General features: G+C 44.8%; 1 protein-coding gene and 1 non-coding gene across 2 annotated transcripts; one reads left to right on the top strand and one right to left on the bottom strand.

The window, feature by feature from the left end:
• Positions 1 to 5,185: 5,185 nt before the first annotated feature.
• Positions 5,186 to 5,347, top strand: LOC126518405 (U1 spliceosomal RNA). Its single transcript, XR_007596377.2, has one exon. It is a non-coding gene; the product is annotated as a U1 spliceosomal RNA (small nuclear RNA).
• Positions 5,348 to 12,727: 7,380 nt separating this feature from the next.
• Positions 12,728 to 48,541, bottom strand: LOC129381417 (uncharacterized). Its single transcript, XM_072285205.1, has 10 exons — positions 48,420 to 48,541; positions 46,649 to 46,725; positions 44,339 to 44,465; positions 40,976 to 41,100; positions 38,694 to 38,829; positions 34,661 to 34,737; positions 20,376 to 20,502; positions 17,548 to 17,621; positions 16,334 to 16,463; positions 12,728 to 13,874 (listed from the first exon to the last, which is right to left on the bottom strand). Exons 1-10 carry the CDS (start codon positions 48,539 to 48,541, stop codon positions 13,265 to 13,267), a joined length of 1,605 nt encoding a protein of 534 aa, XP_072141306.1. The 3' UTR covers positions 12,728 to 13,264.
• Positions 48,542 to 61,055: the final 12,514 nt, after the last annotated feature.

Raw genomic sequence — 61,055 nt, 5'->3', positions numbered from 1 at the left:
CTGCGTCGGCCGAACGCTCTAAACTGCTGATGCAGTCTATGTTTCAGCCATCAGAGCTAGCCCTCTTAAGGATGAATTACCGAATAGAGGCATCGTTGTTATGCCGAGTAACCATCCCTGTCGTCTCCAAGTTGCCTTTTAAATTGAATTTTTCTAAATGGGAACTTACGTGGCAGTGCCTTCAAATGTGGCTGATGCTTCATCCACGCCAGCACGACTTGTGCTGGGCATTGCTTTATCGATGCTCCTGATGGAGCCTCGGGTCTGGAAACTTGTGCGGCCATTGTCAGAGACACCTGTATGACATGAAAATATAGTATACTATTTCATTCGGCGTTGTTTAAAGGCAATTTCTTGGAAATTGATATTTCAAGATTAATGTGCAAGGCAAGAAGCTTTTAGTGGTAGGGAAACTTCACTGCTGTGCTTCCGTACGCAGTGCTTTGTCTTTCTGCAACTATGTCTTGAATGCATGCAAGAACTTCGCGGCAATGTGTATGCTGAGCACGATGAATATTGTGCAGTGTTCGATTCTTGTGAAGATTACCACGTTTTGTCAAAAACCTAGGGCAGAACATTGTGCACGACAGTGCTCGAAGTGAAAACCACATGTCGGTATCTTGTGCGTGAAACCCTTGACCCAATATATTAGCAGTGTTATCCAGTAATAAGCATATCATATGACTCACGAAGGTCTTGCTTATTCATCTATTACGAGCAGCAGGCACAGCCCGTCGCAGACGATGACAATGAAAAAAGTTAGAGGACGCATTCCTTTCGAGGGATTTAACATTTTTGTTTGACGTATACCCTTAATTTACTGACCTATGACGCAGGTGCGTTATCGAAATACGTACGCGCCTTTCAGAAAGTCGTTATCCGAACTGCTTTTGGTGAGTCTTGAAGGTGAAGTACACAAGCACAGGTTGTAAGCACTGCACGTCTACCAGCTCATTACGAGTGCTAAAACGTCTGTTTTTAACAATGTTCCTGCGCAGGTCATCAATCGACTATAGAACAACTTTCAAGAACATAGCTGAATGCGCATATGTAAGAGTCATATTGCATGAAGTACGCTAGCTTGGAAAGAAATGCGGAAGTGTTAATTCACGGGGCAATATGTTACTAAACTATGCAACGGAAAGTGTCGAAGGACGTTAAAAGTTGGGACTGTATGGATAGCGCTGCAAGTATTGTAGCTAGGTGCACGTAGCTTCTATAACGGCGCAGCAATTGCGTGAAACTGAAAGGAACACGCGACAGACATGAAAGGCGGAAATTATGGCAGAACCCTCTCAGGATGACCATCTACGCTACTGCAATTAGCGTTGAAACTGCAGCGACACGTCGTATTTTTGGATTCACTTTTATTTACAATATGAAGGGGGGGGGGGGTGAGTTGGCTAAGAATGTTTATGGTATTATTACACCCACATGCATTAGTGTCTATGCCTTCGTACGCCGAAGAAAACATTACACGCGGATTTCCAACTACCGGAACTAAATATTCTAGTTGTATCTTTGACGGCGAATGAACTACAGTGTGGTAGCATAGGCGTAAATTCAAGAACTCATTTTTACTGTCTGGAATTCTCGACTTTATTAGTCGCACCTTTGAAGTAGCACCATTCGTTGCGCCTGCGAAATAAGTTGTGCGGATACTGGCAGTACGGACAATGCATGACGTATCCAAGGAAAGCTAATCACCTCACAAAAGAAGTACAGTAAACTTGGAAGACCGGTATTTCAGCATGGCGTAGATTTTCTTCTTAACGAAGCTTTGCAATTTTGAAGTAGTGGCCCACTGATTCTAAATCGTTCGGTAAAGTGATTGTTTATGCTTCAGGTGCCCATAGTTGAGATATTTGGAAAAGATTTATTGTAACAGAGCGCAAACTACTTAACAGTTTTCTTTCTCCTTGCATTGCCTTTTCATTATATATTTATTATTGCTTATGCGGTGGCTGTGGCTTGCTTTGTATGAAAGAACGAAGAGCTTCAATATAAGCTGTTTTGGGGTGCCCCAAATTGTACGCTGTAACGTCTACATTCGGCTGCAGCGGTATATGTCTGCTGCTCGTAACATGCTATTCATGAGCAATTTTCACAATCTGACTAAAAGGTACCAGCACGGTTAAAACATTCGAAACGCCTAAATAATTGCACATCACACATGGCATTCGGATCAAAGCACTTGCTTTGTAAACCAGCGTAAACAGTTTAAGGGAAACATTGCCACGATGTTAGTAGGTCAAACCCACCGAGACTCAGCTTGCCAAATAAAATTGTAGACCAATAGTCATGCTATGATTCCATTTACGAGCTACTTATTAATTGCATGGAATCTACAACCTCGGCTTCTGCCCTCATCATCTAGGAGCGTGCTTTATGTGCGCCCCAATACAAGAACACATTCATTCAAAACTTCTACTGGATAGGTTAAGAATATAGGATATATTCAGATAAAAACACATTCCTTCCTAAGGACAGTTATAAGCTGGCTCATGCGGAAACCGTCTTGGCAACGCTAGTAAAGTGCATGTTTATACGCAATAAATGTACTGCTACTACCGCAACCACAGGGGCTATCTGCCATGGTTATGGTAAGGGCGAGTGACAATTGCCTACGTACCGTCGTCGTTGCAAGTCTCGTCCCTAGTGGGCGTGTGGTGCGTGTTCTCCGGGTAGCGCAAGGCGTCGTCGGAAATCCTACAAATAATAAAAAAGTCATCAGACAGTTACTAGCTGTGACAAGAAAAAAAAGAGGTGAAATTATATTTAATTTCTACGCGGGACTTCAAGCTATAGCACCTCATCGCGTGTGAGGAGTACAACACTTATACATCAATGAAAAGTATTTTCTTGTGCAAGTATATGTTCGCTTCATGTTCTGAAAAATCTTATCCTCATCGCAAAGTAGCTTACATTGCGCTAAACTTGGCAATATTTCCGCACCGCCCTTGCGACGAAGCGTCTTTATCTAAGAATGCCTTCGATTTCAAAGCTCAAGCTGGCTGTAAAAAAGAGCCATTTCAGGTGGGAACAAATATACAGATGTGAAAGCCTATTACATGGGTCGTGTCTAAGGGTAACAGTATTCAATGAAAAAATTGACAAGTGGTAAAGCTCACGTTCTGTAGGCGCCCAATGTAGATGAAGCTCGCTGGGTACCATCACGACTAGTACGCTGTGTTGCTTCGGTCTTCATGCTTAAGTCGAGAGGCGTGCATTCATTGCTGCTTTCTTCAGCCATGCCTGATGTTTCGATGTCCTATAACTGGCGTGTATTGTCGACTGCGCGTTGTTGAATCGCCGCGCTTGCGCACTCAATGCCAAGAAAGAACGGAAACTAATAAAACGATACCGCATATCTGGAAAAAAGAACTAGATGTTCGAGTCCGCCACTAGCATGACGCTAATGTACAAATTTTTGAACGCCAGCAGAGGCGCCCCGATTACCCGTGCTATCTATCCGCCAGATGACCTAAATAAACTACACCTCCCTTACTAGGAAAGAAGGTACCTTTATCTGATGATATCGCTACTTTTCGTTCATGCTCCTCGCAAAGTGAAGTGCACATCTTGCTGTGAATAAATTGTTGCCGGTGGCAGCGCAGGAGGTATACAAGCTTCAATTGCTTCATGAAAATGGTTGCTGTACAAAAGTTTCTGCCACTGCAAACGTGAATGAATATTGAGAAGAAATTGAGGAAAGTTAAGACATCTATCGATCTGGAGCTTGTTCCCCCATCGTGGAAGCTTGAGTGTGCTATCTCTATTTGCTGTAGCTATGCCAGTTGAAAATACATTATACCGAGCATAACACGATAATGGTTCAGACAACGTTAATTTATTGTAGTAAATTCTGTCTTTTTCTCATTGCGTAAGCAAGAGTGAAAAGTCTCGCCAGCAGGGTGACTGCAGCACAAGAGCACATGCAGCCTCTCAGAAGGGCAGCAGTCTACATACGCAATTCACTCACGTCACATATATAGCCCAGAGGTGCTCATTAGGTGACACATACGGAGTGCAGTAATTGATTTCTTCAAGAAAACCGAAAGGTGGGCTAAACTGGTACGGCATAACTTCAGGCAGTGCGCAAAAAGGTACATCGGACAACAGAACTGAAGCGTTCTGTCTTTGTTCACTTGTCTCGAACTACGTACCTTTTTGCGCGTTGCCTCAAGTAATTTATTTCTTGCTAATACCAGATACCGGTTATATATTTTGTTTTTCAAACCTTTCCAAAACAGCACACGTGATATTGTGTAGCCGTCGTAGGGAATATTTGCTTCAAATGCTAAACGGAAGGCATTTATTTCCGTTTTTGATATATTCAGTGCTTTTTAAGTAAATCTGTCAATAAACAATGATATCAAGTGCTAGCATAGCTGGACATTGTTGACGTAATTACCTAATTCTATTAAGTTAATTTTTAACTCCATTTACGCAACGCTTTCCCTAATGCGTGACACTGTCTAGCACATACTTTTATTTATACAATATCTTACTTGAAAAATGAGTGATAACATATTTTCTACATGTTTGCCACAATGTTGATGCCTGCTAAGCGTCTGAAACACAGTTTATACAAACCTAGGTGAAAAAAATAATTGGTTGTCAAGGAAAATAGCACCACACCTAAAGTTGCCAGTACGATTACCTGCCCGAATCAACAAAGATATATAATGCGTTAAACCTTGGCGTTCGAAACTTTCCCCCGCTTGCTCTTCAGCTTGTCATTGTGTCAGTTACTATATGACTTGCCTTTCTAATTCGATAATATTTTACTTGCTTGGGTATCGAAGAAGTATGCACCATGCATTGTTTTGCTTCTTTCCCATCGAAATGCAGCCGCCACGGCCGGTATCGAGCTCTCGAGCTCGGCTGCTCATGGCCGTAGCCACATAGTTACCGCGGCACGAATGGCAGGGCAGATGAAAACAGCACGTTAACTTTCTGACGCATTTTACTCGCATAAGTTCTCACTTGCAGCTTAGTCAGCAGAGCACTGCTCTAATCTAATTTAAAGGTTTGTCAGCACGATGATCTTCTGTCCGATACGTCATTTTAAACATCTGTTGTTGCTTTGCCGCCTTCCAAGATTGACTTTCTATTGACATCTCTACTTGTACCACATGTCATCGTTTCAGGCATGGCGTCGTTTTCCAGCTGCGATCCTTGCATACTTACCTGGTGCTGGGTTTGCGGTGATCACAGAGGCCACGGCCCCGTGCGGAGGCCACTCCATTGCACTACGGTAGGCTGAAGCACGCCACTTCCCCAAGTTGGGGTAGCTGGAGCATGGAATTTTTGGTAGTTGGGCTTGGCGTGCGCGCCAGCCCCCATTATGAAAATCAAAAGGAAGATATGGTGTAGCAAATCTCTATGGTGTAACGTTAAGCACGCGTCTGTTCCAAGAACTAGGGCTGTAAAAAAAAAAAAACGCAATTCCACGCTGTGACGACATCCAAAACAGCGAAGCTGGCGGTCGTTTTCTGAAATTTGAACTCGTTTCTTGCGCGATTTTCAGGAGCCTTTTGTTTCGTTGCCGTCGTTTAAAAAAAAAAAGAAAGCATTGAGTGGCGATTTAGCGGTCAAAGCAACGTAGTCACAGAGTTCGTTAGCCATGGTAGACCGATGAAGGCGGATAACATGTACTAATTAGGGGCTTGAGTGGCACCGCTGTGATTGCGTGCCGCCCGGCACTACCTCATAGTCGCATGCGCACATTTGTCGAATTTTCTTGTAGAGCCCGAAATAGCGTAGCTTTTAACTCAGTCTACGCCGGCTTATCAGGGTGCAAATCAAAACACCGTCGCTGGGCTGGTATTTCGCAAAGCGTCGTCGAAGATTGTAGCGTCGGTTGTCTGTCCTTGGCTTGTGCTTGGGGCGTAGGTATGCGAGTTGCGATTCTGCGGCGCGCTGCAGAAAGATGGCGCCGTTCAGATGCTCTTCGGCGGTGACATGCTGTAGCATGTTGAATTGTTGCATGATGAATCTGAATTGAATGTTGAATCTGAATTCTTTCTCGCACTGTGGTCCGCTTACAACTACTTGACTTGGGCGATATGGTTCGCCTTAAGTGGATCGCTCATCCTGTTTTGTGTGTTTTCAATTGTTCTCTTTATCTTCACGCTGCTTCAAGTTTTACTCACGAAGGTTACGTACGGGAAGGGTGGCATCCCACTTCTTGTGTTGGACGTCCATACACATTGCAGTCGGCGTTATCAGGTTACCTCCAGCTGCCCGGATCGAGAAGCACGTCGAGGTTGGTGGTTCGCGGTCTTGCGTTAAAGTTATTTCACGACGTAGGATCATGGCTATTACGTCGCTTCGTCATGTATTCTTCAGGCAGCGAGTCTTTGCCGTCTGAGTTTCGTTGAAATGGCAGTGTGCCGTTGCTTCATCGTGGAGGTTGATCTCGTGTTGGCGGTGGAGGACTTTCGGTATTTCAACAAACAGCAGCCGCACCTCCATGGGTTGATTCTTTTAGTTATGCGCAAATTGGCTCACAGACCGTCCACGGATTGGACAAGTGTAATGTAGCACTGCAGTAACAGGTTATGCATCGGCGACGGCGATCGGGAAACTCGTCGGGGTCTCCCCTGAGTTGCAGCCAAATTGACAGATTTCATGTGCTCACTGGCCTTGCTGCGGACGCAGAGAGTTGACGGCGAAACCTGGTAGTCCTAATTAACAGTATGGGCTTCGGCAATAGACGTGGCCGGCTTCCCCGCAGTGGTAGCCGAGCGGGTGGTGTTTGGGTGCATGCCATACGTCTGTCTTTCTCGGGGCGTTGCGTGGGATGATGAACGGGTGCGTTGGCGGCGGCAACTAGTGGCAGAATTGCCCAGTTACTGTGCTTTGGTGTGGGTGCGGATGTAGACGCGGACTACGACGCCGAATGTCATCACTTCCGATTTCAGCTGCGGCGAATAAGAAATTCAAATCACTGCTGGATCTCCTCTCTGACGACGTCCGCGATTAAGGTTACTCGAGGCTGCGTCGACGAGAACATGTTCTGCAGTTCTACGCTTACAACGACGCTGATAGTCTTTCGGAGATTGTCGGCGCCTAGTCAAAGGATTTCTCCCTTTTGCGAAAGCACTAGGCGGCTATGTTGCCGAATTTGCATTTCCAGCATCTTTTCCTTGCCCTTGGCTTCCTTCAGAAATTTCGCATAGCATTGGCCAGCTTACGGATTAAATCCATCGTAAAGCTCTTCTTCAAACCGCGCATGAGGAAACACGTTTTCTTCTCAGGCATGTTATAGTCGATCTAGCTGAAGAGACGGTTAGTCTCTTCCGTAAAGACCGCGGTATTCACATTCGGTAGCTGCCCACCTGTTTCGAGCAGAACTTCGACTCACTTTAGGCGCACGACGCATATTTGTAGGAAGACGCTGCTAAACCGCTTCCACGATATTAGGCTGGACTCTCGGTTGCCGAACGACGTCCTGGTGATGTCTTCCAATGCAATAGTCATGCGGCAGCTTATCGTCACAGTTTCAATTGTTATCGTGGCGTCTTTAGCGCAGTTTAACAGCCACGATTCCGGATCTTCAAACGATGATCCGTGGAAGATCGGTAGCTCCCTTGGTTTTAACGCGAAAGCGTCAAGGAGCCATGTCGCAGAAAATCCGGCATTCCGCGTCGGCGTCCAACGTCCGACGTTGGACGCCGACGCAGGCTCTTCATGTGACGCAAGGAATTCACTGAAGTAATTGAATTTCGCAAGCTTAAATACGTGGAAAAATCGTGAACGACGACTTACAACCTACGAGTACGCTAGCTGTCGGATTATAATTTGAATGCACGAGAAAACAATCTTGTTACGCGAAAACACAAACCGCTTTTCGAGTGTTTCTACAATGCACAGACAGGAGACTGCATCCACTATTTGCGCACACCGGCGCGTAAATATCTCAGAGTCCACAGAGCAGCGCGCCCGCTTCTTTAAGGGACTTCGAGATGGTGCTCGTCTCCGCCGAATCGCAGCCCCTACAAGAGGCCGCATTTGACCAGAAAGTCCGCCTTCGTGCATAGCGTTCACCAGAGCGTTTCCCGGCAAACGTTACGGTTACATACGCTGCAGTTGCCGGGAAGCATGAGAAGTATAGTCAGGACCTTTGAATGATATCTATTCCAGTCTTAAAGCGAAGCTTAAGCGTCCTCCAATTTTTTGCAGAACAATTGTCGGCAACATCGGGGCCTTCCATGGAACTGCTCACTGGGCCATGATCTTCCCAGTCTTCTCGAGCACACGTCCGTGCTCTTTTGGTAGCCGTAGGTTTGGGCTAGCTCGCTGGCCTATGTCGACGTTTACAGTCTTCACGGCTTGAAGGGTGTATGAGGTAACAGCGAAGCACCTGTACGATATGTCGCGTTGTAGGGACGGTAAATAACACAATAAGAAGAACGGTAGGCGACGAAACACTTTATTAGGCAAAGCACAACTCGGAGAAGGAGTTACACAAAGATAGTTTGGAGCACACGAGTCGATCGTCCAGGAAGTGATTTACGGCTAACGAGCGTTTCGCATATTCCTACACGATTCATGGAAGATTCCAGCGTAATCGTTGGTGCTTTCGTACCTTCCAGAATGCACAACTGTATTCGCGTTACACGCGCAATTTGTTTACACAAGATTCGACTACAACGTAGAAAAACAAATACAATCAACGACACTGACAGAATGTGCTGATATACGTTCTCGCGTCGTGCGTTGAACGGTAACTTAACATTTGTTAGCTGGGGAACCGCATTCACAGGAAGAATATATACAAGTATGCGTGTGAAGATGCCTAAAAACTGCATCTCAGTTTTCCTGTCATTGCTCGCACAGATGCGTTTGTTACATCAGGAGAAAAAGGTTCTACAGCTGTAACTAGAGAACAGGGCGAGTCACAACAGATGGCGTCCAAGTGGATAAAAGACTACGCTTTAAACCTTTACACAATAAAACTAACGATTTTCGTAGTGGGAAGACGTATGATACAGTGAAGCTCCAAATCATTGAAATACAATGGAGTCTCACTACTGCCATCAGCTTGGTTTAAGGTATACAACAAAGATTTTTGGTATGAATACACGAGCCAAAGAGAACCTAAACAGTCAATGCATACAACTATAGAGAAATAAGTTTTCCTGAGCGTACAATGCGTCTACATATTGTCTTTAAAGCTATCTCTGGAAGGCAAGAGGGCGTAAGGACGTTTATAATGATAGAGATTACTTGCCAGTTGCGAAGAAAATGCCTCCTTTTTTAAATGCTTATCATTGAGAGATGTTCCCTTCTATCCACAATGCAAGATCATTAAGCATAGGATCCATTAGAGCTTGTTTACATGCTCACTGTCAAAAGGCCTGCAAAAAGAAAAAAATTCTCTAACGAAACGGCGAGTCAAGGATCCTGTGCGGGCATTTCGACCTTCCACTTGCACGAAACACAAACTTCCAGCCCATGAGCGTTTTTCTCGAAACAAGCTTGCTAAAGCCGCGTTCGGGAACAACACACGCAGTTACGCAAATAGTAAGCGCTCGCCAGGATCGGCAGTGTACTTAGACATTGAAGCATCCCGAATACTTCTGGCGACGAAGTCTTCTCTCGTAATTTCGAGAAACCAGGTGGCCATCGTTCACACCGTGCACTTTACTCAGCCATTTTAAACGTCGAAAGAAGCCAGTCTCTGCACACGATGCGTTTAGTTAGTTGCTCAAGTTGTCAGCGTGGTTTCTCTACCGGGCTTCACTCTTACTTAACTTGTGCACTAGTCAGAATATTACGGCTGCACATCCCTATGCGTAACGAGGTGTGCAAGCAGCTGAACTTCGTCTCCAAATGAATTTCTACATAAGTAGGACTTATTATTCTGACACAGATGTCCATCCATGGTTTCTCTGCAAAACGCAATGCACACTGCATATACTCACACGACGTTTTGTCCCCGTGCAGAGATTGGAGGTGACAAACGACACCCGAGTTTTTCCTAAAGGTGCGATTACATATTTCGCAACGGAAAGCTGTGTCACTGCTGTGCGAGTTGAGCTGCCTCTTGTGTTCATATTTGGTAAAAATGTTTTAGTACATTTTCCGCGGTCATGAGGTTTCTCGTCCGTGTGAGTGCGCTGATGTCGAGAGAATGTCGCCTGGTGAGAGAATGATTGACCACACGTCTCGCAAATGTAGGGTTTCTCCACTGTATGCGTGCGCTGATGACTATCTAGATGACTGGACCACCGGAACGATTTTTCACAAATACGGCATTGGTAGGGTCTCTCGCCTGTATGTGTGCGTTTATGGCTGCTTCGGTTAAGAGAGTGCCGAAACAATTTTTCACACATATCGCATTTGTAGGGTTTCTCGAATGTATGCATGCGCTCATGGTAAGATAGGTGACAAGGTTGCCTGAACGATTTATCACAATTGCGGCATTTGTAGGGTCTCGCGTGTGTATGTGTGAGTTTATGGTAAGCTAGATGATTATTCTGGCGGAACGATTTTTTACTTTATTCGCATTTGTAAGGCTTCTCGCCTGTGTGCGCGCGGGAATGTAGAGATAGATCGCCAGCTTGGCGGAACAATTTTCCACAGGTTGCGCATTTGTGATTTTTTCTTGTACTCCGGCAGTGTTTAAAAAACTTCTAATTCTTCACTGACGTTAGATCACATGCTTTGCAAGTGTGGGCTCTATCGCCCGTGCGTTCGTTGGCGTGCCCGTGTAAGGCATACTGTCTGCCGGAAACATTGCCAGAGACAATGCAGAATCCTTGTTCTTCCCTTCCTCCTCTTCCAGTAGCATTCCTGCAAGTAGACGGTCAAGGGGGCGCAATATGGGCGACTCTCTTTAGGGGATGACAAAACACATTTTTGCCAATTGAGAGTTCGGCAAACTAAATCGCGCGTTTATAGTAAGGCGATTTGGTATTTGTGTGAGCTGTATAACTTGTTTGGGTTGTCTGTTTTCTTTGTATGAGTGTTTGCATCTGTGTGCGCATACGCTCGAGCTCCTGTTCAAATTTCATAGTTGTGGCGTCTGTGCTTTCTTATACGAGGCGGAAGCTACTGCTGTCCAGGTTACCTCGTTTACATTGGTGGTAGTCCTCTTGAGTGAGGCTTCCTTGGTCTTTCTTCGGTGCTGCAGGGGCCCTTTGTTTTTGAGTGCCGCGGTAGTTGGGGCTGCCTGCTGAGCTTGCTTAGGCGTCGACCGAGATCGCCATCTGGGTGACCGAAAGTGAGGCCGGGCGCGAGAGCAGGAGCGGGATCTGGACCTTGGGCTGGAACGCGACTGGGATCCGTAGACGCTCGAAGACAAGGCGTAGTCGAAGTCTGAGTCTTCCTGCTGAGCTGAACCACCACGGGAAAGGTCAGCCACCTTGGTCGCCTGAGTGACCGGGTGGGGCTGCTGTTGGGTTTTGAGTGTGGTAGTGGCAGCAGGTTTCGCTCTGCCAGAAATACGCTTGGCTTGTTGCACACGGTTACAGCCGTGAAATGGGCCCCTCCTCAAAGAGCGCAATTCGGAACACAAGTGTGTACGGCGTCTGGGTTAAGGTGGGTGCAGACGTTGCACGCACAAACCATTGGGTTGGGGCAGACGTCTGGTCGGTGTCCGGTGGATCTACAGAAGTAGCAGAATTGCCTTGCTGACTGGGTGTTTCCGAAAGGCATCTCTCCTTCGCAGAAGGAAACAACACAGTAAGAAGAACCGTGAGGCACGAAACTATCGCTTTATTCGGCGAACGTGAACCCACAAAACAAGCTCCACTAGGACAGAAAGGTAGTTCCGAGCACACGCGTCGATCATCCAAGAATTGATTGACAGCTAACGAGCGTCGCATATTCGTACGTGATTCATCGAAGATTCCAGCGTAATTGTTGGTGCTTGCATGCCTTTCAAAATGCAGAACTGTATACACGTTGCGCGTGCAATTTGATTACAGAAGGTTCGACTACTTGTAGAAAAAGTGTATAATCGACGAAAAACATTGAGATTCCTGTGATATTGCAGCCGCGTCATGCACTGAGTGGTAACAACCTTTGTTGCCTACGAAACGCATTTAGAAGAAGAAGATATACAAGTATGCGTGTCAATAAGCCTAAAAACTGCATCTCACATTTCCTGTCATTGCTCGCACAGATGCGTTTGTCACATCAGGCTAAAAAGATTCTACAGCTGTAATTAGAGAACAGTGAGTCTTGACACATGACTTCCAAGTGGATAAAAGACTGGCTTTCGAAGCTCTAAGCCACCACAATAAATCAGCTAAAATTTTCCTACTTGGAGAAGACACGATATAGTGAAGCTCCAAATTATTTTGATCTAATGTAGTCTCAATAATGTCATCAGCTGAGTTTATGGTATACAACAAAGATTTTTGGTATGAATACAGGAACCAAAGTGAACGAAAACAGTGAATGCATTCAACAAATTTGAAATGAAATGCTTCTCATGTGTAGAATGTGTCTATATATAGTCATAAAACGTCTCTGGCAGGCAACAGGGCGCAAGGACCTTAAATAATGACAGAGATTACTTTTTGGTTGAGAAGAAAACAGTACCTCATTTTTAAAATGCTTTCCAATAAGAGATGTTCCCTTCTATCGACATTGGAATATCATAAAGCACAGGGTTCATTAGAGCCTGTTCACTACTAAGCTGTTAAAATACCTACAAAGAAACACTGACAGAACAAGGAGTTAAGGATATTGTGAAGACATTTCAACCTTGTGATGACATAAAACAGAAACTTGCAGCCCATAAGGATTTGTCTTGAAATAAATTTGCTAATGCTGCGTTTGTGAAAAACAAATGCAGTTATACAAACAGTAAGCGCTGGCTAGGATCTGCCGTATACTTCGACATTGAAGCAGCCAAAATACTTCTGGCGACGACGTCTATTCTTATAGTTTGGAGAAACCAGATGGCATCGTTCACATCACTCATTTTACTAGGCCGCTTTTCACGTCAAAAAAAGCCGGCTTATACACACGATGCGTTTAGTTAGCTCCTGGATCCTCTGAAAGATTATCAGCGTTGCTTCCCTGCACTGCTTCACTTTCACGTTGGTATGCAAAAGCCGCGGGCGATTTCGTTAATTTCGCACTAGTCAGACTATTATGTCTGCACACCCATGTGTGCCCCGAAGTGTGTAATAAGTTGATCGTCGTCTCCGAATGCATCTCCACATAATTAGCAGGCAATATTCTGGTACAGCTGTCCATCAAAGGCTTTCTCTGCGGAAGCAAATGCGCTCTGCGTACACTAATACGGGGTTTCATCCATGTGGCTTAGACGGTGACGACCGAGACCTGCGTTGTTCTGGAAGGATGCATTACATATTTCGCAAACGAAAGCTCTGTCCCCATAGCACAATTTGTGATGATGTTTGAGGCTATCTTTGGTTTTGAATGGTTTAGTACACTTCTGACAGACATGGCGTTTCTCGTCTGTGTGAGTGTAGCTGTGTGTGCGGAAATTCGACGAGACCGCGAATGATTTACCACATGTTTTGCAAGTGTATGGTCTCTCGCCTGTATGTGTGCGTTTGTGGATATCTCGGTGATGAGATTGCCGAAACGATTTTTCACATATTTCGCATTTGTAGGGTTTCTCGTTTGTGTGCGTGCGGTAATGTGAGGCAAGACTAGCCCGGTGGAACATTTTGCCGCAGGCTGCGCATTTGTGGTTTTTTCCTGTTGTATTCCGGCAGTGTTTCAGAGAATTATTCACGGAATCACCTCCTTTGCAAGTGTGGGCTCTATCGCCCGTGTGTTCCTTGGTGTGCCCGTGTAAGGCATCCTGTCTGCTGGCAACATTGGAACATGCACCGGACAACTCTTGCTGTTCCCTTCCTCGTGTTCCAGTAGCATTCCTGTAAGTAAATGTACAATGGGGCTTAAAATGGGCGACTGTTGTTACGGGATGATAAAAACACATTTGCCAATTGAGAGTTGGACAAACTAAATCGCGCGTTCATAGTAAGGCGATTTGCAGAATCTGAGCGCGACAGTGCTACATTTATATTTAACGCTCGATTTGGCCTCTAGATTGGCAGAAATTGAACACTGGAGCTTTTGTTGTGTCTATTTCGTTAAATTTGTAAACACGAACGATGGTGCGTGGAGTGGATATTAATAAAAAGTGTTGTTATATTTATTAAATTATATAAAGCCTAAATGTAACCTGTGCAGACGACTAGAACAATCTGAAAACGCAGATTATGTATGAAACTTACATGCTTTAAAGATTAAAAATAGTCGTACTTCTTGGACACGCTAAGGAGGAGCATTCAGGCAAAGGTCCAGAAATGTGCCCTCGGAAGTGCGACGTTCGGCGCTGAAACAGACCGTATTGCCTGAGCTAAATCACGTTTGCTTTTTATACATGCGCTTGTAGGTAAGGAGGAATAACATAATTGCAAATGCTTAAACGGCGTACTGTAGTACTCGCGTTATCTCTGGCAAATACAGGGGGGGGAGGGGGCTGCTCCTCGTCCGACGTATGGCAATACACAAATATCAAATATATATCGAACAATATGAAGCGTGTCAGAGTTTTCAAGCGCCGTGGATGAAATCTGCTGCGCAATGGTTCTTTTTTTGAAGATCCTATTCTGCAAATATACAGTACAACGCTCATTGCAATGTTCGCCAATGTAACATCAAAAACCTATTTCTTTCTATTCATTTCATGGCCATGAGATTTCTTGTGCGTTAATTTCATCAAGTTTGCATACGTGGAGTTGGCATTTTTGGCGCGTCATTATTCCTACCCTTTAAGGCAGAAATGCAAGAAAAAAATACGAACAGAATGCGACACATGCACAAGTGCCTCGTGTATGCGTTCTCTCCTGTCTGCAGTTTTTTTAAATTACTACCCTGTTTCTACTGGATGAAAATTGTTCGCTATATTGCTGTTAATATGCTATTTATTCGTTTACCTATATTTATTCTAAAAAATAATGGTGTTTTACGTGCCAAAACCACTTTCTGTTTATGAGGCACGCCGTAGTGGAGGACTCCCGAAATTTAGACCACCTGGGAATCTTCAACGTGCACCTAAATCTAAGCACGCGGGTGTTTTCGCATTTCGCCCCCATCGAAATGCAGCCGCCGTGGCCGGGATTTTATCCCGCGACCTCGCGCTGAGCAGCCCAACACCATAGCCACTGAGCAACCACGGCGGTTCATATTTATTCTAGTCATTGTTCACGTGACTCATGGACGGAAATGGTGGGATTGAACTTATGTGGTGTAACTTAGTACGTTTTTTCTAATCGTGCTCGCTCGGCCCGTATCGAGACCAGATTACGTACTTAATTTTTACATTGTAAACATTTTTAGGTAAGTAAATAAATAAACAAATAGGTAATAAATTTAGGAGTCGGGATAACTGGACAGAATAGCGGGATTAGAGTTTTCAGAGGACCCGGTCTAGGCTGAAGAAAAGACTTCTTCAGTGACTTACGTTTGAATTCAAAACTAGTTGATGGTATTTCATCGAAACAGTCAAATTCCAGTAAGCGCATCAATCACAACTTTGATCTATGTTGTCAAGTTTGAAAAATTTTGAAATCGCAAATTTACGAGAAAAAAAGAAAAGGTTTATTATGTTAACTGCACAAGATTATATATATATATATATATATATATATATATATATATATATATATATATATATATATATATATATATATATATATATATACCGCAGTTATATTATGTGCATCTCTTAGAGCATCCCAAGGTCATAACTTCCTTTTTATAGATTTCCAGTTTGCGTGAAGTTTGGGCTTGCGAGGATTTCCAAAGGATCTGCTCCTAAAATAGTATATGTCAGGGTGCTGCTAATACATCCATATTGTGCACTTTAGATGTGGTATTAGGTGCAGTTTTGAGAATCGCGGCGTTGGCTCTATTCGTGAATTGTTTCAGAATTTTTGATACGTGCGGCGTATCGTGCGACGTGCGACGATTTTTGATACGTGCGACGTATCGTGCGACGTGCGACGATTTGTGATACGTGCGACGTAGCGAGAAATTCCTTAAAATATTAATTTTTTTTCGAATGCAGAAACTGGAATATTGGTACAGTGGGTTGGTCAGCAGATTAATCTCTTATTTTCAATGTACTTAGGTCCCGAGCTAAAGACTCCTGTTACGCCGGCGCCATATTGTCTTGACTGCAGATGACACTTCGCATTTCAGGCAACAACGCTTTCATCCGTCGCACAAGTTCGTCAGTGGAAATATAATTGAGCCATAGGCAGCGTGCCTTGTCGTCTCACTGAGTTCCTCCATCGAAAAGAATTCATACAAAAGTTTGGCTCACCAAGCATCGTTCCCAAAACTGCCCGATGGTTCCTGCATGCGCGCGTAGCTTGTACTGGCCACTGGGCTGCTGCTGCTGTAGACCGGAAGTGTGAAGCCAGTGCTTCTGGTTTCTGTGTGGCCTGTATGCCCTGAAATAGAGGTGCCGATTTGTCATTGTGCGACAACAAGGCCGGAGAATCCCGCGAGAATAACGCGCAGGAAGCAAGAAGAAACCGTGACAGTGCTGCAACCGTCTGAAGTGATTCTCTAAATTCAAACAACAAAAGTGTAAAGCCAAAACTTAATGTTGCGAAGAAGACGCACAAGTGTTTCGGGAGTTGTTCGTTGCTACATTCCTTCGTCTCTTCTGCACTGACCGGAGATCGGTTGACCTTGCAAGGGCTGATTTTTGTTCTCTCGGTTCTTGGCGCGCTTTGACAATGATTGTGCTCTTTGATAAGCAACTCAGCGGCAGACGACGGTGCAGTTGGTCATAAAAGAAAACGGTACATGCAAATGCATGTACGGAACAATGACTGCATAGTAGATTGCTGCTGTGATTGAAAAATAAAATGAAGTAAACATTCCATATTTTACCTTTAAAATCTCTAGAACGAGATCAGGCTTATAAAAATATCAGTTAATCACAAAGAGCGATGAATGGTTCACGAAAGAAATTTGCCATTGGTTATGATGAAACGTGCACATCTTCACAAATATTATGGGTGATCCTCATATCAACGCTGAGACAAAGCACATTTGCGTTAGCAGAGCAAGTTCATTAAGGTTCGAGTGGATTCCAGCTGGCTTGGCTTTCAGCGGGTAAGAGTGGTTGGACTCGGGACTTGTGGGCGGACCTTGCACTTCATCGTCACAGTATATTGGATGAGGCAAAGAATGCTTAGCAATAAAATTACTTAACCGAAGCAAGAAAAGTTTGGATCAACCAAATAACGAAAAGGTGCATGAATGACATTTACTCAACCATACCTCAGACATCGGCGATGCTGTTTAACATTGGAGGCACGGTAAAAGTCTTCTGGTGGTCAAAATAAATCCGGAGTCCCTCACTATGGTGTGCTTCATAACATCGTGGTTATGACTCCTAAAACCCCAGAATTCATTCATTCGTGCTGCTTAAATATATTGTGTACGATAGCAAACGTTAGCTTCCTCAACCACCTTGACAGCAAGGCATGGTATACCAGTGACCGAAAACCTCCCCGTACCTACCGCAGTCGGTGGATGTGCTATCAGCCAGGTGGTAGTGCGTGTTCCATTGGTCAACACGGGTTGTCTGAGGAATTCTGCAACACAAGACAGATGTTCACACGAACACTGAGGCAATAGTGGTTGGACAAAGATTGTAGCGGAAGCCCACGTTTTGACTAGAGGACACAACAGACGAGGACAAGTTCCTGTGTGGAAATGTTTGCCTCCGAAATCCTGAAGGCACACAGGCATATTGAACTGAACAATTTAGTGCGGTCTATGATATTGGAATGAAAGAGGTCCCGTATCAATGTAGACGCTGTCTTCGCGGAAGGGCGAAGCTATTACATCTATAATATGATATTAAAACAATAACGAAAGTAAGGTTAGTGGTATTTAGACAGTGTATATTCCAAGACAAGATCACGTATTAACTATATCAATAATATGTGACGTGCCAAATGACACGCATAACACGTAATCTAATGACCTCTAACATGCCCGGTCAAAAAGATTGCGTGATGAGGAGGGCCGGTGAAGGATACTGTAGGTGCTTGACCCAGAGTGATCGTTCCCTGATGCCTCTACTCTTTAGATGTGATTTCTACCGGACAGGTCAAGACAGCAGGAAGATATTGCGTACCAAGGCGTCAGACTTTTCTGCTTGCCGTCTCTTGGTCTTCGAAGCGTCCTGGCTCTTCGAAAACGATGCCGATCTTAAGTCTCCACATCCCGCATTTCCATGCATGGAATACAAAGGCGCAGCGGAAGTTTTTCTTCTACGTATTGTACTAAATACCGATGCGGCACCGGTATTTGCAAGCATTAGAGAACGTTATGTCTTAAGCGCCGACCGCAATTTGTATCTCGCTACAATAGTCGATTTAAACTTACGCCTATGGGAACACTGGCCGACGCATTCGCTTTTAAGGCTATACATATTCCCTGAATGTGTGCCGCAAGGTATAGATTATGATTTATATCGGAGAGTCGTGTCAAGGCAGCCGCTTTTGTTCAAAGTGCACGGGAACCCTTTTTGCATAAGGTAAGGGAACTGCCGCGATATGCACCGAGTGACGTTAGCAGCACGGAAGCCAAATAATATTCCGTGGCATGCAGCAAATAGCCAAGGATCTATCATTGGCCGTTCATCACTCACCTGAAACTTGAGAGGCTATTCGGCCGGAGATCTCACACGCTTGCGAAACAACACAGTTACGCTGGTTGTTTAACGATTGTGAATGACGAACTCATGTACACCCATCTAGCTATCTCGGAAACTGAAGCCTCGTTTGTCAACACGTCTCAACCTACCTGCCAAGGCTTGTTCTGCCGCTCTTCGGCAAGCTTATTCTTTATTGCAGTAACAAGTATATGGACATTTCAGACGCAGGTATGCCGTCGGCGTCACCATCGCCGTGACGTTCTGTATGAATTCCATGGGCGATACTTCGGTCTCCGATCCCACAACGCTGTATATGCGATTGTAAGCAAGCGTTTATTTAACTGGTCACACACATCTTTGACATCTGACCAATGGCTTTAATGCGCCAATAATGGACGCGCAAGCCTTCGAAGAATTTGGGTATGGGGTACACATTTGCAATTATATAATATTGCGTAGATGTGAACCGATCTGCTAATTCAGAGCAGTATGACTAAGCGAATATGTGAAACAATCAAGAACGCGCGCGCGAAGGCGCAAAGCAGAGCCCAGAGCATGTGTGCTCGGTCAGCATTTCCTGCTTTATGTTTGCATGTCTTCATTTTTGTGGGGAAGTCTTACACTGATAATTGCATAAAGCGACGTTTTGGTGTGAAGTTCTTGAACACAGGCGAAGTCGGGAGGAGTATATTGACGTAGCTTAAACCATTTATTTCTTGCCTTCTCAGTGGAAAGAAAGAAAGAAGGAAAGGCGAATTCGGACCAAAGTGGGCAGCCTGGACTGGTAGGGGTGCTGGCCCTTCTTCACAAAAGCACTGCAACTTGCCGCATTATCGGTACAAGACTAGCTTGTGCAAATGGCCTAGCGGTTGACTTATCATAGCTACGTATCGATCGAGTTGAGAAAGCCCCCTCAATGACGTGCGGAAGTATGGCAGGGTAAATCTAGAGGAACCTGTACTTTGATATCATTGACGGTAAGGAGTGTTTAATTACCCGAAAAAAGAAATGGTAGGATTACGCAGTACTCTCCTGGACATTTTACATACTTCATGTTTTCTTACCGAGACATATTCGGCTCAGCAGCTGCTTCAATTACGGCTACTTGATAACTTTCTTCTTATGGCCTTTGAAACGTTTGGAATAGGTAAAAATATTAAAATTTCAAAAACGGAATTCTGGGGTTTAATGCACCAAAACCACGATCACATTATGTTGTAGGCTGCAGTGTGGGATCACGGATTAATTTCAACTGCTTTGCTTACTACCAGCGCACCTACGCTACATTGCCTAGGTAGACTTGGCCATCCCCTGTTTCAGTGGTTACGCTTTATTTTAGATGAACATTTCTCTCCTCGCTGTGTTCATATATTTCACAAAGGGGTGGGTAACCAAGGTAACCTGAAAGCGTGCCTTCACGTGTAACGGGAGTGCAACTTGCTGCCTGTTTATTTGTTTCGTTTTACTCTCTCCGTGTCTAGTCGCGCTCTTGCAACTATTACGTATAGCACGACAAGCTCCGCCTGCCCAACGCTCAAACCTGCTGATGCAGCGCCTGGTTCAGGCATCAGAGCTAGCCCTTCCCGGGAGGAATTAGTGAGCACAGGCATGATTGTTACGCGGGTAGCCATCGCTGTTGTCTCCGACTTTCTTTGGAATTAAGCTTTTCTAAATGTGAGCTCACCTGGCGCCGCCTTCAATAATAGCTGATGTCTCCTCCATGCCTGTGCGGCTTGTGCTGGGCCATGCGTGATCAAAGCTGTTGCTGGACCGCAGGTGCAGGTAACTTGTGCTAGCATTGTCAGTGACACCTGTACGGTAGAAAATTACAGCAACGGTCTTCAGCCCCCCCTTTGCTAGGGCAATGCATAGGAAATGAATACTTCATTATTATAGATCGTGCCAGGCAAGAAGTTTTAGTCGTGGGGGAACCCTACTGCAGTGCTGCCGGAGTCGATGCTTTTCCTTTCTGCAACTTTTTCTTGAATCGACGCAAGAACTTCGTGGCGATGGGGATACCGAGGACGACCTTAATTCTTCTGAAGATTATTACGCTCTATCTCATATCGCGGACACAATAGGAGAATGTTGGAAGGAAAATAGGACATATTGATTTCTTGTGCGTGCAACCCTTGATCCACTATATTTGCTCGATTATCTAGTTATATGCGCATTAGATACGTCGTGGAGTTCATTCCTTTAGTATAACTATTACGAGCACTACACGTAGCACGTTACAGAGGAGGACGAAGAAAAACTGAGAGGGCAGATTTCTACCGAGCGATTATAATTTTGCGTTTGAAGCCTGATCAGAGATTCTTGACCTCCTTTGACACATACATGTGTTAGCCAAAGATGTACTCGCCTATCAGAAACTGCGTATTCGCACCTCATTTGGCTACTCCTGCGGCTGAAGTTGCTATGCTCAGGCGGTAAGCAATGCATATTTAGCAACTCATTAAGGAATCGAAAGCGGTTGTCCTCGCCAATGTTTCAGTGTATGCCATCAACAGACTATAGGACAACTTTCTAAAAGATTGGTCAATGCGATTATCTAAGATTCGTGTTGCAGACAGCAGATTAGCTTGGAAATAAATATGGAAGTCATATTTCACAGGCCGATGCCATTAAATGGTGCAACCTAAAGCATCAAATTGCTTTAAACATGTGGGATGTACGGATAGCGCTGCAACAATTGTACCTAGCAGTGCATGTTCCCTATTTGCGCAGAAATTGCATGGCATTGAAAAAAAGGAAAATGGGAGAGATTTCAAGGTGAGAATACGGCAGAACCCTTGTCAGGATGCGAGGAGGTTCCCTACAAAAGAATGGAGGGCACACCATATTGCTGAATACACCTTTATATACAATCTGATTTGGAGAAAGCCGACAAAGAATGATAATCACATTGTTACACCCAATCGCATAGTGTCTACGCCTTCGTACGTCACAAAAGCAATTGCACAAATTCCCAACCAGATCACTAAAGATTTGTGTTTCATTATCTTTGACTTCCAGCGAACTACAGTGCGATTGATTAGGCGTAATTTAAGGAGTTAATTTTGAAGTCCAGCATACTCACTATTGCAAGTCACGCCGTTAACCTCTCAACGTGCATCAGTCAGTGTTACGAAAGAGGTTGCACAGATACCGGCAGAACGAAAAATGCTTGATGCATTCGTAGAATGCTAATCAGCTTACAGAACAGAGCATTCAGTTTGGAAGGCCGTTGTATCAGCAAGGTGTAGTCTTTCTTGTTAACAGAGTGGTATAAACTTCATGTGGTGCCGCCCTTATTGGAAATCGTTGTATACTGTGAGTCTTAATATATCAATGCGAATAAAGCTCAATAAATCTTCAGAAGCACATGGTGGGGATACTTGGTAAAGATTTTGGCTAACAGAGCGAAAGGATGAGATAATAATTTTGTCTTATTGAGTTACGTTTTCATTAAATTTGTAATGTTTACGTTGCATTTGTTGCTTTCTTTCTCTGTGTAAAATAAGAGTTTCAGTATAAATTGATTTGGGTTACTCCAAATTGTAAAATGTAACTTGTATGCAGTGGGATATGTCGGCTGCTCGTAACATGCTACACGTGAACATATCTCACGCTGTGCCGAAAAAGTTACAGCACCGTTACAACCCTCCGGTATAGACATCTGAAACGGCGCCCTAATTGCAAATCACACGCTGCGATGATATCAAAACATTTTCTCTTATAAGTTTGATCGGTTCAAAGAAAAATGTACCTACTGGTAGCGCGACGGAACCACTGAGATTATGCTTGCTAAACAAAATTGTAGACCAAGCGTCACGCACTGATTCCAGTTGCGAGTGAATTGATCATGGCATAGAACGCAGTGTCTCGCGTTCCAACGTGACCACCTAGGAGCGTGCATCCGCAATTAGGTCATATCAGCACAGATTCGTTCAAAATCTGACTGCACGATGTCGTATGAATTTGCATGTATTCCCATCAGTGCAGACAGAGAGAGCAAGGAGAGGAAATACAGTGATGTCAAGCAAAGGAGCACCCGGTTTCCTAACCTACACTGAGGGTGAGGGAAAGAGGACACATTTCTTTCTAAGGACAGTTATCAAGTGCCTGATGCGGAAACCGTGTTGTCGCCGCTGGTAATGTTGCTCTTTCTACGCAATAAGTGCACCGCTGCCACGAAACGCGTTGAGGCTATCTCCCATGTATGTTGTAAAGGCGAGTGACCATCGCCTACGTACCGTCGACGTAGTAAGTCCCGTCGGTTACTGGCCTGTGCCGAGTGTTCCATTGGCAACGCCAGGCGTCGTCAGAATTGCTGAAATTAATATAGGTGTTGGTGTTAGACACAGCTGTGGCAAAACAGTTGAAATTAGATATTTATAAAACGAAGTTCAAGAAAGGCAAAGTGCTGTTCTGTAAACGGGCTTATGAAATGTTTCGCTCTCACTTAAGGCACACTCCGCTGGCTGGCATAAGACAAACGGCACATGGGGCAACATCTCATGGAAGGCACTCATCCACCATAGTCGAAACGGCCCCTACCTTGACTTGCACGAGCATTGTCAGCTTAATGGTCAAATTACAGGGACAGAATCCTAACAACAATTTCGGAATGAAATATTTTCCTTCATGGAACATTTTTTACGCAATAATAAAACAGCATGATGCACGAGAAAGACACTGTGTGGCTGGTTTCTGCAATTATGATGCAAGCCAGCGCTCATACCAGAAAAACTCCCTTTTGTACCAGCCTGTTGTGGTTCGGTATCGCCGTGGAGAACGTAGCGTTTTCACCCTGATTACATTCACGACTCGTAGATCCCGGAGCTGGGAGAAATATGTGGCATTTTAGGTAGTATTTGAAATTATGGGTCTAAATACCTTGTTCTTAATACCAAACAAATTTGTATCTCATAGCTAAGTGTCAATTTGAACAGTTCAGAACGAGATGATGAATTATAATGAATTGCGAATCAACGAAGATGGAGTTCATAAATATTTATTTGCAAGCGATGCTAAGTTTGCTTCTCCTATGCCAGTCGCAGCTGCCTATCTGAGAATTTATTGAAAGATCAATGTTATTGTGAGAACAGCACGAAACAAAAATGACAGTCACTTTAGCATACGCCATAGATGGTGGAGGTGAAAGTCATCGCGCTTAAGAGAGAGCCATCGAATTACTCGACATTTTCGTTCGAATGCATTCTTACTTCTGATTACTTCTTTTTCCCAATAAAGGTCATGGTTCCGAGCGCCCTAATTAGGCTACCTTAGTTAACTGTGCCTTAGTCATATTCGCCCTAATTGAGACCAAATGTCCTGGGCTCGACTCCTATCAAAGGTCCCGAGTTCGAGTGCCTTAATTGACTCTACAATTATTGAGTGTTATTTTTACATAGTTAGTGGCGTCGATGTGGCAGCGAGGTGAAAGAGGATGACGACGACGACAACGAACGTGCCAGCAGTGAAAAATGGCTTGGAACGTATTCGGCAGACATATCATAACCTGACTGGAAGCTTACCATTATCATCAAAAAGAAAGGTGTACAATCAATGCATGCTATCGGTGCTGACATATGGAGCAGAAACTTGGAGACTGACAAAGAAGCTCGAAAACAAATTAAGGACCGCGCAAAGAGCGATAGAACGAAGTTTAGGCGTAACGTTGAGACATCAAGAGATCGGATTGTATCATGAGCCAATGGGGATAGCAGATATTTAAATTGACATTAAGAGAAAGAAATGGAGATGGGTAGGTCATGTAATGTGTAGGTTAGATTACCGGCTGACCATTAGGATTACAGAATGGGTGCCAAGAGAAGGGAGGTCAGTCGAGGACGGCAGAAGCCTAAGTGGTGCGACGAAATTAAGAAATTCTCACGCGCTAGCTGGAATTGGTTGGCGCAGGACAGCGGTAATTGAAGATCGCAGGGAAATCGCAGGGCGATCGCAGGCCTTCGTTCTGCAGTGGACATAAAATAGGCTGATGATGATAATTAGCAGCAGCATAGAGAATCGTGGATTTTTCTTTGTTGCTAAATTGTTGCCGGATTTTTATAGGTACGACATATTTTGAAAACGCAATTCCTTATAATATTATTGCATTCTTTTTTTAAATTCCAGAAACTTCAATATTGGTGCAGTGTGTTGTCGAGCAAATTGATTTCTCATTTTCAATGTACTTAAGTCGTGAAGTAAAGCTTCGTGTTTGCGTCAGCATCTATGTTATTTTAACTATAGATGAAATTTGGCATTTCAGAGAACAGCACTTGCATCCGGGGCACAATTTGTCAGTGCAATTATAACTGAGCCATAGACAGCGTTCCATGTCGTCTCAGTGAGTTGCTCCATCGAAAGGAATTCATACAAAAATCCGGTACAAAGTCCATACAATGTCCGGTATATTGTAGGAGCACTCTATAGGCCGCCTGGATCGCCTGTCATGGTCTTGGATAACCTTAAAAATTATATGACAACCTTTATTAAGCTAAATGATCGCATTATTTTAACAGGCGACTTCAATTTGCCAGATATTGACTGGTCAACATTCGCACTCAAAACGCATAGTGACGAATCAAGTGAGGCAATGCTTGATATAGCTTTCTAGTTTTACTTGACGCAAACTGTAGAGCACCCCACCCGAATACAAGGGAATTCAATATCTATTTGAGACCTCTTTGTTTCTGGAACAATCCTCGATGCTACTAAGTGTGTAGTGATACCTGGTATCTCCGATCACCAGGCTGTTCTCCTGACCCTTTACGGCATGACTCTTGATAAGGTTTGGCCTAAAATGCATTTTAGAAACTTCTCCCGTGCTGACGATGCTTCCATTATTGATGTTCTTTCCTTTGATTTTGATGCATTTCGTAATAACGCTGCAAGTGTTAAAGAACTCTGGGACCAGTTCAAGGCCATGGTACATGAATGTATTGAATGTCACGTGCCGGTTATTGTTAAAATGAAAACAAAAAACCCATCGATTTCTCGGGCGACACTGCAGCTAAAAAGAAAACTGAAGCGCATGAAGCAGAAAAGAAAACATTCTTTCTCAGGAATTGGAACAAAATATAGCTTTGCTTAGTTCTCAGCTCAAAAAGCAAACGGCCATTGACAAACAGCTTTATTTTGAAAAATATTTGCCCAAATTTATATCAGAGTCTCCTGAGAAATTCTGGCGTTCGGTTTCCCCAACCTCAAAGACCCATGATCAGTTTGAAATCAAAGGTGTTCTGGTCAGTGATGCACACAAACTATCTGATGTCTTCAATTAACATTTTAAGTCCGTATTTACTAACCACAATAACATCTTTCCTAAATTTGAAGCCTCACTGCCGCCTTTGGAGGTTCTTGTCATTAGTGAGCATGGTATCTTAAGTATGCTGCTTAACCTTGAGGTAAAGAAATCACCTGGACCGGACAACATACCTAATGCCTTTTTGAAAAGATATGCACAATGGACATCTGAATATTTGTTTTATTTACAAGGTCCTTGCGTGAAAGTCAAATCCCAAGAGACTGGGGGACTGCCAAAGTGAAACCGCTTCACAAAAGTGGAGACAAGCGATTGATCAAGAATTACCGCCTGATTTAGCTAACATCGACTGCTTGTAAACTACTTGAGCACATAATTCACAATCAAATATCAAACTTCCTCGAAGCGAACAATTTCTTTACTAAATATCAGCATGGATTCAGGAGGGGTTACTCAACTTGTACACAGCTAGTAGAAACTATACATGATTTTTCCTCTTCAATTAACAATGGAACACAGATTGACGCCGTATTTATGGATTTCTCGAAAGCTTTTGACAGGGTCACTCACGAAAAGTGAATATATAAGTTAGACACAATACTTCATAACAAACAATTAGTAAAGTGGATTTCAGCCTACCTTTTAAACAGGGACCAATTCGTTGTTTTTAACAATCATTGTTCTGACAAGCTTACAGTTCACTCTGGCGTCCCTCAGGGCTCTGTCCTTGGGCCTCTATTCTTTTTAATATATATTAATGATATTGTGTCTAACATTCCTGTGAAGATTAGGCTTTACGCTGATGACTGTCATTTAGACAGAAGTAAGAAGTGTCTCAGATCAAATACTACTAAATAACACGTTGCAAAAAGTTTCTGCATGGTGTGAGTCATGGCAAATGTCCATAATTTTGAAAAAACTATTGATTAGGATTACTCACAAAAAGAATGCCTTACCGTTTGATTACAGTATTAATGATGTGACACTTGCAGAAGTAACAGAATATAAATATCTACGGCTCTGGGTCACTAACAATCTCAGCTGGAACAAACATTGATTTCATAACGTGTAACGCTTATCGTAAATTGTTTTTCTTAAGACGGGCATTGCGGTTATCCACTCCATCTGTCCGCCTCCTTGCTTACAAATGTATTGTCTTGCCTACCTTAGATTATGCTGCTATCATTTGGGACCCATTCACTAAGACTAACATAAACAAAGTAGAGAGGGTTCAAAGGAGGGCTGCTCGATACATATATAATAATTACCGACGTACATCGATAACACATCTTTTAATCAAAGCTGGTCTGCCGACAATAAATGAGCGAAATCGTTCTGCAAGACTTAAATTCATGTACTAATTAATTAAAGGACACTACAGAACTGAAATCACCCATTTAGTTCATTTTTCGTCAGGGTATGCGACCCGACAAGGCTTCAGCTAACTTTAACTCCTTTTCGCATCCGTAATAACTGTTTTAAATACGCATTTCTTCCACGAACTATTACCGATTGGAATAACCTCACTAACAATGAAGTGTTGCAACCGTCACTGACGGTATGTGCTCAACATATTGCCTAGTCTGTGTTACTGCATTTCATCCCTTTACAGTTCTACTGTGTATTTTATTTTTTTACTGTTTGATATCTTGTTCAAATGTATTCCTGATGGTGGCTGCAGAGCTTCAACCTGCACCCTTATTTCTTTTGTTTACATTTTGCCATTTTTGTGAAACTGCTTAATTCTTTTTCCCACCCTGCTATAATCCCGATACCGGGATTGCAGTATCAATAAATAAATGGCTCACCAAGCGTAGTTTCCAAAAATGTCCGATGGTTCCCCCATTGGCGCGTAGCTAGTACTGGCCACTGCGTCAACGCCGCCGCTGCTGCTGTAGACCGGAAGTGTGAAACCAGTGCTTCCGGTTGCTGTGTTACGTATATGGCCTGAAAGCAGAGGTACCGATTTCTCATTGTTCGACAATGAGGCTGGAGAATTCCGTGATAGGAACGCGAAGGAAGCACTGCTGCCATCTGAAATAATTTTCTAAATTAAAACAACAAAAGTGGGAAGGTACGACGTGATGTTACAAAATAGACACGCATATGTTTCGGGAGTTGCTGATCCTTGTATTGCTTCTCGCCTTTTCTGCCTTGACCGGAGCTTGGTTGACCTTGCAATCGCTGATATTCGTTCTCTCGCTTCTTGTCGCGCTTTGATAATGGTTGTGCTCTGCGATAAGCTACTCAGCGCCAGACGCCGGTGCTGCATGTCCTACAACAAAATGTGACATAGGAATTCATGTACGGAAGTATCGCTGCATACTAGTTTGACCTGAACAGTTAACCCTGAAAAGCGATGAATGGTTCGCGAAGAGAAAATTGTCATTCATTATGATGAAACCTGGACATCTTCGCGAATTTTTTCGGTGATCCTCATATCAGCGCTGAGACAAAGAACATTTACATTAGCAGAGCAAGATCATTAACGTGCGAGTGGATTCGTGTTGGCTTGGCTTTCAGAGGATGAGGGCTGTTGGGCTCGGGACTTGTGAGCGTAGGTTGCACTCCATTCTTAATTTGTCACAGTATAGTGGATGAGGCAAAGAATACTTAACAATAAAATGACTTAACCGAAGCAAGAAAAGTTTAGATCAGCCGAATAACGAGAAGGTGTATGAATGACATTTACTCAACCATACCTCAGACAGCGGCGATGCAGTTAACATTGTTGGCACGTTAAATGTGCCCTGGTGGCCCAAGCAAATCCAGAGTCGCCTACTACGATGTGCTTCATAATAAAATCACGGTTTTGACACCTAAAATACCAGAATTCATTCATTCATGCTGTTGAAATGCATTTTGTATGATATCAAACGTTAGCTTCCTCAATCACCTTGACGGCAAGGCATGGTATAGCAGTGACCGAAAACATTCCCGCACCTACCGCAGTCGGTGGATCCACCATCAGCCGGGTGGTACTGCGGGTTCCGTTGGTCAACACGGGTTGTCTCAGGAATTCTGGAACACAAGACAGATATTCACATGAACACTGAGGCAATAGTGGCTGGACAAAGATTGTAGAGGAAGCCAATGTTTCGACTAGGGGACACAACAGACGAGGAGAAGGTCCTGTGTGGAAACGTTTGCCTCCAAAATCCTTAAGGCGCGCAGGCATATTGTACTGAAACAATTTAGTGCGATCTATGATATAGGAATGAAAGAGGTCCCGTGCCATTATAGACGCTGTCTTTGCGGAAGGGCGAAGCTATTGCATCTGTGATATGATATGAAAACAATAACGAAAGTAAGGTTAGTAGTATTTAGACAGTGTATATTCCAAGACAAGCTCACGTATTAACTATATTGTCACTTGGTCGTGAAGTCAAAGAACACAGTAACAATACTGTGAAAGGCAAAACTAGCTTTTATTGGGCGAACCTGTGCCCACAAAATAGGCTACACTTATAGAACAACGAGAGCGGCGAACACATACGGCGATCGTCGAAAACCTGATCAGCGGGTCAAGCGCGTCGGCTTTTATAGATCAGTAGTTGAATGTTCCAGATTAACCGATGGGACCCGCGTGTCTTTCACAAAGTTCTACACTATACGCTCGCGCATACATGCAATCAGATTACACAAGTTGTGGTGAAAGACAGTGGATGGAACCATCGCTAACAATCCAGAAATTTCTTCTACATGCAGGCGCGTCCTGCGCTGCGCGATAACATTTGTTAGGCGGCCAAACGTGGTCGCCCGATGAAGGTAAGTACACGTGTCAATATCCATGTTATACCACGTGCCCAATGACACGCATAACACGGAATTTAATGACCCCTAACATGCCCGGTCAAAACGATGGCGTGATGAGGAGGGTCGGCGAAGGATACTGCAGGTGCTTGTCCCAGTGTGAACGTTTCCTGATGCCTCAACTCTTTACAAGTGATTTCTACTGCACAGGTCAAGACAGCAGGAAGACATTGCGTACCAACGCCTCAGACTTTTCTGCTTGCCGTCTCTTGGTGTTCGAAGCGTCCTGGCTTTCAGAAAATGATGCCGATCCTAAGTCTCAAAATCCCGCATTTTTACGCATGGAATACACAGGCGCAGCGGAAGTTTTTCTTCTACGTAGTGTACTAAAAACCTATGCGGTACCTGTATTTGCAAGCAATAGAGAACGTTATGTCTTAAGCGCCAACCGCTATTTGTATCTCGCTACAATAGTCGATTTAAACATACGCCTACGCGAACACTGGCCGATGCATTCGGTTTTAAGGCTATACATATTCCGTGAATGTGTGCCGCAAGGTATAGACATTTATATCGGAGAGCCGTGTCAAGGAAGCCGCTTTTGTTCAAACTGCACAGGAACCCTCTTTGCATAAGGTAAGGGAACTGCCGCAATATGCACCGAGTGACGTTAGCAGCACGGTAGCCAAATAATATTCCGCGGCATGCAGCAAATAGCCAAGGATCTATCATTGGTCGTTCATCAATCTCCTGAAACTTGAGAGCCTATTCGGCCGAAGATCTCACACGTTTGGGAAACAACACAGTTACGCTGGCTACTTAACGATTGTGAATGACGAACTCATGTACACCCATCTAGATATCTCGGAAACTGAAGCCTCGTTCGTCAGCACTTCTCAACCCACCTGCCAAGGCTTGTTTTGCCGCCCTGTGGCAAGCTTATTCTTTATTGCCATAACAAGTATATGGGCATTCCAGACGCAGGTATGCCGCCGGCGTCACCATCGCCGTGAAGTTCTGTATGAATTCCAAGGGCGATACTACGGTCTCCGCTCCCACAACGCTGTATGTGCGATTGTAAACGCTCCTTTATTCAAGTGGTCACGCGCGCCAGACATCAGACTTTAATGCGCGAATAATAGACGCGCAAGCCTTTGAAGAATTTTAGTGCGGGGCATACATTTGCAATCATATAATACTGCGTAGATATGAACCGATCTGCCAATTCAGAGCAGTATGACTAAGCGAATCTGTGAAACAATTGAGAACGCGCGCGCGAATGCGCAAAGCAGAGCCCAGAGCAAGTGTGCCAGGTCAGCATTTCCTGCTTTATGTTTTCATGTCTTCATTTTTGTGGGGAAGTCTTACACTGATAATTGCATAAAGCGACGTTTTGGTGTGAAGTTCTTGAACACAGGCGAAGTCGAGACGAGCATGTTGACGTAGCTATTACCATTTATTTCTTTCCCTCTCAGTGGAAAGAAAGAAAGAAGGAAAGGCGAATTCGGACCAAAGTGGGCGTGCTGGACTGGTCGTGGTGCTGGCCCTTCGTTACACAAGCACTGCAACTTGCCGTATTATCGGTACAAGACTAGCTTGTGCAAATGGCCTAGCGGTTGACTTATCATAGCTACGTATCGGTCGAGTTGAGAACGCCCCCTCAATGACGTGCGGAAGTATGTCAGGGTAAATCTAGAGGAACCTGTACTTTGATATCATCGACGATAAGGAGTGCTTAATTACCCGAAAAAAGAAATGGTAGGATTACGCAGTACTTTCCTGGATATTTTACATATTTCATGTTTTCTTACTGAGATATATTCGGCTCAGCAACTGCTTAAATTACGGCTGCTTGATAACTTTCGTCTTATGGCCTTTGAAACGTTTGGTGTAGGTAAAAACATTAAAATTTCAAAAACTGAACTCTGGGGTGTTAATGCACCAAAACCACGATCTCATTATGTTGTAGGCTGCAGTGTGGGATCACGGATTAATTTCGACAGCTTTGCTTACTACCAGCGCACCTATGCTACATTGCTTAGGTAGACTTGGCCATCCTCTGTTTCATTGTACGCGCTTTCTTTTAAATGAACTTCTCGCTCCTCACTGTGTATGTCCATATATTTCACAAGGGGATGAATAACCAAGGTAACCATCCTGAAAGCGTGCCTTCACGTGCAACAGGAGTGCAACATCCAGCCTGCTTTTTTTGTTTTGTTTTACTCTCCGTGTCTAGTCGCGCTCTTGCACCTATTACGCATAGCATGGCAAGCTCCGCCTGCCGAACGCTCAAAACTGCTGATGCAGCGCCTGGTTCAGGCATGAGAGCTAGCCTTTTCCGGGAGGAATTAGTGAGTACAGGCATGATTGTTCCCCGGGTAGTCATCGCTGTTGTCTCCGAGTTTCTTTGGAATAAAAGTTTTCTAAATGTGGGCTCACCTGGCGCTGCCTTCAATAATGGCCGATGCTCGCTCCATGACTGTGCGGCTTGTGCTGTGCGTTGCGTGTTCAACGCTGCTGCTGGACCCCCAGTGCTGGTAACTAGCGCTACCATTGTCAGTGATACCTGTAAAGTACAAAAGTACAGCACAGGTCTTCGTTCTCCGCTTTGTAAGGGTAATTATAGGAAATGAGTACGTCATTATTATAGATGGTGCGAGGGAATAAGTTTTACTCGTGGGGGAACCCTACTGCGGTGCTACCGGAGTTAATGCGTTTCCTATCTACAACTGTCTTGAATTGACGCAAGAACTTCGTGCTCAGCGATGGGTATACCGAGGATGACCTTAATTCTTCTGAACATTATTACGCTCAATCTCATATCACGGACACAATAGGAGAGTGTTCGAAGCAAAATAGGACATGATTTCTTGTGCGTGCAACCCTTGACCCACCTCATTTGCTGGATTATCTAGTTATATGCGCATTAGATACATCGTGGAGTTCTTTCCTTTAGCTGAACTATTACGAGCACTACACATAGCACGTTACAGAGGAGGACAAAGAAAAATTGAGAGGGCACATTTCTACCGAGGGATTATAATTTTGCGTTTGAAGCCTGATCAGAGATTATTGACCGCCTTTGACACATACATGTGTTAGCCAACGACGTCCTCGCCTTTCAGAATCTGGTTATTCAAACCCCATTCGGCCAGTCCTGCGGCTGAAGTTCCTAAGCTCAGGCGGTAAGCAATGCATATTTAGCAGCTCATTAAGAAATCGAAAGCGGTTCTCCTCGCCAATGTTTCGGTGTATGCCATCAACAGTCTATAGGACAACTTTCTAAAAGATTGGTCAATGCGATTATCTAAGATTCGTGTTGCAGACAGAAGATTAGCTTGGAAAGAAATATGGAAGTCTTAATTCGCAGTGCAATGCCATTGAATGGTGCAACGGAAAGCGTCAAATTGCTTTAAATGTGTGGGATGTGCGGATAGCGCTGCAAGGATTGTACCTAGCAGCACATGTTCCCTATTTGCGCAGAAATTGCATGGCATTGAAAAAATGGAAAACGGGAGAGATTAAAAGGTGAGAATACGGCAGAATCCTTGTCAGGATACGAGGAGGTTCCCTACAAAAGAATGGAGGGCACACCGTATTGCTGAATACATCTTTATATACAATCTGATTTAGAGAAAGCCGGCTAAGAATGATAATCACATTATTACACCTGTCTACACCTTCGTACGTCACAAAAGCAATTAACACCAATTTGAGTTGCATTATCTTTGACTTCCAACGAACTACAGTGGGATTGATTAGCTGTAATTCATGGAGCTCATTTTTATAGTCGAGCATACTCACTTTTGCTAGTCACGCCATTAAACTCTCAACGTGCATCAGTCAGTGTTACGAAATAGGTTGCACAGATACCGGCAGAAAGAAATATGCTTGATATATCCATAGAATGCTAATTAGCTTACAAAACAGGGCATTTAGTTTGGAAGGCCATTGTATCAGCAAGGTGTAGACTTTCTTGTTAACAGAGCGGCATAAACTTCATGTGGTGCCACACTTATTGGAAATCGTTGTGTACGGTGATTCTTAATCTATCAATGCGAATAAAGCTCATTAAATCTTCAGAAGCACATGGTGGGGATACTTTGTAAAGATTTATGCTAATAGAGCGAAAGAATGAGCTAATAATTTTGTCTTATTGAGTTACGTTTTCACTAAATGTGTATTGTTTACGTTGCATTTGTTCCTAGCTTTCTCTGTGTAAAATAAGAATTTCAGTATAAATTGATTTGGATTGCCCTAAATGGTAAACTAACTTATATGCAGTGGGATATGTCGGCTGCTCGTAGCAGGCTACATGAGAACAAATCTCACGCTGTGCCGAAAAAATTACAGCACCGTTACAACCTTCCGGTATAGGCATCTTAAACGCCACCCTAATTGGAAATCACACGATGAGATTGTATCAAAACACTTTCTCTTCTAAGTTTCATTGGTTCAAAGAAAAAAGTATCTAGTGGTAGGGCGACGGACCCATTGAGATTACGCTTGCCAAACAAAGTTGTAGACCAATTGGCACGCACTGGTTCCAGTTGCGAGGGAATTAATCATGGCATGGAACCTAGTCTCGCATTCTGACGTGACCATCTAGAAGTGTCCATTCGCAATTCAGTCATATAAGTACAAATTCGTTCAAAATCTTGAACCGCATGATGTCGTATGAGTTTGCATGTATTCCCGTCAACACAGACTGAGCGAGAGCGAGGACAGAAAAGGCAGGGAGGTTAACTAGACGAGCATCCGGTTAGCTAACCCACAGTGGGGGGAGGGAAAGGGGACACACATTTCTTACAATGGACATTGATGAAGTGGCTTATGCGGAGACAGTGTTGGCGTCGCTGGTAACGTGTCTCTTTATACGCAATAAGTACACTTCTGCCACGCAACATGTTGGAGCTACCTTCCATGTTTGTTGTAAAGGCGAGTGACCATGGCCTACGTACCGTCGACGTTGTAAGTCCCGTCGGTTATTGACCTCGGCTGAGTGTTCCATTGGTAACGCCAGGCATCGTCAGAATTGCTGCAATTAATGAAGGTGTTGATGTTAGACACTTACAGTTGTGGCGAAAAAGTTGAAATTACATTTTGTTAAAACAAAGTTCAAGAATGGCAAAGTGCTGTTTATTAAACGGGGTACTTGAAATGTGTCGCACTCACTAAAAGCACACTGCGCTGGCTGGAAAAGCACAAACGGCACACAGGGCAATATCTGGTGCAGGCCCCTCATCCAGCATAGTCAAAACGGCACCTGCCTTGACTTGCACGAACATTGTCAGCCTAATGGTCAAATTACAACGGGTATCATGCCTCCGGCTGTAGTTCCCTACATGACATGCGTGCTCCATTTGCCACCGTGACAGAATCTTAACAATTCCGGAACAAAACGGTTTGCTCTATGGAAGGTTTTTATGCAATAATAATAAAACAGTTCGGGGCATAAAGAAGACACTGTGCAGATGGTTTCTGCAATGCCGATGCAAAGCAGCGCTCATGTTAGAAAAATTTCCCTTTGTACCCGCATGTTGTGGTTCGGCATCGCCGTGGAGAATGGAGTATTTTCGCGCAAATTACATTCATGACTCGTGCATCCTGAAGCTCTGAGAAATACAGCGCATTTGGGGCTTAAATACCTTGCTCTTAATACAAAACAGATTTTGTCTCATACCCAAGTGTCAATTTGAACAGTTCAGAATGAGCGGATGAATTCGAATGAATTGGGCCTCTACGAAGATTGAGTTCATAAATCTTTCATTGCAAACTATGCTAAGTTTGCATCTGATATGCCAATCGCAGCAGCTTATCAAATAATTTATTGAGGGATGAACTTTATTGTGAGAACAGCATGAAAAAACATGACAGTCACTTTAGCGTACGCCATAGATGGCGGAGGTAAATGTCTGCGCGCTCAAGAGAGCCATCGAATTACTGAACATTTTCGTTCGAATGCTGTCTTCTTATTACTTCTTTTTCCCAATAAAGGTCGTGGATTCGAGCGTCCTAATTAGGCTACCTTAACGGTATTTTAGTCATATTCACCCTAATTAACACCAAATGTCGTGGATTCGACTCCTATCAAAGGTCCTGAGTTCGAGTGCCTTAATTGACTCTACAATAATTGACTGTCTTTTATGGTATGGTTAGTGGCGTCGATGTGGCAGCGATGTGAAATAAGACGACGACGAACGAGCCGTTAGTGATATGAGCACTCAGATTTTCTGTGCAATCACAACGCGACCTTGAAACAGAGATCTAAGACTTTCCGCCTTAATAATGTCCGATGACGGATACACTGTACAGATGAGCGTAGCTGAAACGCCACGTACTATGCAATAGTTTTCAAATGGCAAAGAGTACCGCAGCCTCCCCCCCCCCCATATGGTGACTTTCCACTTCTTTATCACTGTAATATAAAGTCGCATAGGTTTGCTTGTTTAAAACGATTCGGAGCCCTTTACTATAGATTTCAGTGTTAAATGAACCCTTAAGAACAATACCAGAAGTGGTTTCATTGTCCCAACTACTCGGAGCGGGAAAAGGGTCAGCTTGCCCAGCACTTTGTTTTCTCTTCAAGATACATTGGTCGTCCTTAGGCAACAGGCAATACGACAAGTATCGCCCTAAACCAAACTATTGCTTTTGCTCCACCGGCCTTATGTTTAAGCTACCGGACTTTAATGTATCTGTTATATATCTATCAAGTTGGTTAACACTGACACACATGCGTACAATTTATCTCTCCCGCACAGCACACGAAACAACCGACATGCGCATAATCTATCGCATCATACAGCACGTGCGCGAATAGGTTAAATTCAAGTACTTTCATGTTTAAAGGCGCAGTGGATAAACTATGCCGACAATAAAATTTTCTGCTTCTTCAATCTCAGTCTTCAAATCTGCATTTCAACACTGATTGCAATCTGCTTTACTGTAACATAGATAACCTGTATATTTCTTTATTTTGCTTTCGTGGCACATGCTTGTTTTCGTAATTAAAATAATGAACATTTCCAGCTATAGCTTCTAACCTCTATATTCTATAAATTTGTATATGAGCAGTAGGAACAGTTGGGCGAGTTTATGTGCTAACATAGTTCTAAATCTGCCCTTGAGAGGCAGCGCGCCATCCCTTGTTTCTTTTCTCTGTGTGCGTCGTGTCGCTGTTTCGGAATTAGGTTTGTGTAGTGGCATTTATTCTGTTACTTTCGTTGACGCGACTCAGCCAAATATGTGCGACGAATAAACCCACGTGACGTTCCTTTGTAAGTCTATATCGCAATATGTACTCAATTAGTAAAAGGAAGTAAATAAACCACACAATGTCAATCGATAAAATTAAGTAAATATTTATAATTTGGAAGGAAAATAGAAATTTTTACTCAGGAAATATATAAATCAACATTTAGCCAGAATTCTTCGCACGATCAATGTCGACCTTAATTCGATCAAAAGCACTGGTTACTTGTCTGGGGTAGAACATATAGAAACCAAAACTATTTATTTATCTTACAAAAGATTGCACCGACTGTTATGATACTTCCGAATGCCTAATTTGAGCGCAGCTACATACGTGTTATTTCTCAATATAATGGCTGTCGCGGACAGTGTCTCGCGCAACTGCCTCGCTAATTGAGAGATCGCGAGAGGCAGCTCGTGGGTGACGCAGGGGCGCGATTCACAGCAGCCGCCGCAGTCATCACTCTAGTGTCGTAATCCCATTGTCGTCATGCAGTCACACCATTCTCGTTGATGTATCGACATCATTCTTTGTTAGTTATTCGGCTGCAGTGGTGCTGTCGCCATCGTGTCGGGATTATGCCGTCGTTTTCATGCCATCGGTGTCATTACGTCGTCGTCACAAAGACGCTATTATGCATTCGTTGTCATTACGGTATAGTCATCATGCCGCATTGGCGGTGCGGTCGTCATTATCGCTTTTTCAGGCGGTTGCTTTACCGTCGTCGTCACGTCATCCTTGTCATACCTTCATCAGGACTTAAGAATGCACCTGTATTTGTGATGCCGTCGCCATTGTACGACTTTGCCATTACATCAATATCATTCTTTAACATTAAAATTAAGTTATGAGGTTTTACGGGGGACTCCAGAAATTTGGACCACCTGGGGTTCTTTAACATGCACCTAAATTTGAGTACACGGTTGTTCTCGCATTTCACCCCATCGAAATGTGGCCGCCGTGGCCACTATTCGATCCGGCGACCTAATAATATAATTCCTTTTTATTCCATTATCGTTGCGTTAGCGTCATACAGTCATCATCCCTCCAGGCTCATAGGTTACCTTGGTATACGAAATTCATAACAAAGCGGTACAATATTTGAGCATTTGGCATATAGTCGAACCATCGAAAGCCTAAGAATTATCGCTGCACTCTAAAATGAACGTCACTTAAGCAATATGGCTCGTCCCTGCATTGCTCGATTGCTTTAGACACCCACCGTGGTTACTCAGTGGCTATGGTGTTAGGCTGCTGACCACAAGGTCTCCGGAATGAATCCCAGCCACGGCGGCCGCATTTAGGTGGAGGCGAAATGCGGAAACACCCGTGTAACTAGATTAAGTGCACGTTAAAAAACGCCTGGTGATCGAAATGTCTGGAGTCCAGTACGGCGTGCCTCATAATCAGAAAGGCGTTTTGGCATGTAGAACCCCATAATTTAATTTAATTTTGTCTTGAGACGGACGCCTTTCTCTTTACTAACTTTGCAAATGCATATGGCGTAGTACGTACGCATTTGACAAACTTGCAAGAGTGCTGAGCATGAGAAGCATGTTAGCACCACCTCCACCATGCCACGTGCTTAGAATAACGGTTGATATTGTGCGCGTTTCACGCATCAGAGCTCTCCTCCATAGAAAAAGTTCGGCAGTGGAGGCATAGTTGCACCACGGGCAGCATTACGCATCGTCTGTGATTTGCTTTATGCAAGGAAATTTTTCCAAACGTAGGCGTACCTAGCAAGGTTTTCCGGAATGGCCGATGCTTCCTCCATGCTAGCGCGGCTTGTACTGGGCTGTGCGTGATTGAGGCTGCTGCTGGACACCATACGTGTGGAACTAGTGATTCCGCTTTCAGTGGCATGTGTATGACCTGAGAGAACAGAGGTGTTAGCTCGTCGCTGTGCAAGGGTCATTCAACGAGCGTATTTCGTGATGAAAAAAAAAAACATGAAGATTTAGTTGAGGTTTAGTGACAGGGTAACCTGACTTCCGTGCTTCCGTATGCGGTGCTCTTTCTGTGAATATGCTTTCAATACTTATGACGAAAGAGACATGCTTGACATAATTCTTGAAATGTAGAATTTCCCCTAAAATAAGTGTTGTATTTAGTACATCAGAATACAACAACAGTTTTCCGTGCTGAATATGAGATTACGCATTTTTAACGCAATAGCACTACGGGCCTCGCGTCACAGCTAATTCGGTGTCTGCCTCCTGCGCCGGCGTTTACCGTCTTGTGAGCAAAAACTCATTCCGAATCAGGCATACCGAATCACGCAGGCCTTTCGTGTAGCGCGAATGTGTTACTGAAATAAATGAGTTTAAGTAAAATGCGTCAGAAATATAGTAAAGTTCGAGGTACACACAACCTACTGACATGATAGCATCAGATTGTAATTTGAATATACGAGAAAATATTCTTTTACGTGGGAAGTCAAGCACAAACCAATTTTCCAGCTTTTCTACCACTCTGGCACCACAGGCAGTGGCGTACCCATTTCCGTGCGAAACCATCCAGATGGTGCTCGCCTCCGATCATAAGCGGCCCACGCAAGAAGCCGCGTTTCAACCAGAAAGCTCGCTTTCGTGCATAGCGTTTGCGGCTAGCGTTTCCCGGTAAACATTACGGTTACACAACATGCAGTTATCGTGAAGCGCGAGAAGCAACTAGAGATCTTTGAATGGTATCGCGTTCCACTCTTAAAGGGGAAGCTAAAGCGTCCGGAAAATGTGTCTGTAATCGCAGTCAAATCTTTGCTCTACATTTCCAGCAATAAGCTTGCCAATAGAAAATATGCAAAATTACGTAAGTTAGCTTTTGCACAAACCTAACCTCCCTTAAACATAAGGGCCACGTTCTCCTTATAGTAAAGCTCCTTAGTAGCGCAGAAAACTAAAGTTTAGCTCAGGGGATTCTGTTGAAATACATGATTACTACGCTGTAACTATTGCACTAAACTTGGTGATGTCCATGCACTTAAAAAAGAAACGTTAAATTGTAGGGACTGGAGCAAACTAAGTTTTGTTTTGCGTGTGAATGTTTTATAAAAAAAATTTCAATATGGAAGAATTTGTAACATATGAGCAATATGAAGCTTTCATATCTAATGGAGCAATAAAAAGGATAACACAGCATTGGAAACATAATATATCTAAAGTGGTCAAAATGATATATTACGAGGCCCTCTGAAATATGGTACGCTGTTGTGGGTAGGACTGAGAAACGCTCGCAAACATGCAAAATTTTTGTGAGTTGGTAATTCATGAACCAATATGCACCTTAGGTGTTCTAGCACATGCAGTTTTAAAGAACTGTGATATCCTTTTTTGGGGGGGCGGGGGGCAGAATTTGTAAACTACGTCCTTGTCAGTTGTGTCGTCCAAGTATGGCTATCAACCTGCATGGCTTTCACGCACCAACTTTCCTATCAGCTACCGTTTTAATTCGCATTGGGGCTGTTCGCATGGGAACAGACACGATGACGCTGGTAAAGTGTGTCCCCTTCTGCAGTAAATGCAGCGCTGCCATGATCTATGTAAATGTTTTTTCCGTTGAGGGTTGTTAAGCGTCTTCGCGAGTGGTATCGATGGTCGAAGGCCATGCGGTACAAACACGTGACATCCCTGGCATCGTTGTGGCTGTGGGTAAGGGTGGTTGAACCCGGGACTTGTGGACGGAGCTTGCGCTCCATTCTTACGTTGTCACAGTATATTGGATGAGGCAAAGAATGCTTAGCAATAAAATGACTTAACCGAATCAAGAAAAGTTTAGATCGACAAAATAATGAAAAGCTGTGTGAAGGACATTTACTCAACCATACATCATACAGCGCCGATGCTGTTTAACATTGGTGGCAAGTTCAAGGTCCTCTGGTGGTCAAAATAAATCCGGAGTCTCTCACTACGGTGTGCCTCATAATAACATCGTGGTTTTCACACTTAAAATGCCAGTATTCATTCATTCATGCTGTTTAAGTGCATTGTGTGCGATAACAAACGTCAACTTCCTCAATCACCTTTATGGCGAGGCATGGTATAGCAGTGACCGAAAACATTCCCGCAACTACCGCAGTCGGTAGATCTGACATCAGCCGTGAGGTACTGCGTGTTCCATTGGTCAACACGGGTTGTCTGAGAAATTCTGCAACACAAGACAGATATTCTAATAAATACTGAGACAACAGTTGTTGAACAAAAATTGACGCGAAAGCCAATGTTTCGACTAGAGGACACAGCAGAACAGGTCAAGTTCCTTTGTTGAAACGTTTGCCTTCAAAATCCTTAACGCACACAGGCATATGGCACTGAAACAATATACGGCGATCTATGACATCGGAATAGAAGAGGTCTTGTGCCAATATAGACGCAATCTTCACGGAACGGCGAAGCTATTACATCTATAGCATGGTATTATAACAATAAGGAAAGTAAGGCTAGTAGAATTTTGTGTGTATTCTAATAACGGCTCACGTATTAACTAGATCAATGTTATAACACGTGCCTAATGACACGCATACACGTAACCTAACGACGTCTAATATGCCCAGTCAAAAATGGCGTGATAAGGAGGGCCGGCGAGGGAGACTGCAGGTACTTGTCCCAAATCAAACGTTCCCTGATGCCGCGACCCTTTGCACGTGATTTACGCCGCACAAATCGAGAGAGCGGGAAGAATTTCGTGTCAAGGCGTCATAATTCTCTGCTCGCCGTCTCTTGATCACCTCCCCCCCCTCCCCCACGCGTAGAAGTTCACGTGACTTCCAAAAGTCCGCCTGGGCGGCACATGTGCAGTGAAACTGAGGATAGAATGGTGTGAGAACGATGTGAGAGCGCCTGGAGATTTCCTATCATGATCTTTCTCACATTATCACCTAGAGGCAAATTTGTCGCCACCATCTATGCGAGCTTTCTAATAGACATCGTGCTGCCATGGTAATGCAGGGATACGGGGGTCCGAGGAGCCGTCTCTCAACTGGCATGGCTTGAATCGTGGTCATGACTTCATAGACACATATTTATTAAAATGAAATATTCTCAAAATGTTTTCATCCAGCGGCACAACATCTTTTGGTAACGTGTATTCGCCTACAGTAGACAAGCGTACGCTAGTAAAATGTTGCCATGCTTACGCAAATCTTTTCTGTTCCCCAACATCACTGGCTCGCAGGCAGTCTATACATTTCATATAATTTTACTTCCAAGCACAAGCGCTCATGACTGAAAATAACAAATTATTGTTTAACATTAAAGAAAGAACTGATCATTACACACTATTTTGGCAGAAAAAATCAAGCATCATTAAACACGAAGCGGTGCTGGCCATGCGCGTCTCTCGAGGTGTCCTGGCTCTGCGAAAACGATAGCGATCCTATGTCTCCACGTCCCGCGTTCCCATGCATGCAACACAAAGGCGCCGCGGATGTTTTTCTTCAACGTAATGTACTAAAAACCGATGCGCCTCCTCTATTTGCCAGCAATAGAGAACTTACTGTCTTAAGCGACTACTGCGATTAGTATCTCGCTAATATGGCTATTTACACAACTTACGCATACGGGGAGACTGGCCGACGCAGGCGCTCTTAATGCTATACATATTCCGTGCATGTGTAGCGCAAGGTATACAATGTATGATCTATATCAGAGGGTTGTGTCGATGCAGAAGCCATTGTTGAAGGTGCATGGAAACCCTCTTTGAATACAGTAAGGGAACCGCAACAATGTGTACCGAGTGACGTTAGTAGCAGGGAAGCCAAATGATGTTGCGCGGCATGCTGTAATTAGCCAAGAATCTAACATTGGACATTGAACACTGACCTAAAAGATGACAGGCTATTTGTAATGTTCGGCTGAAGATCTCATAAGGTTGTGAAACAACACAGTTACGTTGGCTATTCAGCGAGTGTTAATGGCGGATACATGCGCACCCGTCTATCTGGGAAACGGTAGCGTCATTTCTCAATGCGGCTCCACCCACCTGCCAAGGCTTGTTCTGCCGCTATGCGGCCAGCTTATTCTTTATTGTGATAGCAAGTATATGGACAATCAAGACACAGTTGTGCCGTCGGCGTCGCGATCACCGTGCTGTTCCGTATAAATTCCAAGGGCGATAGTGCGGTCTCCGCTCCCACGACGCTGTGTGTGCGAGTGTAAGCGCGCGTTTAACTGGTTACGCACGTCTTTGAAATAAGATCAATGGCTTTAATGCGAGAATAATGGACGCGTAAGCCTTGGAAGAATCCTGGTATCGGGCACACATGCACTGTTATAATATTGCGTTAATGTCAACCGGACTGCCAATCAGTGCCGTACGACTAAGTGAATCAGTCGAACAATCGAGAACTCGCGCGGATGCATAAAGCATAGTCTGGAACAACTGTGCTTGGGGAGGCTTTCCTGCTCCACAGACTCTTTCCATATCGCACTGTACCGCTTTATGTTTTCCTGTCTTTTCATTTTTGTGGTGAAGTCATACACTGAAGATCGCTTAAAATCGTCTCGTTGTGAAGTTCTTCACACAGGCGAAGTCGAGACAAGCTTATTGACGTAGCTTTTACTCTTTATTTCTTGTCCTCTCAGCGTAAAAAAAGAAGGAAAGGCGAATTCGGACCAAAGTTGGCTGACTAGACTGGTCAGGGTGCTGGCACTTCTTTACACAAGCACTGCAACATACCGTATTACTGGTACAAGACTCGCTTGTGCAGTTGGCCTAGTGGTTGACGTATCACAGCTACGTATCGATCTAGGTGAGAACACACCTTCAATGATGTGCGGAAGTACGGCAGGCTAAATTTAAATGAACAGGTACTTTGACATCATTAACGATAGGGAGGGCTTCATTACCAAAAGTAAAGAAATGGCAGGATTTTGCAGTACTTTCCTTGACATTTTGACATATTTCGTGTTCTCGTACTGAGATATCTTCGGCACAGCAATTACTTAAATTACGGTTACCTAATAACGGTCTTCTTATGGCCTTAAAAATATTAAAAATTCAAAAACTGAATTCTTCGGTTTTTATTTGCGAAAACGACGACCTCGCTATGAAGCAAGTCTTAGTGGGGAAGTACGGGTTAATTGCGGCCACTTTTCTTGCTGCCTGCGTACCCACCCTACACGGCCTCGGTAAACATTGACATCTTCTGTTTCATATTTATATCTATCTTTCAGATGAACATCTTCCTCCTCACTATGTTCATATATTTCACAGGGTGGAGTAAGTGACCAAGGTAACCATCCTGAAAGCGTGCCTTCACGTGTAACGGGAGTCGGAGCTACCCCTCCCCGAGAGAAATTAGTACAGGCATGATTGTTCCCCGGGTAGCCATCTCTGTCGTCTCCGAGTTCGTTTAGAATTAAACCTTTCTAAATGTGGGGCTCACCTGGCGCCGCCTTCTACCATGGCTGATGCTTGCTCCATGCCTGTGCGGCTCGTGCTGGGCGTGGCGTAACCAATGCTGGTGCTGAACGGCTGGTGCACGTAACTGGTGCTACCATATTCACTGACACCTGTACGGTGCAGAAATACAGCAACGGCGTTCATTCCACAGTGTGCAAGGGCGATTCATAGGAAATTAATACATTATTATAGACGGTGCGAGACAAGAACCTTTTAGTAGTGGGGGAATCCTAGTGCAGTGCTACCGGAGCCGATGCTTTTCCTTTCTGCAACTATGTCTTGAATGGACGGAAGAATGTCGTGGCGATGGGGATACCGAGCACAATTTTAATCCTTCTGAAGATTATTACGCTGTATCTCATGCATGGGCAGAAGAGAACAGTATTCGAAGGAAAACAGGACGCGTCGATTTCTTGTGCGTGCAACCCTTGACCCAGCATATTTGCTAGATTATCTACTTATATGCGCATTAGATACGTCGGGAAGTTGTTGCCTTCAGCGAAACTATTACGAGCACTAGACATTGCACGTTACAGACGAGGAGAAAGAAAAATTGAGAGGACACATTTCTACCGAGGGATTATAATTTATTGTTTTAAGAGGAAGCTTTAGCTCGGGTGCTCCTATCTAAATACATGTAAAAGGAGAATTCGTTTTTCTCGGCAACCAGTGCACAAAATTTGACGGGGTTTGCTGCATTTAAAAGAAAAGCTTAAAATCTAGTGACTGTTTGTCTCGAATTTTCGATTTAGGTCGTCAAATTTTTATAAAAATTTGGCGAAAATCGCAAATTTTCAGAAAACGAAACTATCAAGTTTACAACTCCGTAACTCAACAAGAAAACATGATATCGCAATTCTGTGAATTGTACATGATAGCACATCTAAAGCGGACAAAACTGATATGTTACACATGAACCTCAAAAAATGGAGTAATGTGTAATTACAACTTTTGCAGAACCTTCGTAAACAACGTAACAAATTCACGTAAGATGCAAACTGACGCATAAAATTTGTCCGCTTTGAATGGTCTAATGGATGCCGTTTACAGAATCGCGATATCTGTTCTTGATGTAGAGCTATTAGCTTGTAAACTTCGTGTTTCTATTTTTTTCAAACGTCTGAATTTTTGAAAATCCTTTTAACAAAATTAAAGCCCTAAATCAAAATTCCGCTTCCAACAGTCACTAGAATTTAACTTTCTCTCTCAAATGCAACAAATTTCATTAAAATCGGTCCAGGGGTTATCTCAGAAAAATGTTTTTGCGTTTTTAGATGTATTTGAATAGGCCGCGTCGGAGTTGGGCCCGAGCTAAAGCTTCCTCTTAAGCGTGATCAGGAATTCTTAACCTCCTATGACACATACATGCGTTAGCCAACGACATACTCGCCTTTCAGAAACTGGTTATTTGAAGCCCATTTGGCGACTTTTGTGGCTGAAGTTCCTAAGCGTGGTTGTTACCACAGTGTTATAATTTGAGGTAGTGGCACACTCAGTAGAATGCGCTGTGTACTATGACTGTTAATCTGTCAACGCGAATAAATTTGTGGAACTTTCAGAAGCGTATGATTTCGTTAGTAGGCAAAGATTTATGCTAACAGAACGCGAACTAAGCAACAGTTCTGTGTCACTTTGCGTTGCATATTCATCAAATTGCCAAACTTTATGCTGCTGTTGTTGCTTGGCGTTGTATGTTGCAGCGTCAAATGGTCGGTTGCTCGTAACATGCAATGCGTGAGCAATCCTGACTGTGCCGAAAACGTGAGAGTACCGTTACGACCGTCCTGTATATGCATCTGAAACGCCGCCCTAATTGCAGATCACTATGTGCATTGGCATGAAAACATTTCTTTGTCTACTAAACCTGATCGGTTCAAGGGAACAATTACGGTGGTAGCACGACGGACCCAGCAAGATTTTCTTTGGCAAATAAAATTGTATGCCAATCGTAGCATGCTGACTGAAATTGATAGTGGTTAAATGATCAGGGCATGCAACGTAGTAAGGGTCTCTGCTTCACGGACACGCTCCAGCTAGGAGCGTGTCCTCGTAGTTCACCTATGAGATAATTCGCTCAGAAACTTAAAGTGCCTAGCTTTTGCATGACCCTGCTTGTATTCACATTAGCACAAATTTCTTACTATGGTCCGTGATAAGGTAGTTCATGTCGGAAAGCGACTTAGTGCCGCTGGTAACGTGCCTCCGTATACGCAATAAATGCACAGCTGCCACAATGGACGTACGGGCTATCTCCCATGTTCGTGGTAAAGGTGAGAGACCATCGCCCACCTACCGTCGACGCTGTAAGTCCCGTCGGTTATTGGCCTGGGCTGAGTGTTCCATTGGTAACGCCAGGCGTCGTCAGAAATGCTGCAATTAATAAAGCCGATGATAATAGGCACTTACAGCTGTGACAAAAAGTTGAACTTATCGTTTAATAAGAACGTTTGGAAAAAGCGAAGTACTGCTTTCTAAGACGCTAATTGCAATGTTTCGTTCTCAGTAAATGCACACTGTACTGGCTCGCATAGGACCAGCTGCACGAGGTGCTGTGTCTGGTGCAGGGCACTAATCCAGTATATTCGAAACGGCACCTACATTGACTTGCACGGGCACTATCAGTTTAACTGATAGAGTACTTACAATGTCAACGATTCTTACACATGTAGTGGGGTATATAATATGCGTACTCCAATTTCAGTGGTGACAGAATCCTAACAATTTCAGAATAAGATATTTTGCTACATGAAACATTTTTTGGATTAATAAAACAGGTTGAACGATAAAAATGACACTGCGGAGATGGTTTCTTTAGTTCTGATACAAGCTAACGTTGATACTAAAAAAAATATCCCTCGTAGGAGCTTCCCCCCCACCCCGGTCAGTCGACGCACGCGTGTTAGCTGGCGTGTCAAGGACTTCTGACAACGCCAGCAGAAAAAAAAAAGGAGGAATGGAAAGGAAAAAAAAAAGGGGGGGGATACGCCAATAAATCAAGCTAAGTGTTGTTGCCTATAGCTTGAAGTTTAGCATAGCGAATACATTCTAAAGCTCCCTGTGAAACGTTTATGCCTATTGGTCGCAATGTCTTGAACTTATGGATAAGGTATCATTCTCTGTATTTTCTTTCTCGTTCAGAACGGAAATTTGACTAAGATGAAAAGCTTAAGTTCATCAAAGTTATGACCTGGTTGGTTGAAATGCTCGGCGACGGCGTCGAAACGTTGGCTCCTGCATTCACCTTGTTCACGTTTTGCTCATCGTTTTGAATTTCCATCTGCCGCATTCCCCGTGTTTCAGCTGGAAGTCAGTGCGACATATAACCGTCTTAACGGAAGACGGCGGCCGTCAGTGCAGTCTGCTGCCATTTTCGAAAAAGCAGGCGTATACTGGGAATGCGAATAGTTAGCGCGTGAGCAGGCACCCTATCCCCTCTGTTTTCAACAGCGACATCCGCGTATCACTGTAGCTTGGTTTCGAGGCTATTTGCCACCCTTTCGTGTGTTCCCACTTACATTGCTCGCGATAGTACTCACCAACTCGGCAAATAAAGTCAGGCAGTACGCGTTAAACTAATAAATTCCGACGTTTTAGGTGCCAGAAACAGGACCTGATAAAACGCGTCCTACAGGGGAAACTGCATTTAGACTTTCACCACCGGGGGCTTCTTTAACGAGCACCTAAATGCAGGCAAGCACGAGTCTTTTTACAGTGCGCTCTCATCGAAATACGGCGGTAACATCCGGAAATGTAGCCGGGACTTGGACCTACAGCACGCAGTTCCGGGTGTGCAGTGGAAAAATCGTACATAGTTAATTAGTTTCTCTTTGTGACAAGTTCTATCCCGAACGCTAAACAGCTTTGTCCTGAACATAACAATATTTACGCACCGCCCGTGCATCGAAGCCACCTATATGCAAGTCTCCGATTCAAAAGCTCAAGTTGGCCGTCAACAAAGACTCGGAATAGGCGGGAACATCTGTACAGATGTAAAAGCCTATTACGTGGTTCATGTCCAAGGGTAACAATATTCAATGAAAAATTGATAAGCAGTAAAAGCTTACGTTGGGTAGGCGCCCAAAGAAGACGAAACACCCCGAGTGTTTTCACGGCTTGCGCTTAGGGTTTCTTCGTCCGTGAAGCGGAACACAGGAGGCGTGTATTCGTTGCCTCTTTCTTCAGCCATGCCGGATGTTTGGATGGCAACGAACTGGCGTGTATTCACGAATGTGCGATGTTGAATCTCCACGCATGCGCAGCCGATGCCCAAAACGAATGGAAGCAAATATCGCTTTTGGCAATTCGGGATTGAGAATAAGTTGACGCCGCATATATGGGAAATTCGAGACGGTAGGGCGCGCCACTAGGTTGATGCTAAAGTAGAAATTTTTCAATGATTGCAGAGGCACCTCGATTACCCGTGATATCTTTCCGGTGAATCGTCTAACCAAACTAACCCTCACCCCCCCCCCCCCCCCAAATTAGTGTTCATGGGACGACATCGCTGGTATTTTTATGTTCTTGTCAAAGTGCGCCGTGGAGACGCCACTTTTTTGTGTCGACTGTGGTTGGGCGTTGCCTTTACCAAAGCCTATGCATTCCGCATTGAGATGACCGACACCGCAACCTGTGACCACTGCGGCCGTGAAGCATCGATTGACCATATTTTGTACGCCTGCCCGCGGTACAGTCCACAGAGGGAATGCTTTCGCCATGACCTTGACCAGCTGGGCAACCGACCGATATAAGAAAAAAGAATTTTACACCATCGAAATGGCCTACCGTCACAGAAGAAAGCTGTGCAAGCACTATTGCGCTTTTTGCGATCTACTGGCCTTTGTGAACGTCTTTAACTGGAACACCTTTTGTGTGTGTGTGTGTGTGTGTGTGTGCTTGTTTTTTCAACGCTTTCTTCTATGTCCTCTTTCCAACCCCTACCTCCCATCCCCACTGTAGGGTAGCAAACAGGAGACTGATATCTGGTTAACCTCCCTACGTTCCCTCTTCATCTCTCTCTCTCTTGTGAAAGCGAAGTACACAGTTTGCAGGGGATAAATTGTTGTTCGTGTAAGGACTCGTGAAAGTGTAGAAGGTGTACAAGTTAAATTAGCCATAAGCAGCGGGTTATTACCAGATGCGACAATTTTGCTGACTATCAGGCTCTGTTCAAATGAAGCAGACAGTTCGTATCGCCGGACGAGGTACGCTCACTTTTCTCTGTTATCCATAGATTGCAGTGCTGCTTTCCCAACACCAAGCAATAAGGAACTGCAGCTGCTTCGCAGTTCCCGTGCTTCTTCGGTCACGAACGCTCATGCGTTGCGCATAGCCGTAGCTCAGTCAGGGCTCGCGCACTGGGGACAGTTTCGCTTCCCGGTCATCGATTCGGCCACAGTCGTAAATTGCGTTTCATGCCGACCATGACGAGCGCTGCAGTTGTTAAATATAATATGCGGCTGATCACTCCCAACGTTATACATAGGTGTCGCACAATATTTATTCAGATATGGTATACAACGAACCAAAGGTGACCGCTTTATCACGCTGCGAATGTGATGGCACATGATGGCGGAGCCGAGCAGGAACAAGCCCAGTCAGTAGTCGAGTCAGTTTTCGCTGTGCTCTCGCCGTGTGCACATTCAAACTCATTTTTCCCGCCGTCGTTTGAACCACGAGTGGGACAGGCTTCATTTACTTGCGCTTTCAGTGCAATTTGAAGATGATGGCTGTATAAAAGAATTGCCGCCACATCAAACACGACATAATGCTTAGAACAGATGAAGTTAAGATCAGACGCTGATCGTTTGAAGCTTGTTCTGTATCGCGCAGGCTGTAGCGTGCCATTTCTATGCGCAGCAGCTACATCATACTGCATTAGAAATACAATATAGTGAGCATCAATACGCGGTTTCAACTCGCTCATGGCTCAGGCAATGCTTATTTAATTCCATCCGGTGCCAGCAATGAAAAAGCTAACTAAATAAAGTTTTTTATTTATCGATTAATTCATTTAGGCAATCATGTATGTTTTTATTGCGAAAGTAACGGTGAAAGGTATACCACAGGCACGACATGTGATGACCACAAAAGGTAGTGTTCCCAAGACGGCGGCTTTGAGTCTACTTCCGGCGCACTAGGAAACGTCACGCTGGTAACATCACGAGTGAAAAGTGAGCAGACTTTCAATTATATCTTGCAGGCTTGGCTTTGCCCACGAAAACAGTGAGGCAGATGGCTGTAAATACTGCGATACACTCACCGAGAATGCTTCGCAGTAAAATACCAGCGCGCCATCGCATCCCTGACTCCTTTTTGGCGTTGCCGTAAGTTCTGCGGAAACTGTCGACGAGCGAATTCCCGCACGGATCGATCATAACTTAACCTCCTATCTATTTTGTGCTCAGAAAGATGCGCACTTGGAGCTTGATTATCAAGAAAGACGGCAGCACAGTGAAGATAGTTGCGACGCTTTAAACTGGTATGTCTGTCTGCAGGCTATCTTTTCCGTCCGAATAAGAGCCGGACTCACGGCACTGGTATAGCGCCTAAGCTTTCGACCATCATTCGCAAGCGTCAGACACTGTTGCGGTATGTGCGATGATTGTCGTATCACGTGACTCGAACGATGCATCCCATTGCTCGCATACGTAAGTCCTCTTGGCACTTGAACCAATGTATTTGCAAGTGAGACGAACGGATGCAAACTCTACTGCAGAGGTTGCGTACCAATTACTGGTCCCCCTGGCCTTCCCAATTTCTGCAACGCCCCTAAAGTAAATTGAAAACGGGGTCCTAATACACAGACAGGCTGCGGTTACAGGTAGACCGTAACCACATTTTTCCTGCAAGAAAGGTTGATGCACGCACTAGCACAGTTACGGGAGTGCAAGTCGCAGCTTCTGTCCTCCTAACACTCATGTGGACCGTTTGGGAAAGCACTAGAAAAGAGAATTGCTGTTTTTTTTTACGAAACTTTCTCGGGCTACAAAAATCTGTTGGTATCCTGTCCGAGTAACACAGATGCGGATCCCGCCTTTTGCAGTAGAATATACTCTTGCATTGCAGCACGAAGTGACACACACAGAGACTAGAAGCAGACAGGACTAGCGCAAGAAGCTGCATCGTCATGTCCTGAGCTTCATGTTGATTCACGAGCTTCGACTGTGGTTGAAGAGGGAAGAAGTTTTGAAAAATGCGCATGTGTAAATTCGTTCGCACAGTGAAACAGGCTTGGTTTATTCCATAGAGTTTCCTAGAACGCACTAGAGGGAACTGTTGAGCCACCATGGGAAGGATGGGATGCACAAGAATTTGTCTGGTCATCGTGCTTTTTGATCCGGACGGTGTTGTGAATTCGTTTATTACGCTTCCTATGCCTTCATTACACTCTTAAAACAAAGGGGAGCGAAAAAGGAGGAACTAGCCGTTTTATTCCTTCAGGCTGGTCAGTTCCTCCTTCACACGCACTTCACATGTCCCGCCATATTGTGGCAAACAAAAGGGGAGGGAACGTTTCTCCCTTGCGTGCGCATCTTACGTCACCGCTGCCGGTGACCCAAACATTGGCTACAATAACTTCTTTTCGACGGAAAGTAATGCTAAGCAGCATAACCTAAGGTCTAAACCTTTCACGACAAGCGACCAGCCGTGTCAAAGCTCTAGCTCAAACGGGAGCTGCGATACGAGAATAGTTGAACTCAAGGGAGCTCCCAGCTGCTGACGCACAGCGAGACAAGCCCGTACCCAGGCATGTCGGCCTAGACAATGCAGATATCGACCAGCCTTTCTCGCTTTGATGCGTGAAAGTAGGATGAGGAGAAGAATAAGCTAACTCAAATGTATGCATTTGGGGCCGTTTTGAAGCGCCATCTGCGACGTCTTCGAAGCGAAAGCAAAATACGCTTGCTCGCGCCGTTGCCACATAGCTGGGCGGTGTGAGCGCATCACCACCGCCAGTGGCGCCGTTTAATCCACAGCTAGAGCACAAACCGTGCCGCCAGAGCCAGGAGGCATATGAGTGCACCATGCAACCAGACATACATCAGTATATCCGTCGTGACTTGCGTGCCGGTTCGGCAGCGTCTCCGCCGGCCAGCAGCGGATTCTGCGTGATGCATTATGTAGAGCGCACGACACTACAGAGACAGGAATCACCGATCAACAGTAGAGGATGTATTTCGTAGGAGGCGGGGTACAAGCAAACGTACAAACAAAAAGTGTCCAGAAAACAAATTTGGAAAAAAAAGCTTTTACAAATTGCTGACTTCCGCGTTGCAGCTTTGCACAACGGCTATCGGCGTCTTTGAAGAAAACGACACACTCTCGGATATAACATGCAGAGGGACAATTGAAACTACGAAGTACGAAAAGCATAATGAAAAGCACAAGGGCACGCGGCAAACTGACGTGCCAAGACGTGAACGGGAAACCAAGCTTATATGGGACACAGATGGTGACGGCAGCGTTGTGCACTGTGTCGAGTGCTGGGATTCCAGAAAGCTGATGAGCACTGTAGAACTGGAACGTCGGTACGAAGCGAAACCACCTTCTCTCTACTAGAAATCACAGCTAGCGCACCGCAGACACAGCTTTAAAGTGGAGGCGCTCGAAGAGGGACTGCATATACTCCATAGTCGGAGCTATCCTTCCCGATCACTTGTGACGGTTACACTTCAGCAAGGGTCACACCTTTTTTCTTAGAGCGCCGAGTTTGTTAGCTATAGTAGAACGGTTTAAGGCGCACTTGGAGTAAATAGGAGCTCGAGCGGCGCCGCTAGAATTGCGTGCCGGCCCGCGCTAGCTAGCAATAACGCAGTTCTTGACACAGTCTACCTTGGCTGATCGGGGTGCAAATGAAAACGCAGTCGCCGGGCGGATATTCCACAAAGCGTCGTCGAAGATTCTGGCGTCGGCTGTCCGTCCATGGCTGGTGCTTGATGCGCAGGCGGGTGAGTTGCGATTCTGCGCCGAGCTGCAGAGTGTTGTCGGCGGTGAAAGCTGCTGTTGGGTTATTACCGTGAACTAGCTCGAACGGTGGGAAATGCATTGTTACTTGCACTGTGATGTTGTAAGCGAAGGCTACGTACGGGAGGGGTGGTATCCCATTTCTTGTGTTCGACGTCCATGCACATCCCACTCGGCTTTATCAAGTGACCTCCAGCTGCCTACATCGAGAAGCGCGTCGAGGGTGGTTGTTCATGGCCTTGCGTTACAGTTATTTCATGACGTCGGATCATGGCTTTATCGCATTGTCCCGCTATTACGTGGCGTCGTCTGGTGTCCTTCAGGCGCCGTATCTTTTCCTTCGGAGCATCGTCGAAATGGTAGTATGCCGTTGCTTCATCATGGAGGTTGATCTTGCGTTGGCGGTGGAGGATATTCAATACTTCAACGAACAGCGTCCGCACCTACATCGTTTGCCGTTTCTAGTTTTTTTTTTGCAAATTGGTTCACAGACCGGCCACGGATTGGGCCAGTATACTGTAGCGCTGCAGTGACAGGTTCTGCATTGGCGACAACGATCGGAAAAATCATCGGGGTCTCCACTGAGTTGCAGCCAAATAGACAATTCGACCGTTGTTCGGCAACGTCAGCGTCAACACCGAAAACGTTTACGAAACTCCGCAACTGCAGATAGGAACACACCATCTTCCGTCAGAAGTATTGCCGCATCGACGCATAGTGCCACGATAGCAAATAAAGCGCATAGGCTCACCCGTCCTGCAGAATGACCCGAGCTAACGAAAGCACAATTCACTGCTAAGTTACCTCACAACGCACACACTTCGACGACTTCCACGGCTTCGGCACCTGTTGAAGCGACGTGAGCTGATGATCTCCGGGTGATTAACATTCTGCGGTCGCTCATGAATGTCATTCGCGCTATACTTACCAACATGAAATCTTCGTCTGCGCAAAGCGCGCTACAGATGCTAGACACTTTGAGTTCAGTACTTTCAGCTCTTGGTTGAAATCATGGCTCTCCAGAAGCCGTCGTTTCGTTATGAAGTCCGGAACGCGTCGATATTCCAGTGGAATGCCAGAGGACTTAAGTCACGCATGTCGGACTTGCGACAGTTTCTTTTCATGATTAAGTTCCCCATCATCGTCCTCTGCGAGCCCCTATCAGACAACATCAGACTGTCCGGGTATGAGTGTTTCATGTACGCCACTCACGGAGAATGCCGCAAGATCATCGTATTCATATGACGTGACTTTACGTATGGTCATTATCCAGTGCCACCGGATCAAGAAAACCAGTACGTATGTCTGACAGTGAAGAATGCCAAGCTCACTTTCATAGTAGTTGGAGCCTATATTTCGTCCTCAAGTCGGCTGGACTGCGAGCGGTTACGGCGAATCACGACAGCGACTCCGGTGCCTTTGGGGATGACTGGAGATTTTAGTGCCCACCACCATCTCTAGGGAAGTCATAAGATAAATTCGAGAGGCAGAAGATTAGTGTTATTTGTCTCCGAACAAGAACTGTGCTTGTTGAATGATAGAAGTCGCACCTTTCTGCGTGGAACTGTCTACTGTAGCTGCCTGGACCACATCTTTATTTCACGCTCCTTCACTAGAAAGGTCAGGTGGTTTCCGGATATTGAAACACGGGGAAGTGACCACCTATCCACTTATCTTAGGATTTAAGGGTTGACGGGCGCCAAGTTAGCCGGTGTCAAGCAATGTATCGACTGGCCAATGTTCAAATCAAACTGTCGAAGACGGCTGTGGGGATGACTTGTCCTCTCGCCTAGAGGACATCATAAAGGGTGCCCTAGAGGTTGCCACACATTCGCTTCCGAGAACGTATTCACGCACCGAATGCGGCATTGAGCTGAATAAGCTTCGTGCAATTAGTCGCCGTGCAGAGCGAAGATACAGGCGCACAAAGTCTCTACTTGACGTGAGGTTGGCCAGAAGAACTCAAGAGAACATTCGGCGTCGCAAAGACAAACTTGCATCACAAAGATGGATCTCATTCTGCGAGTCTTTGGACCCACGAAAACCTTTGTCTCACATATGGAGAACTGTTCGTGGTCTCCGTAGAACCCCTCAGCAGCGCCACCCATTTAAGTCTTTGGCCCTTCACCAACAATGCAGAGAGATTGACGTCGCTGAAGATTTCTGCAGGAGGATTGCTGGCGAAACTAGGCACACTGGAATATCGACGCTTCACCACTCACCGGTTGGACAAGACCCCCGCATGGACAGTCCTTTTTCTATGGACGAACTCGAAGCTGCACTTACCTTGCGAAAGCGTTCATCTTCACCAGGACCCGGTGGTATAACCTACCGTGCCCTCTGCAATCTTCGCGGAGAGGCTCGGAAAGTGTTCTGCTCTTGTTCAACAGCTCCTGGCAGACAGGTACAATTCCCCAGGAACGGAATACCAGTCGCCTAATTCCGTTGCTCAGGCCTGGCAATTTGCCTGTAGACATTGAATCATACCGATCAATTGCGCTTGGCACTTTTTTATTACGGGGTTTAACGTGCCAAAACCAGTTTCCGATTATGAGGCACGCCGTAGGGGAGGACTCCGGAAATTTTGACCACCTGGGGTTCTTTACCGTGCACCAAAATCTAAATACACGGGTGTTTTCGCATTTCGCCCCCATCGAAATGCGGCCGCCGTGGCCGGGATTCCATCCCGCGACCTCGTGCTCAGCAGCCTAACCGCTTGCCCGTTGCATTGGAAAACTAATGGAGGGGATAATTCTAGCACGGCTGGAATGGTACCTCGTACATTACTAGGTATATCCAGATGCAGTTGCCGGTTTCAGGCATGGCCGTTCTTGGATTGACAAGGTTATCGACTTGGTGACTTACGTCAAGCACCAGAAGCCCTGCAAAAAATTATTTGCTGCCCTGTTTCTGGATATCAAACGAGCGTACGATAACGTAACGCATGAAGCGATTTTCAATGCGTTAGAGGCAGTAGGACTGGACGGCAAGGCATATTTCTGGATAAGTAGCTATCTACGGAAGAGATCCTTTTTCGTACTTACCGAAGATGGGCCGACCTCCCAGCATTACAGTAACCGCGGGGTGCCTCAGGGCGGAGTACTGAGCCCAATGGTCTTCACTCGTACTCGCCGACATCCTGCCAAGCACCGTTAGGCTCTCCATCTATTCCGACGACATTTGCTTTTGGACGTCGGTTGTGACGCGACTTCAGCAACGCGCGCGGCTTCAGAAGGCAGCCACTTTAACATCATCCTACCTTCGAGAACAAGGACTTCATATATAATGTGCAAAGTGTACAGTGGTGGCGTTTACCAGAAAATCAATGTCTCCATACGTGATATCCGTCGACAGAAAGCTGATCTCGTACAGCACGAGTCAAATTTTTGGGGGTGGTCTTTGACAGAAGTCTCTCCTGGACCCCTCATGTGAATTATGCGAGAAAATGCCTGAAAGGAATTTGCCATATGTTTAAGTTAGTAGCAGGAAAGACCGGGGGCGTGCCAATGAAATGTATGCTGCAACTGTACTAGGTCCACTTTATTGAATTCCTGCGGTACAGCCTACCGGTCATGTCCAACACTTGCAGAACTAACTTGAATATAATCCAAAACATCCAAATCCAAGCCCTCAAGATATTCCTTGGTCTACCGCGGAGTGCGTCAACAACGAAAGCTATTGTAGTAGTTCAAGATACCACTCTTAGAACACACATTACCATTGAAACAATGCCTGTGGCCATAAGACGCTTCGCCCGGAATCCTACCACCATCTCGCAAGTCTCCTAGTAGATAGGCCCCACACAACATTCAGTGCGACTGTCTTCGCGCACCGTGCCTTTCTCAGGTCAGGTTATGCACCTGCAGCAAGTCTTTCCATTCCTCCATGGTGTGTGCGCCGCACTCAAGTAAAACTTACAATCGCAGGAGTTCCGAAGTCGGACTTGCCGTCATCAGCACTCAAGCAACACACTTTACTTATCTTGTACGAGAAATACAGCGACTGCACAAGCATCTATATTGATGGATCAACTACATCAACCAGTTCCGCTGGTGCTGTAGTTATACGAATAATGAGAATAATCCAGCAGTTCAAAATTTCCCATGTCACTACGCCTACAGCTGCAGAGCTCGTGGCTCTCCGCGACGCGCTTCATGTGATAAATGCTGAATGTGCTAGAAAATGGGTAGCCTTCTGCAATTCAAGGCCAGCCTTGCAATGTGTGCAGTCGTTTCTCCAACATTGAACTCGCGATCAGCTCACGTGCGAAATCGTGGAACTTGTCCATCACTTAAGAGAGAAAGGCCATGATCTCTTTTCAATGGATACCAGGTGATTGCGGTATCATAGGAAATGATGACGCGGATAAGGCAGCCCGGACGTCAAACTAAGAAGACCGCTGCGTCCCCATTAATCTCTCAAAGACCAACGCCGTCAGACAACTTCGCATTCTAGCGCGCACGATCTCCTTAGCAGAGTGGAATACCGCACATGCAAGGCGCACAAGATTGCACAGACTAAACCCGTCACTGCAACTGAGACCTCCGACTGGTCTGCACCGAAGCGAAGCGTCTCTTCTGTGTCAGTTGTGGCTTGACGTACCTTCACGAATGCCTACTCAGCACTAATTGGAATGGCTGATAGTCCTGAATGTGATGTTTGCGGATGCGAGGAGAACATTGACCACTTATTGTGGAATTTTCCTCAATTCCAAGCACAAAGACAACCTTTGTCCAACACATAGGAAATTAGATGACCGTCATCTGAGTGAACAGACAGTACTAGAGCGCGGTCGCCACCGATCATCGGCTAAGAAGGCACTTTTGTGCTCCCCAGAACGTCTGGTTTGCGCGAGCGTCTTTAACTCAAGTACTTTCCGTACACGTCTCTACACCTCTCTCCCTTCTCTCTTCCCCTTCTCCCTTCCTCCAGCGTGGGGTAACCAACCAGACTTGACTGGTTAACATCTCTGCCTTCCTACATTGTTCTCTCTCTCTCTTCACGACGGTATTGGCCGGCTTGCGGAATTAAATCCGACATGAAGCTCTTGCTTCAAACCACGCACGAGGAAACACGTTTTTTTCTGAGACATATCCGGGTCGACGTAGGTTCATCTCTTCTGTAAAGATTGCTATATTCTCGTTCGGTAGCTGCACACTGGTTTCAAGCAGAACTTCGGCCCGCTCCTTGCGCGCGATGCTCGTGAATGCTTGTAGCAAGACGCTGCGAAACAGCCCCCGCAGTTTTAGGCTGAACTTTCGGCTCTCGAACCACGTCCTGGCGGTGTCTTCCAATAAGATATAATCATGCCGTAGGTCATCGTCAGAGTTTCAACTATTCAACGTAGTGGTTCTTGCGTAGGTTCCCAGCCATCTTTCCGGATCTTCATATGATGACCCACGGAAGAACGGTGGCTCCCTTGGTTTTTGCATAACAATCGTTGTAGGCGACATGGGGGCTTTCAGTGCGACTGCTCACAGGGCCATGATATTCCTAGTCTTTACGGGCACACGTCCATACTCTTTCGGTAGTTGTAGCCTGCGGCTAGGTCGCTGACCCATGGCGACGTTTACACAGTTTTCACGGCTTGCAGTGTGTCTCCGGTAACAAAGAAGCTCGTGTACGAGATTTCGTGTTGTAGTGACAGGGAAGAACACAAAGTACTATGTGCCCCGAAATACTCATTATTGGGCGAGTGTGAACCCACAAAACAAGTTGCACTCGGGCTGAAAGATAGTTATGGGCACAAGCGTCGATCACCCAAGAAGTGATTTACGGCTAACGAACGTCGCATGATTCATCGAAGATTCCAGCGTAATCCTTGGTGCTTGCATGACTTCCAGAATGCACGACTGTATTAGCGTTGCGCGTGCAATTTGATTATACAAGGTTTGACTAGAACGTAGAAAAAAATATATAATCGACAAGAAACCTCGAGAATCATCTGATGCATGCAGGCGCGTCATGCACCGAGTGGTAACCGGTGATTTTAAGCCGGTGAAACGCATTCACAAGAAGATGATATGCAAGTACGCGTGTCAATACGCCTAAAAACTGCATCTCAATTTTCCTGTCATTGCTCGCGCAGATGCGTTTGTCACATCACACCAAAAAGATTCCACCACTGTAAATACAGAACAGTGCGAGTCGTAACAGACGACTTCCAAGTGGATAAAAGACTGCCCTTTAAAACTTGAATCCACCACAATAAAACAAGTAAAATTTTCGTAGTGAGAGAACACATAATATAGTGAATCTCCAAATTATTTAAATCTAGTAGTCTCACTTTCATCAGCTTAGTTTATGGTTTCCAACAAAGATTTTAGGTATGAATACAAGAGCCAAGAGAACGAGAACAGTCAATGCATTGAACAAAATTTAAAGGAAATAAATTTTCGCATGCGTTGATTGTCTATATGTTGTCGTAAAAGCGGACTCTGGAAGGCAGCAGGGCCTCAGTTCCTTGATGACAGTTTACTTGAAAGATTACTTTTAAATGAGAGATGTTCCCTTCTAACCACACTGCAAAATGATTAAGCATAGGGTCCATTAGCGCTTGCTTACTAGTACACTGTCAAAACACCTGTGAAAAAATCTAATGGAACGGGGAGTCAAGGTTCTTGTGCGGCCGTCTCGACCTTCTACTTACACAAAACACAAGCTTGCAGCCCATGAGGGTTTGTCTTGAAATTAATTTGCTAAAGCTGCTTTCGCGAATGACACATGTAGTTATGCAAACAGTAAGCGCTGGCTAGGACCTGCAATATACTTCGACCTTGAAGCACCCCAAATACTCATGGCGACGACGTTTTGTCTCGTAATTTTGAGAAACCAGACGGCATCGTTCACATCACGCATTTTGCTAGGCAGTTTTAAATGTCCAAAAGCCGGCCTTTGCACAGGATACGTTTGGTTAGTGTCTCACTCCGGTGAAAGTATGTAAGCGTTGTTTCCCAGCAATACTTCACTGTCACGTTGTTATGCAAAAACCGCGGGCGATTTACTTGCGTGCTAGTCAGAATATTACGGCTGCCCATCCCTATGCGTCACGAGGTGCGCAATCAGTTGAACCTCTTCTCCAAATGAATCTCCACATAAGTAGCAAGTATTATTCTGGCACAGCTATCCGTCAAGGGTTTCTTTCTCGGTGTAGTGATATGACCCAGACAGTGTTTTACCCCCGTGTATGCATTGGCGGTGATGACTGAGACGTGAGTTGTCTAAAAACGATTCATTACATAATTTGCAAACGAAAGCTGTGTCACTACAAGAAATGTTGAGATGACGCCTGAGTTCTTGTTTCGTTTTAAATGGTGTAGTACATCTGGGGCAGATATTGGGTCTCTCGTCCGTGTGAGCGTACTGGTGCCTATGGAGATCCGTCATCCGCACGAGTGATTTACCACATGTTTCGCAAGTGTACTGTTTCTCGCCTGTTTGCGTGGGTTTATGGTCATTTAGATGAGAAGACTGGCTGAAAACTCTATTACAAATATCGCATTTGTGGGGTTTCTCGCCTGTATGCGTGCGCTTATGTTTATTTAGATTACTAGACTGGGTGAACGCTCTATTACAAATATCGCATTTGTAGGGTCTCTCGCCTGTATGAGTGCGCTTATGTTTATTTACATGAGTAGACTGGTTGAACGCTTTATTACAAATGTCGCATTTGTGAGGTTTCTCGCCTGTATGAGTGCGCTTATGTTTATTTAGATGAGTAGACTGGTTGAACGCTT

The sequence above is a fragment of the Dermacentor andersoni genome, chromosome 11 (genome assembly GCF_023375885.2).
Source record: "Dermacentor andersoni chromosome 11, qqDerAnde1_hic_scaffold, whole genome shotgun sequence".
Taxonomy (NCBI): Eukaryota; Metazoa; Arthropoda; class Arachnida; order Ixodida; family Ixodidae; genus Dermacentor; species Dermacentor andersoni.
Note: the sequence above shows the minus strand (reverse complement) of the source record. Positions and strands in the feature narration are given on the sequence as shown.

Coding starts and splice junctions, on each gene's coding strand:
- LOC129381417 (XM_072285205.1), bottom strand. CDS start 48,541: ATGGCTGAAGAAAGAGGCAACGAATACACGCCTCCTGTGTTCCGCTTC. Junction 44,466..46,648: donor CGGGACTTACAGCGTCGACG/GTAGGTGGGCGA, acceptor TGCACCGTACAG/GTGTCAGTGAATATGGTAGC. Junction 16,464..17,547: donor TAGCACATCCACCGACTGCG/GTAGGTACGGGG, acceptor CCTCTATTTCAG/GGCATACAGGCCACACAGAA.